Genomic DNA, 72,089 nt, shown 5'->3' with positions numbered 1-72,089 from the left:
GCAACGATGCATGCGGTGGACGAGACCATTCCCTTCCAAGTAGAGAGTGACGCCTCCGATTTCGCGTTTACTGCTACCCTCAATCAGGCAGGCAGGCCAGTAGCATTCTTTTCTCGTACCCTTCAAGGCTCTGAAATTCGACACTCCGCGGTGGAGAAAGAAGCCCAGGCCATAGTGGAAGCTATTAGGCACTGGAGGCACTGTCTCACCGGCAAAAGGTTCACCTTGCTGACTGACCAGCGCTCGGTTGCATTCATGTTCAGCAACCAACAGCGGGGCAAAATCATAAATGATAAAATTTTGCGGTGGAGAATAGAACTCTCCACCTACAACTATGATATCCTGTACCGAAATGAGCCCCCTGATGCCCTATCCCGGGGAGCGTGTGCCAGCGCGCAGCTCGACCAGCTATACGCCCTCCATGCACATCTTTGCCATCCGGGGGTCACCTGATTTTACCATTTTGTGAAAGCCGTACTCCCTTGAGGACGTCAGGACGATGACCAGGGACTGCCAAGTCTGCGCTGAGTGCAAACCGCACTACTACCGTCCTAAAAAGGCGCAAATTATCAAGGACACCCGCCCCTTTGAGCGACTGAGTGTTGATTTTAAGGGCCTCTTTCCCTCCACCGATCACAATGTCTACTTTCTCAATATTATCGACGAGTACTCGTGGTTCCCCTTTGCCATCCCCTGCCCCAACACCACTGCCACATCCGTCATAAAAGCCCTGCGCCAGCTCTTCACTCTGTTCGGATATCCCTGCTATATCCACAGTGATAGAGGGTCCTCCTTTATGAGTGATGAGTTGCGCCAGTACCTGCTGGCTAGGGGCATTGCTACTAGTTGAACTACGAGTTATAATCCCCGGGGAAATGGACAGGTGGAGAGGGAGAATGCCACAGTTTTAAAGGCCACACTTTTAGCCCTTAAGTCATCGGTCTCTCGATGGCAGGAAGTCCTCCCTGAGGCACTCCAGTCTATCCGCTCCCTGTTATGTACATCCACCAATGCCACCCCTCACGAGCGCCTATTCTCTTTTCCCAGGAAGTCTGCCACTGGGACCACCCTACCAGTTTGGCTGACATCCCCAGGGCCAGTGCTGCTCCGGAAACATGCGAGGAGCAATAAATACTCCCCGCTGGTCGAGAGGGTTCACCTTCTACATGCGAACCCCCAGTATGCTTACGTGGTCTTACCTAATGGGCGGGAGGACACGGTCTCCGTCTGCGACCTGGCGCCCGCAGGAGCAGCAGACCACTACCCTGAACACTCCACGGAAACTATGAACCCTGTACCCGAGGTGACACCGCGCACACTGAGCCCTACAGACTCCTCACGACACTCATATACCGGGCGTCTCGTACGCGCGTATACCAGGTGCCTCGCACACGCATGAGGGATCATTGACGCCTAGTGGGCTGACACCTCCAGTTAGGCCGGAACCTGCACAACCACCATCTCCAGTGCAATCACCACCGGCATCTGTGCAATCACAGCCGGTGCTACGTAGATCGCAGCGACAGATTCGACCACCTGATAGACTTAACCTGTAAATATACTTGTAAGAAACTTTGCCCCATGGGGACTTTCTTTTAAAACAAAGGTGGGGTGAATGTGATGAACTACATATACCTGTCTGGACACGCCCCCTGCTGACTGCACCTGTGGCCCCTCCCACAGACCCCGGTATAAAGGCGATTGAGGCCTGAGCCCGGCCTCATTCTCCAGGATGTAGTGTGGTGGTCAACTACTGCTTGTTCTTTCTTCCAGTCAATAAAAGCCGATATCTCGACTTCACGTCTCAGAGAGAGTTATTGATGGTGCATCACAATGTTATTTATAAAATGCCACCTTCCTGTTTTGGTTTCTTTAGTATTCTGGATTCAGAAGTCCCATTGAGATTCCCCAGTCAAATCTGGGTAGCCAGGTTCCATCAGGAAAAAAAAACAAAATTTATTTTTATGCATCTCATTTGAACAAAAGGATCATGTATCTGAATCTCTAGGCCTCTATTATCCATGTTTAATGCTTTTTTAACGTGTGGTACACTTTGATTACATTTAGGGAATCTATAAATTACTTCAAGCAGAGTTTTATGCCATCTGTTTCTTTCTGACTGCCATTTTGTCTATCCTTTATTTTCGTTGTTGCGTATGAACCTCCCTTCCTCTTTAGTTCTGTTCTTTTTGATAAAAGTCAGATCCTTAAATATCTCATATTCAATTACCTCTCCATAGTGCTTATTAGATCAGGGCCACTGTTCTATTTCATTGCAAAGGTTTTGAGTATATTGTTGTAAGCCCTCAGCTCTAACCTCTCTTTCTATAAGAAACTGAGATGAGTAGTATCCTAGCCCTACCTGATCCAATTTGCTTATTTTTGACCCAATGAAAACTCAGCTCTGCAACCTGGACATTTCCCTAATGGCTTCTGAAATTACTTTTTTTTCTGGATACACATAACTCTCCTTGAGTAGTTTAAAGCTTTATCCACTTTCAGTTTTCCATGACATTAGATTAAAATGCAACTAATCTTGCTTATATTTCAAAAAGTAGATTAAATTAAGTATAATAAAGCAGTAGTGTGAACACTTGAGTCAAGTATGATGCTCTCCTAAGAGGTTGTTTTTTGCTGGGTTTTCAAATGGTTGTAGAGGCCAATCTGGAATCCACATATTCTGGTGTAGTGTGGACAAGAGTTAAGTGGTGGCTGTGGTTGGTGGTTGTGTCTTTTGGTTTTTTATTCTTTCCTCTTGCCGCTTGTTCTCTGCAGCACAGTGGAGATTGTTCTCATGTAACACGGCTTTCTCCTGAGCAGATTTCCTTCAGTTGTACCTATCGAGTGCAATGTCTTCCCATTTTTTTGATGTAATACTTAATTTATTCAGGCTGATTTTGGAGTTATCTTTGATACATTTCCTTTGATCACCAGGGGCTCGCTAACCTTCCTTCAACTGGGAATAATGGATGTGTTTGGGGAGATGTAAGTTAAACATCCTGATTACATGGCCTACCCATTGGAGTTGGTATTGCTTTGTTGTGGTGGAGATGCTGTTCATGTTGCCTTCCTCCAGTACCCAGTTGTTAGTGCATCTTTCAAACAGATAAAGCTTCATGGAACACTACTGCACAGAAACAAACCCTTCAGCCCATTTAGTCAATGTCGAACTATTAATCTGCCTAGTTCCATTGACCTACACCCAGACCATACCCTTTCTTAATGTTCTCATCCATGTACCTATCTAAATTTTTCTCAAATGTTGAAATTGAACCCGCATCCAACGCTTCCACTGGCAGCTCATTCCATACTCTTATCACAATCTGAGTGAAGAAGATCCTCATGTTCCCCTTAAACATTTCATCTTTCACCATTAACCTATGATCTCTATTTCTAGTCTTCAATGGAGACTTCAATGGAAAAAGCCTTCTTGCATTTACCCTTTCTATCTCTTTCATAATTTGTATACCTCTATCAAATCTTCCCTCATTCTTCAATGCTCTAGGGAATAAAGTCATAATCTATTTAACCTTTCCCTATAACTAAGGTCCTGAAGTCTTTTCAACATCCTTACAAATTTTCTCTACACTCTTTCAATCTTATTTGTATCTTTCTAGTAGGTATGTGACCAAACTGCACATAATACTCCAAATTAGGCCTGATCAATGTCACATACGATTTCAACATAAAATCCCAACTCTTGTACTTACTACTTTGATTTATGAAGGCAAAAGTTTTTTAATGACCCTCTTGTGATGCTACTGTAAAGGAACTATGGATCTGTATTCCAGATCACTCTGTTCAACCACACTCCTCAGTGCCTTAATGCTCACTGTGTAAGACTTACCCTGGTTTGTCCTCCCAAGTGCCACACCACACTCTTTCCTGCATTGAATTCCATCTGCCATTTTTCTGTCCATTTTTTTTAACTGGTTCAGTTCTGACTGAAAGCTTTGATACTGTTCCACGCTGTGCACTATGCACCAATCTTGGCAAGATCCACAAATTTGCTCATCCAGTTAACCACAATATCATCCAGATCACTGATATTGATGAAAAACAACAAGAAACTGAGCACCAATCCCTGTGGCACACCACTAGTCACAGGCCTCCAGTTAGAGAAGCAACGATCTACTACCACGCTCCGGCTTCTCCCACAAATCTAATGTCTAATCCAATATACTACCTCATCTTGAGTGCCAAGCAACTGAAGCTTCTTCCTAATGCAACACAGCAAAGTTCTACCTCTCAAAGTCCAACCCTACAACCCCTTCATGAGAGGTGGAAACAGGTAAGGCCTGCCAATATGGCTCTGGTGAAGCCGTATAGACCCATCCCCTGTACAGTAGATGCAATGGATTACAGCAAGATTGATGAACTCCAACTATACCAACGACTTTGTGAGAGAAGGCTCATCATAGAGTGAGCACATGATGCAGCACAGGGAAGGTCATCAGCATCCTGCACAACCGATTAACTCTTTATCTACCTTGGGTTCCTGGAATGTGAGAACCATATGCCACACAGGAAAGTACAAACTAACAATTCTTGTAATGAGTGAGACAAGATGGACGTCATCTGGAGAGACTCGATTGACAGACCTGGTAAGTATCATCTACTCAGGCCATCAGAGCAATGATGCACCACATACAGAGGGTGTAGCCTTCACGATGACACCAGAAGCACTTAGAGCCATGATTACATGGGGAGCCAACAGTTCCAGAATCATCACTGGTAGCTTTAGTAAAACAAAAGTGACGAAGATAAACGGCATCAGCATTAACTGATGAGAGATACAATCCTGAGAGAAGACACTTCCTTTGTCTATCTTGGTAAAGCATTGTGAGTATTTGTGGTGGAATGGATGATGATATCAAAGCCAGGATCAACACCTTGAAGGAAGTGTGGACATCTACTCATATCAAGGAAAACCAACATCATAATCTTCAGCTCAAATGTTAAAACAGTGCTCCTATCTGGCTCTGAAACCTGGGGAACAACAAAGAAGACATGACAAAAACTACAGGCCTCCATCAGCCAGTGGCTAAGAAGGATCCTAAACATCAGATGGATTGACAAGGGAACCAATCAGACACCGTGGGAAAGCACCAACCAGGAATCCAAAGAGATACAAAAATGCAAACAGAAATGGAGATGGGTTGGCCACACCTCAAGAAAGCAAAACAACATCACCAGGCTGGGATTAAAATGGAATCCCCAAGGAAAGATGAAAAAGGGGTGTCCAAAGAACACATGAAAGAGAGATGTTGAGGCTGAAATTAGACTATGAGGACACTCCTGGTCCACCCTTGAGAAAATGGCTCAGAACAGAGGACAATGGAGATGGGAGGTGATTGATGGCTGATGTTCCACAGGGAACGAAGGGCCCAAGTAGAAGAAGACAATAAAATTCTAGAGTCACAAGTCGCAGCAGAGGGAAACAGAGTGGAACAGACCCTTTGGCCCACTGAACCTGTGCTGGCCATTAATTTTACCCCTGAATCACACTCTAACATATTTTATTGCCCCAACGTTCAACACCCCCTCCTTGCCATTCCAGCTATTTATCTACTCAGTACAGACACTTTATAGCAACTTTTATGGGGTGTGGAAGAAAACCAGAGCACCTAGAGGAAACCTCTATGGCCACAGGGTGAAAATGCAAACAACACATGGACAGCAGCTGAAATTGGGATTGAGCCCAAGTTGCTGTAGCTGTGAATCAGCATCTGCCCTAGCTGCACCATTGTGCATCTGCAATTCATTTACCTTAGCTAGTAATGTGGTTGGTCATTCCTTTATGGAGCCGATGGGAGAGGTTACAAATAAATCGACAGTGAGTCGTAAACCATTTTAGTGAACATGAACTGATAGTCCAGTCTGCTGCCAGCACTTTCATACCTTCAGATTTTTTTGGAAGTCTGTAACCTGCAAGAAATGCTTTCTGTCCGGGATTTGCGTCCATTTATTTATTTAGTTGGAGATACAGTGCAGAAAAGGCAGATTTATCTCAAGAGCTGCACCATCCAGCAACCAACTATTTAACCCTAGCCTAATCACAAGACAACTTACAATGACCATTTAACCTTCTAACTGGTACATCTTCAGACTGTGGGAGGAAACAATACCACCATTAGGAAACCATGCATTCACGGGAACGACATACAAATAGGCAGCATCGGGATTGAACCTTAAACTCCGACGCTCCGAGCTGTAATAGTATTGTGCTATCCACTACACTACCATGGCACACCAAGTTCCATTGCCTGTCCCTGTTCAAATCTGTGGATAGGACTTAAAAAGCACAAAAGTCTACATAGGCCTAATCTACAATGTATGCATAGGCTGCCAGAGAGTGAGTGCAGCCCCTGCTTAGTTGGTATTGCAAAATTGGGGCTGGTGTTATCATTGCATTGTGCAGAAATTATGAAACAGCTTACTCTCTCCTTCCCCTTACAAGTTAATTCAGAGTCAATAAAAATATTCCATGCAGATAACATAATGGAATGATTTAAGGGATCTAGAAGTGATTTAGTCATTGGGTAAATGTAATAAAGCTGTAATGGTATTAGAGATAATTATGTATAAAAATGTTTGCTTTGAAACACAAAGTTATGAGGAAGAAGGAAAATGGAAATACTCGCACAAGGTAACAAAGGTTACGAGGTATCACTGCAGAAAACCAGAGTTACCAGCTCAGCAAACATTTAATGCAAATTAGTTACTGATACTTGCATAACATATGCAGTATGCAATCATCAACATTTCCTTCTTGTTATAACTAAAATTAACATTGATGCTAGTTTCTTTGGCAGCTTGAGGCTAATATCTGCAAATCTATGTCTGTGTTTAAATGGTTATTATTTCTTATGCATATTTCATTTATTTCATATTAAAAATTAAGAATTTGAAAATACCTTTCTGATCATTAGATACATATTTTCTGTATTCTAGCTGAAGTAGTTAATATTCTAGCTAGAATATTTTCTGTATTCTAGCAGATAAACCAGTTGTTCTTGAAAACTACTTTACTTCCAGAGTCCAGTTGGCAAAGTATTCCAGAATATTGACATGTCTACATTTCTGCTATTGACTTCAATCTTCTTTCTCCTTCATTATGGCTCAAATTGAGTTTGACAAAATTAACTACTAATATTTGTTAATTAGTTAACTTTAGATCTACCAACAAATTTTGCTTTTTATATGTACATTTCTTAATGACATTTCAACCTTGCACGAAAGAAAGCTTTCAGATCACTCCATAACATGAAGTCAACATGTTACCTTTCAATCAGTCTAAACACTCTTGAATTTTATACAAAATAGTGAGATGCGTGTCCTATTGGAACACAGAAGGTTGATCTATGCACAAAATCCTGAACATTCCATTTATATTTTGATTTACATTCTTAAGCCAGTTTTAAAGAGAAATGTTTCCTGCTTATATAACCAGCAACACAGCTGTTGGCATCAGTAACTGTGTGTAGCCATGGTAGAAAACATTAAATGCAGCAAAAACTGAAAGGTTGAATCAGAATCAGGTTTATTATCACCAGCACGTGATGTGAAATTTATTAACTTAGCAGTAGCAGTTCAATACAATACATAAGCCAGCAGAGAAAAAAATAAATAAAATTAAAAAATTTAATAAATGAACAAGCAAATCAATTACGTAGATTGAATAGATTTTAAAAAACATGCAAAAACAGAAATACTATATATTAAAAAAAAGTGAGGTAGTGTCCAAAGATTCAATGTCAATTTAGGGATCAGATGGCAGAGGGGAAGAAGCTGTTCCTGAATCACTGAGTGTGTACCTTCAGGCTTCTGTACCTCCTACCTGATGGTAACAGTGAAAAAAGGGCATGCCCTGGGTGCTGGAGGTCCATAATAACAGACACTGCCTTTCTAAGACACCACTCCTTAAAGATGTTCCGGGTACCCTGCAGCCTAGTACCCAAGATGGAGTCGACTAGGTCTAAAACCTTCTGCAGCTTCTTTTGGTCCTGTGCAGTAACCTTTCCACACCAGACAGTGATGCAGCCTGTCGGAATGCTCTCCATGGTACAACCACAGAAGTTTTCAAGTGTATTTGTTGACATGCCAAATCTCCCCAAACTTCCAATCAAGTATTGCCGCTGTTGTTGATATAACAAGCCAGCCATACTGTGCCTCCAGGTCGCATCTTGACTGAGGTGGTGGACTCAGAGTTCCTGGATTAGAAATGATTAAAATTGTTGACACCGAAATGTAACCAGTCTGAATATTGTTGCAAACTTCTTGCCAAGGCAACTAATGGCTCAATTGATGATTATTATATTCCAAACTGTCGGAATTAAAATGCTAACCTGCTACAATAATGGTCATAGGTGAAATACTGCTTGAAACCAGGTTGTAAGAGATTTCTAAGATCTTAAAAAGGAATTTAGGAGAACTAGAAGGGGACATGAGAGTGTTTTGCTGAGTACAATCAAGGAAAACCCCAAGGTATTTGACATGTATGTGAAGAACAGGAAGATGACTAAAGTGAGGGTAAGACTGTTCAGGGATAAACATGTACCTGGAATTGGAGGAGGGAGGTGAGTTCCTTAATGAATACTTTAAATCAGTACTCAGCAGTGAGAGGGACCTTGGTGAATGTAAGGAGAGTGTAGAATATGCTGCAATATGTTGACGCTAAGAAAGAGCTTGTGCTGGAACTTTTGAAAAACACTAGGATGGATAAATCCCCAAGGATGGATGGGATATGTCCCAGCTTCTATGGGAAGCAGGGATTGAGATTGCTGGACCTTTGCTGATGATATTTGAATTCTCACTGGCTATCGGAGTATAACCGAAAGTTTGGAGGGTGGCAAATGTTACTTTTTTGTTCAAGAAAAGTAATAGAGATAATTCTGGGATTAATAGACCAACAAGTCTTACATCAGTGATGGGTAAACTATTGGAGAGGATTCTTAGAGACATGATTTACAAGCAATTGGAGAAGCAAAGCTTTATGAGGACACCTCAGATGTCCTGGAAAGGAAAGCCTCATCCTGGGAAAAAATGCATCAGAAGTGAAGGATTTGAGAAAAGAGGACAACAGTTTTACAGGAGACAGAGTGCGGGGAGGTATAGTCAAGGTATCTATGGGAATTGGTAGGTTTATAGAAGATATTGGTTAGATTGATCTTGGAATAGGTTAAAATTTGGCACAACATCATGAGCCCCTCATCCCCATGTCCTCCATTTCCCACACATCCGAGCTCACCTCTTTTCTCACTGCCTTAACAGTGCTAGAGTTCCTTTTGTGCTTACCTACCATCGCATCCAACACATCATTCTCCACAACTTCCACCATCTCTAAAAGGTCCTACTATCAAATATATCTCTACCTCTCCCCCCTCTCCACTTTCCACATCGCTCCCTCAGTGATTCCCTTGTTCATTCATCCCTCACCACCAATCTCTCTCCCGGCACGTATCCCTGCGAGTGGTCAAGGTGTTACACCAGCCCATTCACCTCCTCCCTCACTTCCATTTTGGGCCCCAAACAGTCCATCCAGGTGAGGCAACACTACTGAGAATCTGCTGGGCTTCCCTGTTGTGTGTGGTGCTCCCGATGCAGTCTACTCTACATTGGTGCAACCCGTTGTAAATCGGGGGAATGCTTCATCAAGCACCTCCGCTCCATTTGCCAAAAGCGGAATTTCCCATTGGCCAGACATCTTAAGTCCAATTTTTATTCCCATTTCAACATCTCTGTATCTTCAAACTCTTGGTTTTTAATATGGAACTGATTGTTGGGGTGGTTAAACTCTCAAGGATGTGTGCAACAGAGTGAGAGGAGAGCCCAATGATATAAACAGACTATACGATGGTATATTCAAAGTAAGTTGGGTGAAGAATGTTGTGAGGGAAAGGATAGAGTAATAAACATTTCTGAGAAGATATACATGGGAAAAATGGAAATTTTTGTACTAACTGTGGGGTTTTTTCTCCTAAAAAGTAATGTTCGGTCTCTATTTATCACTTTCCTCAAAAGCACCATCCAAAAAAGGGAACTCAGTTATGTCTGCAAGCCCACTGGTAGCCAGATAGCTGGGCTTTCCTCTGAGTGCAAGGGGAATTTTGAACTGAAGGCTCTTTTCATCATCTGCAAACTTGTTACAGAGCAGTGACTGCAGATTGTTGCAGTTTTTTATATGCAAGGAATCTCCAGTCTCATTCCTTTCCTTTTATTTGGAGAAGACTGTGTGGTTTGTGGAGGAATTTTTTTTTCTGAATTTGGCTTCACTCTTCTCTAACTTACAGACTGACTTTGGAGATCAGAAATCTTGTATCTATACAGCAGCTGGGACAGAAAAGAAAAAAAGGCAAAAAAAAAGAGAAAACGGCAAATAGGAGATCAGTACGAACTTGAATATGTGGGAAACTGTAAATGCTGAAATCTGGAACAAAAAGCAAACTGCTGGAGGAACTCAATGGGTCAAGCAACATCAGCGGATGGAAAGACACTGTTGAAGTGTATTGTCAAGATTTGTCAAGACTGACAAATAATCAATCTGCAAAAGAAGACAAACTGCAAAGACAAAAAAATTAATAAAATAATACTGAGCACAAGTTGTAGAATCTAAGAAATTTGTAATTCCTCCATATTATATTTTTAAAGTTTTAGCATTAATTTATTCCAATCAAATTTACATTTTAATTCCCTCACAAAATATTGTTATCTCTACCGCCAATTATTTCAAATTTAAATATGTATATCTGAAACTCAATAGGAAGATCATATTCTGTGCTGTATGCTTTCAGATCACAGTAACTTTTTCTGGGGAAGATGAGACAGGTTGCACCCTAACCAAAGTGGGATTTGTAGGAGGTAAGGGAAGAGATTGCTGAGCAAGTGAGGTACCAGAAGACAGCAAATATGGTCCACCTTTTCAGGAAAGATAGCAGGGAAAATCCTGGCAACTATAGACTTAAGAACCAAACATAAATAGTAGGGAAGATTGTTAATCCTGAAGAAGAGATTTAATGGTCACTTTGACAGCAGGGGACAAATCAGAAACAGCCATTGTTACTTTGTCAAGGGAAGATCCTGTCTGACAATTAGATTGAATTATTTGAAGAGATAACAAAGTGCATCAAAGAGGGAAGTGCAGTAGATATGGTTTACATGGACTTTAGTAAGGGTGTTCACAAGATTCTTCATGGGAGACTGGTTCAAATAGTTAAGTCCTCTGGGACCCAGGACAAGTTGACAAACTGCATCCAAAATTGACTTGGCAATAGGAGGTAGGGAATGATGGTAACAAGTTGCTTTTGTGATTCGATGCCTATGACTAGTGACTTTCCACAAAGATTGATGCTACAACCCTTTCTGATTGTAATATATGTGAATGACTTGGATGTGAAAGAGATGATCAGCAAGTTTGTATATGTCATGAAGTTCTGCTGGGGTTTTGATAGTGTAAAAGGTTGTTTTGGGCTACAGAAAGATGTCAATATATGGGTGAAATGGGCTGAAAAATGGTAGAAGAATTTTAATCCAAGCAAATGTGAGATGATGTATTTTGGCTAGGATATACGTCCTGAATGTTAATGGTTCAAACATATTGAGGTGCATGTAGAGGGGCCTTGAGTACAAGTCCATCGATCTTTGAAAGTGGTAGTACAGATAGAAAATGTGGTTAGGAAGGAATATGGGATGCTAATTTTCAATGGTTGGGATACTGAATACAGAAATAAAGAGAATAATTTCAAATTTTATAAAACCTTGGTCAGACTTCCACTGGTCTATTGCTTGTAGCTCTAGTCACTATGCTACATGAAGAATGTGATCTTACTGGAGAGGGTATAGAGGGGATTCACTAGAATGCTGCCTCCAGTGAAGTAATCTTGTTATAAGGAGAGACAGCAGAGTGTTCCCTCTGAAGCATGGGGACCATGATACGGTAGACATCAGCAAACCTTTCCCCATATCAGAGGCAGATATAACTAGATGACTTATAGTTACAGAGGATATAAAGAGGATCTTCTTCATAAGTGTATTGAAGGCACTGCCCAAGAAAGAAGTTGAAGCTAGGTGACAGATGATATTTATGAAGTGTCTAGAAGACCACCTGTATTGCTTAGGTATCAAAAGTTATGGAGAAGGTGTTGGGAGATGGGACTAACAATGGCTGGAACTGACAAATTGGGCTGAGTCGTCTGATTCAACATTGAACTTGTAAGAGTCTATTGCTCTTCCTTTCCATTCTCATTTTCCAGCTAGGCATCTTGTTTGTAATTAATAAAGAATAAACATAAAAGACATTTTGAATTATCCAGGAATTATCAAGCAATGCGCCTAGTATTCTGTCAGGGAATACCTATGAAACCAGGGATGTCATTATGTATCAAGTAACGATTATTATTTACATGATAAGATAATCATTATTTGTGTTTTTAACTGATTGGAAAGACAAGTTATTCAGGCAAAAAAAAAGCAATATTCTGGCCCATACTTTATTTTAATATTTGCAACTATAATTCTTGATATAGAATTACCATACAGAATTATCAAAATTATCATGAGTTTAAGCTACATAATTGAATCAGAATCAGGCTTGTTATTACTGTCTTATGAAATGAAATTTGTTTAGTTACAGCAGAACCGTGCAAAGACATAAAATGACTATAAATTACACAAAATATAAATAGTGCAAGAAAACAGAATACCATGGTAGTCTTCATTTGAGAGGCAAATGTGAGAGCCAAAAATGGACTGGGATGGAAACACCAATGCCCTTAAATGGGAAAACCTTCAAACGGTAATGGATACAGCCAAATTTATCACAGGTAAAGCCCTCGCCACTAATGAGCACATCTACAAGGAGTGCTGTCACAGGAAAGCAGCACCAAAATTAAGGACCCTCACCATCCAGGCCATGCTCGCTTCTCACCACTGCCATCAGGAGGGAGTACAGGAGCTTCAGATCAGACACCACAGACACAGGAACAGTTGTTGTCCCTCAACCAACAGGGATTGAACAAGAGAGGATAAGTTCACTCACCGCAACACTGAACCCCATCCTCCAACAAAACGGACAAGTAATATGCCAAAGGCCAAATAATGTGTCAGATCTTGTCCTTTCCATGTCTGCAGAAATCTTTTTGTCTGCATGTCCTCTTGTCCTCTCCATGTCTACTGAAATCTCTCAATGAAGGCAGAGATCCATAATGAAATTATTGAAAACTATTGTCATCTGTACATTGTTCAGCCATTAAGGGCTCAAACCCAATACAAAGTCCACCTAGCAGGTAATTTTTACCCTTTTCTATGCTTGAGTCATGGTCTACATACTGCAGAATTCTCAAAGCATTGGAAAGGTAGCTCCAATGTTGTCACTGCAAAATCAAACAAATATGTTGGCAAGATGAGGTAATTAACATAATTATCCCTGCCACACGAGCATACCCATCAAGTAGGCCCTAAGACATTCAGCAAGCCAGCTCCAATGTTCAGACCACTTTGCTCACATGGCAGACCCCAAACACTCCATTCTGAATTCTAGCAGGACAAGAGATCACAAGGTCAGAAGAAACCAGTGAGTCTGGAGTTCGAGGCCTAGTATTCAGTGATCAGTCAAAGCCAAGAATCAAGGCCTGAATGTTAAACTGGAAGTCCAGAAGTCAAGTCCCACTGGCCAGAGTCTGAGAATGAATCTCTGCAAGTCCCCAGTATCTGCAAGCCTGAGTCTGCTGGAAGCTGAAGACAGCCTGTCATGGGCTTGGAGGGCTGTGTGGGCGGGCAGCAGGGTGGGCGGGAGGAACAGGCCTTGTTTTGCTGCAGTTGTTTGGTTACTTGTTGCATTCAGTTTTGTTATGTTCTGTCTTCTTCTGCTGAGCGTAGTGGGCATGCTATGTTGGCATCAGATTGTATGGCAAAACTTATGGGCTTCCCCAAGCACCCTCTTGGGTGCATTGGTTGTTAACACAAAGGATGCATTTCATTGTATGTTTCAATGTACTTGCGCTAAATAAACTGGAATATTGAATCGTGAAATGGTTCAATGATATTATCCAAAGCTCATTGAAAAAAAGAGTAAAATTCGCACCAACATCTGGAATCCCTGGCTGATTGGGAATCACAAGTACATTCTTTGAGAATGCTCACAAGCAGAGTCAAAGGTGCACAAGCCACTCCTTAACTAAGACCTGTTTTCCCCTCTAGGATCTCCTGAACCACGAGTAACAAAATCTGTAGGTTTCATATTGTCTCATCAGCCATCTCAGAATATACAGAAACATTTCATCCTCAAACCTAACACATCACAACGGAGGATGAAGCAGCAGAACGGGCAGCTGGCTGGACACACAACAGAACGCAGGGGGTAGTGACTAAACATTGCTCCTCGAACAAGGTAAAGAGAGAAGTGGTATTTCACAGAGATCACCGCTGACACCACTGTGGTTAAAGTATTTTCACCAATGATTTCATTTCAGAAATTGAAAGGACAGTTTAAAGGTTTGCAGATGGCACAAAACTGAGAAAGAATGGGAAAAAAGCTAACAAAATTATAACTAAAAATCTTTCAGTATTTGGTATATTAGATTCAACAGGAAGTGCCGGGGTTACTCAGTAAGTCAGGCAGCAACAATGGAGAGAGAGGGAATTTACATTTCAGGTCTATGACCTTTGATCAGCTGAGTATCTGCAACATTTTTTTCAGATTTCTGTAACTGCTGCTTTTTATTTTTGCTTTTAAATTGATTTCATTGTTGTTATGAAGCGGTGACACTAGAGAAGAGGAATCTAAAGGGACAAAGGTGTGGGTCAGGAATCTAATCACAATCACAGCAGGATAGGTCCTGAACCCAGCACATAGAAGCAACCATGAAAGAGCATCAGCATCTCTATTTTCTTATACGTTTAAGGAGATTTGGCATATAATCATCAGAGATTATGACAAACTTCTATAGATGTAGAGTGGAAAGCATTCTGATTGGTTGCATCACAGCCAATTGACAAGAACACAAGAGGCCACAGAGAATGGAGGTATCAGCCAGTTCCAGCTCATGTACAGCTCTCCCCATCAACTATGTCTGCAAGAGGCAATGTCTCAGGAAGGTGGCATGCATTAAGTTTCCCCACCATCTCAGGGTTCAACAAACAACATCCCAGGAAAAAAATTCTACTCACTCTCTCAGCTTGCACTAATGTCACTAAGTTTATTTTGCAAAAGAGCTTAATTTTCATTGTGTTTCTATCCCAGGCGTACTATCCATTGACAAATATATTTAAAAATTAACTTTAAAACAGAAATGCCAATGAATAGAGCCATCAAGGAAAGCAAAATTAAGATCAAATCCCAGTGGGATGGAATTGCAAGACAGAGGAACTATTGCCGGAACTTGCACAGTAACGCAGGATGTCTATTCAAAACATTCAGCAGTTCCAGTATTCATGTCTGAAAAAGGTCGTAGAAACATTGCACGAGAAGCTAAGAGGTTCACAAATGACCGGAGATGTATTTATTAAGACTGAACTAGAAGGAAAAGGACGAAGGAGCAGAGACATCTTTAAATTATGCAAGAGTTAGACTTTGGATAGTACTTTTCCTTTCCAAATCCAACTGGTACTCGAGAGCAAAAAGAAAGACCTGCTATGTCCAAGAAGTAGAATGCCCGAGGAAGTACGGAATGAAGTAGGCGATAGCCTTTAGGTGAGGCGAGCGACCTCTGAGCTGCTGACTCGAAATAATTCAATCCACATGATACATTGCTTCATCAGGCGAACCTGACTCACAGCTACCACTGGTTGAGCGGGTTAACAGTTCAGGGAAAGTACACGATTTAATGTTTAAATAAAAGTCATACGCCTCGGAAAGTACAGTTTCCCCCAGCCCACCCCGCAGTAGAACGAAGGGGGTAGAGGAATAATCAATGTGCATTGGAGTGACCCAAATAGGTACAGTGGGTGGACGACGTAGGCAGCGAGACACGGGAAGAAATAACACGCTCTCTCGCTTGCTACCATTCCGAGACGCCCCAGCGCTGGACAACTTGCTCAAACTAAAGGCAGTGCCACCTCCGCCGCCCATCGGACCTCAGTCTCTCCCTTCCGCTTTCATTGATGCGCCGGAAAGTCCCCGAGATATTCTGTGAAGCCGCAATCTTACATCCGCCTCTCATCTGTGTACACGTGATTGGCTTTATTAAATAACACTGGCATGTTGGGGACACAGTAAGATGCACTTTGGAAAGGTCCAGCTTAAAAAGTGCGAGTAATTCTTGTGAGATTTTTACTTTTATGAATGATAGTAAATCCTACTGTTAAATGCGATTATATAAAAGTTTAAATGTTGGAATTCCCGCCTGTTCCGGACAGTTACTAAATTGCACCTGATGCTGAGTAAATTCAACACTTCCCCTTTTTTAAAATCAATTAGGTCGAAAGTCAAGTGACAAGAGATTCTGCAGTGAGCTGAAGGATCAGTGTGTAGTCTCCGACCAGAGCTAGTTCGTGAAGAATGGACGGTGAGGCAGCGCTAATACCCCACTCTACCCCGAATTTGATGATGTCGCCGACGCTGGAAAAAGTTCCTCAGCTCCAGCGCCAGGACGCAGGCAGAGGCATCACAACATCGGGGTAAGTTATCAGAGAGGCTGCTCTCCCGATCTGGAGAGTTGAATCTACTCGTGAAGCCGGAGTCCACATATTAAGGTCCCAGCCTCGAATTCGGACGCCGTGGGAATCTTGCCCAGGATCATTACGATCTGGCGTGTACAGAGCAGGCTTTCCACTACTGAGAGTTTATGGACGGATATCGAGCAAACCCAGGCTAGTCTAATAGTCTGCTGGCCTTTTCAGATGCGATTAAAAAGATTGTTTATGTGAATTGTGAGGAAACACTCTGCAGTGTTTTGCCCCTTATCGGATAACACTGCAGAGTATTTTAGCTGTCGAGAACTGATAAGAGTAATACATCTTCTGAATTTTCTAAATTTACAAAATTTAATGTATCAAGAAATAAGAGTTCTTCATTAAATGTTGAAACTAAATATCCCAATTTGTAAAACATAAGGTGACGCGTTTCGATGTCGTTGTGACAGTTAATCTCTATTGTTTGAGAAAGTTACTGAATATAATTGCGTTCAGAAAGGCTGTCGAATACACACATGAGGGTAATTTAACTCATGTAATTTTATTGACGTACCTCTGAAGCATCTATTTACCTCTGTGAATTTCCCTCCCGGACATGCAGAGGGTCTACTGTTTTTTTGTTTTTGGTTTCTCTTTGCAGAATCTTGGGATAAAATTAAACTCACTTAAATACACAGTTCTTAGTAGTTTCACAGAAAAGAGATAGCGGTTTATTCATTAATAAAGTTGGATAAGTGGGGATCTCCTCCAAATTTGCATTTGTTTAATTTGGACTATTTATTTTGACAGTAAATATCTGTTAAAATGAATTACCACTTTCAGAGTGTATTACAGTGTTTAAACCTGTATTTCAGACACTTCTAGATCTACATTTTTTGAAAGAGGGTGTAAGTGCTGCTGACAAAAGCAACATTTATTAACTATTCTCTTTTGCGTTGAAGGTGGTGGTGAGCTGGCCTACTGAGCTGTTGCCTTCTTTTCTGGTTGAACATAATAACTTGAGGACTGGATAAGGGAATTTTGGAGGGCACTTACAAGTCAATCACTGGGGCAAGTCTAGAGTGGCTTAAGTTCAGAACCTGTAAAAGGATGGCAGATTTCCTTCATTGAGGAACACTAACAACAGTCTCTAAGCTAGTCTCAGTTATCCAACAACAAATTAGAATGCCATGAAGTGGGAATAAGACCATAAGACATAGGAGCAGAATTAGGCCATTCAGCCCATTGAGTCTGCTTTACTATTCCATCATGGATGGGTCCCACTCAACCTTGATGCACTGACTGATCAGGAAACGATCACCTAGTGCCTTAAAAATAGACACGGACTTGGCCTCCACTGCAGTCTGTGGCACAGCATTCCACAGATATGCTACTCTCTGGCTAAAAAAATTCCTCCTTAACTTTGTTCTAAAAAGGGTCACCCTCAATTTTTGAGGCTGTGCCCTCTAGTTCTGGATACCCCCACCATAGGAAACATCCTCTTCACATCCACCCTATATAGTCCTTTCAACATTCGGTGGGTTTCAATGAGATTCCACACCACCCCCACCCCGTATTGTTCTAAATTCCAGTGAGTACAGGCCCAAAGCTGCCAAGTGCTCCTCACATGTTAACTCCTTCTTTCCCTGAATCATCCTCATGAACCTCCTCTGGACTCTCTCCAATGACAACACATCCTTTCTGAAATATGGGACCCAAAACTGTTGACAATACTCCATGCGGCCTGACTAGTGTCTTATAAAGCCTCAGCATTATCTCCTTGCTCTTATATTCTATTCCCCTTGAAATAAATGCCAACATTGCATTTGCCGCTTTTTCCACAGTCTCAACCTGTAATTTAACCTTCTGGGAATCTTGCACGAGGACTCCAAATTCCCTCTGCACCTCTGACGTTTGAACATTCTCCCCATTTTGATAATAATCCGCACTATTGTTCCTTTTACCAATGTATCATCATACATTTCCCAACACTAACACTTTTTTGCCCTTTCTTCCAATTTGTCTAAGTCCTGCTGCAATCACATTGCTTCCTCAGCACTACCTACTCCTCCACCTATCTTCGTATCATCTGCAAACTTTGCCAGAAGGCCATATATTCCATTATCTAAATCATTCACAAACAATGTGAAAGGCAGCGGTCCCAATACTGACCCCTGATTAACACCACTAGTCACTGGCAGCCAACCAGAAAAGGCCCCTTTTATTCCCACTCACTGATGCCTGCCTGTCAGCGATTCTGCTATCCATGCTAGCATCTTTCCTGTAACACCACAGGATTTTATCTTGTTAAGCAACTTCATGTGTAGCACCTTATCAAACGGCTTCTGTTAAATCTCTTTACAGAAACCGTGTTGACTTTGACTTGTTTTATCATTAATCTCCAAGTGCCTTGAAACCTCATCCTTAATAATATACTCCAACACTTTCCAAACTATTGAGGTTAGGCTAACTGGCCTATAATTTCCTTTCTTTTGCCTTCCTCCCTTCTTAAAGAGTGGAGTGACATTTGCAAGCTTCCAGTCCTCCAGGACCATGCCAGAATCAAGTGATTGTTGAAAGATCATGACCAATGCATCCGTTATCTCTTCAGCAAACTCTCAGGACTCTGGGATGTCGTCTATTTGGCTCAGGTGACTTATTCACCTTAAGACCTTTGAGTTTGCATAGTAATTTTTCTTTTGTAATAGAAATAGCACTCACTCCTGCTCCCTGACACTCACGAATCACTGGCTCTTTGTTAGTGTCTTCCACAGTGAAGACAGATGCAAAGTACCCACTAAATTCGTCTGCCATTTCTTTGCCTCCATTAATACCTCACCAGCATCATTTTCCAGTGGTCCAATGTCAATTCTGACTTCCCTTTTACTCTTTCTATAACTGATTCTTTGTCTTGATCCAATGTAAAAACAAGCGTGGTAGTCAACTGTTTCATATCATATATAACTAAATTCTCGGAGAAAGATATAAAGAAATTGTAAACTATTCTCTGCTCCAATTTTCAGTTGAATAATACTTTCATTCTTCAAAAACTTATTTAGATTTTAAAATTTTCCTTTGAAAATGAATCTTAAGCTCTTTCGAGTATAATGTCTTTCTTTAGGCTCATACATTCCATTTAGAGATGAAAACCAGATGATTATATTTTGAAAAATTATTCACTAGAGATTATTTGTTTTGAATTCAATCAAATCTTAGAAGATAAAACATTAACTAAATATGGTGATATATTTATTCACTCTTGAGACACAATGGATAAGGTTGTAAAATAGGCATTCTTTTAGATTTCTCACTTATGGTTTTAAAAATTAAAATAATATTGTCAAATCAGATATTTGTATTTGGAAAAACAAACCAAACTTCAGTATATTCAGCCAGGTAATGCTTTTATTAAACTGGATAAAATCAAGGATGAACCAGAAGCAACTCACATCCACTTTGAGCCTGTGAAAGTAATTTGGGGTTTTATTGAAAGTTAAACCTCCTGAAACATGTGTTTATAATAACTTCCAGTAGAAGTAAAGCATCTTGTAGCGTGTTGTGGTATCAGTTTGATGAAATGCATGCATTGAAATTGTAGCAATCTTTTGAAGTTGGGGGTTGAAATCACACTACACTGTATTTGTAACTAAGTTTTAATCTTTTCACATGATATTTAGTTTTTGCTACTTTAACAAAAGAATGAATTTGTTTAAAACAAGTATGTTTAGATCATGCTGAACTGAGTCTGTGCAGCACCAAGAGGAGAAAGCTGTGCAAAAACCACAACAAAATATTTTGTTCTGCAGCAGCTGTAAAGGGGATATTGGATATTCTTGCTGTCAGCAAAAATATGAAGGCATTGAGAGTTTGTAAACAAATTGTTTGGTAAAGTGAGATTGCCTGACAGTCCATGAGTTTTAAAGACTAGCCTTTTAAAAAAAAATGGTGAATTATTTACCAGTAATACTTAAATGTCTGAGTTTTCAGTTTATCTTCTGAAGTGAAAGTTTACCAGGGAAATATGGATATTTTAGGTCATTCAGCCATGTTTTGGATTTGCTTTAGAAATACATATGAGATCTATGTTTTGTAAATGTTGTCTCCCCTATGTAGTATAATAATATCTTCGATGTTTGAAGATACTGGAGATGGGTACGGCTAAACTTATATGAGCTTTTCCATTTTTATTTCTTCACTTCATAATAATGGAGTTATTCAATAAATGTATCAACAGATTTGCCTCAGTTATAAATTTTATAAACATTGTTCTATGTTTAATAATTGTGACATGCTGCATTACCATATATCCAATCTATTACAGTGTTTACCTGCTTTTCCTCCCTACCTCCTGCTGGCTTAAATAACAAATGATGTTTCAGCTTCTAAATAACAACGAAGTAGAAGCAGAAGTTGCTCATTCAGCCTAGCAAAGCTGATTTATTCTGGGAGGAAGGATGTTGCATCTTCCTGCAGTATCGTCCTGTCCTTGTATGTTCTTATTATCCAAACATCTAGTAACCGCCGTAATACAAAATAGTCATAGTATTCATGGGTAGAAAATTCTAAAGTGATATGAGAAAACCTACTTGCATTAATTACTTTGTCATTCTCTTGTGTGAAAATGACACATGCATTCTTCAAAATTGCCTTTTTCTTAGAAAAACATCCTTTCTATATTTACGCTGTCAAGCTACCTCAGTTTATTATGTTAATAAAATCACTAAAATAATGAGAATACAACTTTAATCTATTGATTTAGAACAATTGCTTCATCCAGAAGCCAAGCCAGCAAATTTTTATTTCAACTTCCTTTTCAATTCCCACATTACTCTATTTGGTCTTCTCCATTGCCAGAGTGAGGCTGAATGCAAGCTGGAAGAACAAACCTGAATTTCCAACTGGTGAGTGCACAACCCATTGGTATGAACATTGAAGTTCCCTAATTTGGGTAACCCACACTCCTAGTAGATTTTTTCCTTGCTCTCAGCTGGTTCAAGCTGCCTTTTACCCACTCAGTATGCCGACTAGGTCATCTATCTCATTCCCACAGCTCATTCCAACTGCCCATTATCCTCCCTTATCTATTCCATATCATCTTCTTTACTTATCGGCTTCTAGAATTTGCAGCCCTCTGTTGTCTCCTCTTATCACCTTCCAGCTTCTGTCTCTATCTTCAGCAACCCCTTCCCTCCTGGCTCTAACTCCATCGCTCCTTATCTGCTTCTACCTGTTGCCCCAGTCCCACCAGCTTCTGTCTCCACCCAATCCCCTCTTCACCTGGTTTCACCGACTTCCTGCCAGCTCTTGCCTCACCTCTTAATATGGTTGTCTCTACTCTACACTCAGTTCTGATGCAGAGACTTGACCCAAAATGTTGACTATTTCTTGCTGCTTGTCTGACTGATTTCCTCCAACAGATTGCTCTTTTAGCTCCAGATTACATCTGCTGACTTTTATCTCCAGTCCTCATTGCACCCCTTTTAGAGTGAGCCCATCCCACCCTGGGTTAAAAATAGACCAATCTGTGGAGTATTTGATTGGCAATGCATACATGGTTTATGAATTGTAAACATATGAAATGTGAAATAAGCTTCAACAAGAAGTTAAGATACGCTCCTGTAGTACTAAATAGCCGCACCCTGCTCTCTTGAAATCCCACAGTCAGGAGAGGTATGGGTTGGGTTGGGTTGGTCTTGCATCAGATAAGTTTTGGTTTTCTGGTAACATTCTGAGTGATCACCTCTCTTCTGTTGACCTCCTCCACAATGTTTACTTTGTTACATTTTCATTCACTTCCATGCTGGCTAATTCTTGCCTATTTTGTGAAATATGTATTTTCTTCTCATGCCTGATGGTCCTCAACTCTGTTTCCACTTTGCTTTGTATTCACTGGAAATGTGAGTCAAATTTGCTTGGTGTCCTTAACTAACTTATTTGCATGTACCATAATTGGTTGAGGTCCCAGCTCCTAATCTTCTGGTGTTCCACAAACTACTGGTAATTGGACTGATTTATTCCTATTTTTTGATCCTTTTCCTTTCACTAATATGCAATTCATAATTAATACTTAACCCTAATTCTATGAGATCTGAATTTGTGCAATAGCTTCTTGTGTGGCGACTTATTAAATGCATTTGGAAATGCAAATAAACTCCATTCACAGTTTTTTCTGACTGACCTTGCTGATAAATCTGACTTTCCTTTCATTAATGCATTCTTACTCTGCTCTTTCAGGTTACTGTTTCATTTCTGCACTTCATGTTGACTAAATGATTTATAATTCTTGCCTTCTCTCTCCTTCTGATCTTAAATAGTGAGGTTTCATTTCTTGTATTTCAATCTGCAAGGGGAATTCTAAAATCTGGGAGTTTTTTGCATCTGTAACATCTGTAGCACACAGCATTTGACAACATTTGAGTATCCTGTACACCGTCCTGTACACAATTTTGAGCTCTTAAGGAATGTGGCTATGTTCTCAGATAGGCTGCAGATTAGCATTTCCTGTTGATTGATTGGCCTTCCTTCACTTATTTCATCAATACGTTCTTTAATTTGTAAACTTATCTTCCAAATTCCCCATTTGAAACTGAAAGAGAAGTGAAATTGTTCTTTATCGTATTGCTGTTTATAAAATAACCTGACTGATAAGGCATCACGTCAGCTATTGTCTGACATGACTTTTTCCTGAAGCCCATGTGTGACAAAGATGGAATTTAACTCTCCTGACAGATGTTCTGCAGTGGTAACGCCACATGTTGTATTACTAATTGCTCTGAATGGCTGATAATTTAACATGTTATCCTTAACTGAATCGTTCTCTGTGTGACTCCTTTGTCCACTCATCCCTCCCCACTGATCTCCTTCCTGCCAATTATCCCTTCATGTGGGACAAGTGTTCAATCTGCCACTACACCTAACCTTCACCAGTATTCAGGACCCTTAGTAGTCCTTCCAGATGAGTTGACACTTGACCTGTGAGTTTGTTGGTGTTGTCAGTGTTCCTAGTGCGGCCTCCTCGAAGACAGTAAGACCTGATATAGACTGGGGGACCGCTTTGTTGAGCACCTTCATGCTGACCTTCACAAATGGCAGGATTTCCCAATGGCCACCTGATTCAACTCAACTTCCTATTCCCCTCTGATGTATCAGTCCAGGGCCTCCTCTAATGCCTCAATGAAGCCACGTTCAGGTTGGAGGAGCAACACCTCATATTTCGTATGGGTAGCCTCCAACCTGATAGCATGAATAGTAACTTATCTAACTTCTGGTAATTTCTTCTTTCTTCCCCTTCTCTCTTTCTCCACTCCCCATTCTGGCTCCCCTCTTGCTCCTTCACTTCTCCTCACTGGCCCATCACCTCCTACTGGTGCCCCTCTTCCTTCCCTTTATTCTATGGTCCACTGTCCCCTCCTATCAGATTTCTCCTTCTTCAGTCCTTTACCTCTTCCACCTATCACCTCCCTACTTCTTACTTCACACCCTTCCCTCAAACTCCCATCGTGTTGTATCACCTATCACACTCCTTGTCATCCCCCTAATTTCATATCTGGCATCTTCCACATTCTCTCCAGTCTTGGTAAATGGTCTTTGCCCTAAACACTGACCGTTTATTCCTTTCCATAGACACTGCCTGACATGCTTTGTGTTTGTTCCCCAAGATTTCCAGCATCTGCATAATTTCTTGTGTTTAAATTATGTATCCTTACTTATTTTACAATAATCTAAATGGAGCCATTGGCTGATCATATTGGTCATATCCACAAATAGGATGCACCTTTAGGAGATTGCATTCTGAACTCCTGATAGTTTGCAGGTCAACTGACGTTGTTTTCAATATCCTTGTCTATGTAAAACTCACAAACTCACAGCTTCATATCCTGCATTCATATTTCCTGTGTGTAAATATCCTGCTTCAAGTTGCTGTATAATTTGCTGTGCATTTCCTCCAGAACCTCTACCCTGGGATCCTATTTTATCCAATGACGATATTTGGTGAATTATTCATTGCATCTGAGGAAATGACGTGATGTAGATTTTCATTCAGAACTGAGTCTAAATGAGTCCATTAACTTAACAAGTATTCATACATTTCCATTGAGAACCAATCTTTGTGCTGTTCTGTTATTTTCACTGTGATAGAGAAATTATCTTCTACTTCTGATTGCAAAATAAATCTTTCACGGTGTATTATGGCTCCTTCATAAGTAGCTTCAGTGAGGTATTTGCTGTTGTATCTTGGTTAATGTTCTATACTCAATGTCACAGCTGGACCGGAACAGTTGGAGGTATTTGCTGTCGTATCTTAGTTAATGTTCTATACTCAATGTCACAGCTGGACCGGAACAGTTGGAGGTATTTGCTGTCGTATCTTAGTTAATGTTCTATACTCAATGTCACAGCTGTACTGGAATAGTTGGAGCCCAAATCTACATCCTTGATATCACAATTGTGGGAAGAGCTGACTTTGGCTCCAGAATGGCTTGTGTTTGGAAACCAAATGTGGGAAGTGGCAAAACCTTGTAACTTCAGATATAGTTACCACAAGGTACTTGTCATTCTGACATATTACTTTTGTAAGTAGCAAAAAAACAGTATACGAGAGAGCAGTCAGGCTTGTTAAGAGGAGCAAGAAGAACATCCAACGATCCCAGTGTTGGGATTCACTGTGTTACTTACGCATACTATCTGTCGTGCTTTAAAATTCTGTGCCAGCAAAATCTCGTTTGTATCTTTAGAGGCCAATTCTAAAGATGTATTTGACAAGGTTCCACGCAGTAGGCTTATTCAGAATGTCAGAAGGCATGGGATCCAGGAAGTTTGGCCAGGTGGATTCAGAATTGGCTTGCCTGCAGAAAGCAGAGGGTCGTGGTGGAGGGAGTACATTCGGATTGGAGGGTTGTGACTAGTGTTGTCGCACAAGGATCTGTTCTGGGACCTCTACTTTTTGTGATTTTTTATTAACGACCTGGATGTGGAGGTAGAAGGGTGGGTTGGCAAGTTTGCAGACGACACAAAGGTTGGTGGTGTTGTGGATAGTGTAGAGGATTGTCGAAGATTGCAGAGAGACATTGATAGGATGCAGAAGTGGGCTGAGAAGTGGCAGCTGGAGTTCAACCTGGAGAAGTGTGAGGCGGTACACTTTGGAAGGACAAACTCCAAGGCAGAGTACAAAGTAAATGGCCGGATACTTGGTAGTGTGGAGGAGCAGAGGGATCTGGGAGTTCATGTCCTCAGATCCCTGAAAGTTGCCTCACAGGTAGATAAGATAGTTAAGAAAGCTTTCATAAATCGAGGGATAAAGTTTAAGAGTAGCAAGGTAATGATGCAGCTCTATTAAACTCTGGTTAGGCCACACTTGGAGTACTGTGTCTAGTTCTGCTCGCCTCATTATAGGAAGGATGTGGAAGCATTGGAAAGGGTACAGAGGAGATTTATCAGGATGCTGCCTGGTTTAGAGAGTATGCATTATGATCAGAGATTAAGGGAGCTAGGACTTTACTCTTTGGAGAGAAGGAGGATGAGAAGAGACATGATAGAGGTGTACAAGATATTAAAGGGAATAGATATAGTGGACAGCCAGCACCTCTTCCCCAGGGCACCACTGCTCAGTACAAGAGGACATGGCTTTAAGGTAACGGGAGGGAAGTTCAAGGGGGATATTAGAAGGTTTTTTACTTAGAGAGTGGTTGATGCATGGAAAATGCACTGCCTGAGTCAGTGGTGGAGGCAGATACACTAGTGAAATTTAAGAGACTACTAGACAAGTATATGGAGGAATTTAAGGTGGGGGGTTATATGGGAGGCAGGGTTTAAGGGTCGGCACAACATTGTGGGCCAAATGGCCTATACTGTATTGTACTATGTTCTATGTAGATTTCTTTCATGCCTCCTCTAAAGTTGGATCTTGTTTAGTTTGGATATGCACGTCCATAAATCTGCACACAAGCTTACCTCAGAGCTTGCAATCCAAGAATGCGTCAAAGCTGCAATGCTGTGTTAGCATTTTGGGAATGATTGCATAATTATGAATCATTTCTCCTGAACTCTTATTATGTAGTTGAGATTTATGATTAGTGGTTTCACATTGCTGCTTTTCTATTGTTTTAAGTAGAACATTTTTGCCCACGGTGCTTGAGTAAAATCTGGCAATAGTGCACTCCATCTGGTTGTATTTCTGGCGTGAGGATTTATGTCGTGTATTTGCATCTAACCTCTGGGGGTGGACTGCTACTTTGCTGGATTCACTGGCAATCATTTTATTTCCAGTGCATTTTGTAGTTGTTAACTTTATTCCCTCAAATTGGTTGTGAGTTGCACTGATTAACTTTAGCAATACTGTCATGTTACCATTCAGCATTATCAACAGCCTTGTTATCTTGATTGGTTTGAATCGTTGCTGTTACAGCCTATTATAGTGTCTGAACTCGGTGAGTTTTAACCAAGTCTATGGGCTGAGTGTATAGACACTGTATGCACACACGAAACAATGAGCAGCTCAAGCTAAGTATGCAGTTATTCAGGATTTAACTCCTTGTAATCACAGTTGCAGTCAGAGGGCAGTCAGTCATATAACAGCCTACTTAAATAAATAATTATTGCACCACAATATTGAAAATGATGCTTATTCAGTAGAAATTAACTAACACTTTTAAAAATAACACACATGTAGTGCAAAATAGCTTGAGTATTGTAGCTTCTGATAGACAGAGCACTGTTAATTGTTGTTTAGCTGTGAAGTAGACTAGATGCTAAACAGATAGTCCACGATAGAGCTCGCAATGCTGCGCTTGAGCTCTGGTTGAACTCACCATAAAAAGTTATATTGTATAACACTATTTATTTCAGTAGTGCGGGATTGAAAATTTTGCCACAGATTGAAACACAGTAACTTTATTTCTGTGATCTCTCCCTACGCGACTCCCTTGTCCACTCGTCCCCCCGATCCCTTCCCACCGATCTCCCTCCTGGCACTTATCCTTGTAAATGGAACAAGTGCTGCACCTGCCCTTACACTTCCTCCCTCACCACCAGTCAGGGCCCCAGACAGTCCTTCCAGGTGAGGTGACACTTCACCTGTGAGTCGGCTGGTGTGGTATACTGCGTCCGGTGCTCCCGGTGTGGCCTTTTATATATTGGTGAGACCCGACGCAGACTGGGAGACCATTTCGCTGAACACCTACGCTCGGTCCACCAGAGAAAGCAGGATCTCCCAGTGGCCACACATTTTAATTCCACGTCCCATTCCCATTCTGATATGTCTATCCATGGCCTCCTCTATTGTCAAAATGAATCCAAACTCAGGTTGGAGGAACAACACCTTATATACCAGCTGGGTAGCCTCCAACCTGATGGCATGAACATTGACTTCTCTAACTTCTGTTAATGCCCCTCCTCCACTTCTTACCCCATCCCTGACATATTTAGTTGTTTGCCTGTTCTCCATCTCCCTCTGGTGCTCCCCCCCCTTTCTTTCTCCTGAGGCCTCCCGTCCCATGATCCTTTCCCTTCTCCAGCTCTGTATCACTTTCGCCAATCACCTTTCCAGCTCTTAGCTTCATCCCACCCCCTCCAGTCTTCTCCTATCATTTTGCATTTCTCCCTCCCCCCACTACTTTCAAATCTCTTACTTTATTTCCTTTTGGTTAGTCCTGACGAAGGGTTCTCCCTGAAGGACGCTTCTCCCTATCGATGCTGCCCGGCCTGCTGAGTTCTACCAGCATTTTGTGTGTGTTGTTGTAACTTTATTTCTGGGTCATTTTACTTTACGGAAATTCAATCAGCCGCTTTCAGACATGAATCATGCTTGTGAATCTGAAGAGTCTGACATAAAAGTACGTCAAAATATATCATTATATCACAGCTGTGGGCTGAAATAAGGCGGAGTAGGGTGCAGAAGTGATGTGGCTTTGATCTGTGCGGTCCACGGAAAAGCAGTTGTAAGATAATTAGTTTTTCATGAAATGGCTCTGGACTGTGACCTCACTGGGCTCTCTTCCCTTGGACTCCTCCATTTCTCACCACCACTTGATCATTCTTGGCCACAAGAGTCTGTCACAACTCATTTCCTCTGTCCCTAATATTGGGCCTCAACTCCAGCATCCATAGCTCCTAATGTGAGTATAAACACGGGAATCTTACTAATGTTGATTTGGCAAATAAAATCCAAGTTGAAGTGAAAATATCCCAGTTGAAAATCTGAAATTTGATTGGGGAGTTTGCAGATCATACTCATAAAAGGACAAAATATTTATCTCACTGCTGGGGAAGTTTTGCATGTCCCTCCTGCTGCCAATGATAACTGCTTGCACTGGAGGTGACTTTTGCCCTCTCATCCCTCCCAGATATCCCGTGTTAACATCAACAGTGTTACTCATTGTTGTCATTGTGTTGTATGAATGCCTAAAGTAATGCTTCAGTTTGATGATCTCCGAGTATTAAACAATGTCTTTTCTCTAGAGGAAACATCGCAAGGAAACTAAACGAGCCATTCCAAATACAAAATGGGAGTGAACTGGGAGATGAGGAGAATGTGACTTTTATCACAGAAAGTATGAGTGTCACTACAGCAGATGAGGAGAAGCTACTACTTCTGAACAAGAACACTGAACTGAGACGCATTAACCAAAAGGTATCTGCCCTCTTGCACTTCTCTATTTTGTTAAGGAACTTGCATATATGAAGTTATCTGCAATGGAAAAACTCTATTTAGCAAGACCCTGCTAGAATTCCCCTTTGGTGTAAAAGTACAACATAGGAAAGAATTTATAATTAGCAAAGGCTTCTTCACCACAAACTAATCAAGCAATCACAATGATATTTCTGTCTTGATTTGCAGTGATAATTACTTGCCTCTTAGGTGTCACTGGTATTTCCAGCATCAATGAGGGTAGGTTTTGTTTAAATGGATTTAATTATATAAAATATTTGACATAGTTTATTGTGTTTAATGTTTAATTTTTATCTAATTTTAATATTTTCTAATTATTTCTATATGCAAAATACAGTTTAAAATGAAAAGTTTCAGGAATGTGTTTGATGAAAGTACACTTTTGAAGGTCGTACTCTCTCTCACTCATGGTTTGAAAAGCAAAAGTGAGGTAGTTGTCCTTAGTTAGATAAAGCTTTAATCAGGTTCAACTTGCATACTAACTAGTTGTGAGATCCCCACCTCAGGAAAGCTAAATTCATCTTGTAAAAATACATTAGCGATTCACAAAATAATACAAGAACTTAAATGGATAAATTCAGAAGTTAGATTGACTAGTTAAGTGAGGAACATTCTATATGAGTTTTTAAGATCATAAGGGGATTTAATAGAATACATAAAGAAACCATATTCTGAACATGGAGCACACAGTCTGAACATTAATGCAATCCATGATTAAACTCAAAATGATTTATCAGTACTTCAAGCTTGTGAAGGCATAAATGGGCCATTGATTGGGAGTTTTCACTACAGTAGTCAATGGTATTCAGTAAAGGAACTTTACTGAATCATTGCTGTCACTAAACACAAGCTGATAGAACTACTTGCTTCTATTCTTACCATATAAATTCTTCTTTCAGCTGATGAAACTCAACCAAGACTGGGACCAGATCTACCGAGTAGCTACGAGTGAACTCCAGCAGAGACTGGCAGTACTACAGATGGAGGTTTTAGAAACCAACCAGCATGCATGTGCACTTTCCAAAAAACTAGATAATGAGCAGGTACAGACTGCCAATGATGTTTACTTTGGATAATATATTTGCTAAAATAGGTGTGAATCATTGCTGTCCCTGACTTGCTGATCAATCTGACCAACCTGTATTTCTATCTGATTTGAATTTGCTGTTTAGGACATCAGCCACACCCAGTGTACCATCTATAAACACTGTAAGCAAAAACAAGAGGTCCCTATGTGCTTGACAATCCCAGTAATTAGATCTCCAGATCAGATTGGGGAAACAAAGAGCAAGGATGAAGTAGAAATATTTCACAAAAAAGGCAAAAAACACTATATTCGATGACATAAAAATAGAAATTGATAGTAGTGGAGGGGAGTGAATGTGAATAAAGTTACAGTCTTTACAATTAATAAATTGTATCAACTGTGCGCATTGTTTGACTTAATTCTTGTCATCAGTTTTCAGAGTTTGTTTTTACAGGGAAGAACTCTAACCTTATCAGTACTTTGTATTCCTTACCCCGGTAAGAAATACAAGGTTATGATAGCTAATATCCATTGACTTGAAAATTCTGTGAGTGGTCATTCTATAAAAGTGCCACAGAGGAAATAGCTTAAGTGTCCTGGAGTTAGTCATCTTTGATTATGAGTGACTACTTTTACAAACTCTTCTTCAGCTTACTGTCTGGTTTTAAAAATGCTTGACGGCATCACATGTTCCCTTCTGGAATGCTGGGATGGAAATTTAGAACACTCTTTAAAACTTTGGTTAACAATGAAACAACAACTTTTGATCTGGATTTTGCTTCATTTGTCTCCTTTAAGAGTTGAGTGCACTTATTGGGCTGCATGCTGGTAATAATGAGAACTTGCCATACACTAGTAGTGAATCAGTTTTAACATGGGAAACCCAATAAGGCTATTCTGTGAATTTGGCAGTTGTAGTTTTTGTGACTTTCACAAGCAAAGTAAGGCTGAACGATTGTATTATTAATACAAAAAAACCCAAAATGATATGAAGCAATTTCTTTAAGCTGAAATAAGTGGTGATAATGCTCTGAATTTAATTTGTTGAGGTTAGTGTGGCTTTTTATGACCTGGATTGTGAAGCTAGGTGTGAGCCCATGACAATTTGGGGGTTAGATAGAGATTAATGGCAGTTGAAGCAAATTTTGGGTTAAAATGGTCTGCCAGAAGTCTACATGTCACATAGGTTTTTCAGACTAAAAGATAAAAGAAACTATTAGGTTGTGAAACAAAAGTGTGCTAGCCTGAAGGTCCTTTAGGGATATTTTCTCCCCACAGTGGAATCAGAATCAGGTTTAATTATCACCAGCATGTAATGTGAAATGTGTTAACTTAGCAGCAGCAGTTCAATGCAATACATAATTTAGCTGAGAGAGAAGAAAATAATAATAATAAATAAACAAGAAAATCAATTATGTATATTGAATAGATATTTTTAAATGTGCAAAAATAGAAATACTGTATATAAGAAAAGGTGAAGTAGTGTCCAAAGCTTCAATGTCCATTTTGGAATCAGATGGCAGAGGGGAAGAAGCTGTTCCTGAATCGCTGAATGTGTGCCTTTAGGCTTCTATACCTCCTACCTGATGGTAACAGTGAGAAAAGGGCATGCCCTGGGTGCTGGAGGTCCTTAATAATGGACACTGTCTTTCTGAAACATTGCTCCCTAAAGATATCCTGGGTACTTTGGAGACTAGTACCAATGATGGAGCTGCCAAGATTTACAATCTTATTCAGCTTCTTTTGGTCCTGTTTCAGATATACATTAGTGGTGGTACCTGCCTCTGTCTGTCCATGCAAATAGCTGTTGCCTGAGTAATTCTACAAACCTCTGGCAAAATAAGTCAGAGGCTCAGTTTTGGACCTTAAGCCTTTGTAACTTTATTTGGTTTGAGAACAGCATGTACGTCTTGCCAAGTTTTCAAATCTTTTTGCCAGCTTTTGTTACTTTTTTAGTTTGGCACTACTATAGTCTCACAATGTGGTCAGTGGTGGCTTTGTCACAAGGTGTCAGAATACGATCTTCCCACAATGTGACATATGAAGGATTGTCTTGTAAACATTTCCTGTTGACCTGAAATATAATGGGACCCTGTAGACTGAAGAAATAGACCAGAGTTGGCCAGATATAGTGCAAAGATACTAAATAAACCTGAATGTAGAATGCAGTACAAGTAGAATCATATTCATTGATCTTGAAAACTTATCAAAGTGCTACAAGAATCCATTGGAAATCCTTAACTATATTGCACTTAAAGCTAGAGTCAGCATTCTGTAATATTTTGTATATCTTCACAGGAAAAACAATCCATTCCCTGATAGTAGTCTCTAATAACTATACAGGATGTTAAACAGTTTGTAACTAGAGCCTAAGTCCAGTGTTGCACGAATTGAAGAGTTGGGATTTGTAAGTTGCAAAATAAGTCCAGCTAGTTGATTGCTCAGTCTTTTGGTAATCATGTATTGTAATGCAGTATGCTTATCTGGAAGGCCTTTTTTAACCTTCCAACATTATATTAACAAGTTAAATTTTTTTTCAAAGTGTAACATGAAGTTTATATGTTCAGAAAAAAATATCATTAGATTTGTTAATATGTTAAACCTTGGATTTACTATGTAACCTCTTGGTAGATGAGAAAAGTTTCATGCTCCAAGTTCAGAGACAATAAAGGTGGTAATTGCAGACATACAGGAATTATCAGTTCTAAAGTATCTCTTTGCATAAAGTCTTTGCATACAGATTGTTTATCCCAAATGTATGCTGGTGAAGGTCATGCTGCTTTGTCTGTCAAGAATGCCAAAAATAATTGCAATATTGTGATAAATGGATTTAATACAGAACTGTCTTTGCTGCCAGACTTGTAACACAGATGTATTGTTATGCGACAGTTTGCTTCGCTGTTCCAAGCAGAACACTTGTGATGGAATAGCAATTGAGAAGGAGATGTGACTAAAGTATTTTCTTTCTGATTCAAACTGTTCAGTGCAATCCACACTGTAGCTTTATGATCTTTCAACATACCAGTCCAAACTCAAGGATAATATTACTGCCTCCAGTACCGGAGCTATTTGGTTCTAGAAAATTCTACAAACACTCAGTAGATGAGAAAGGAAAATGGTTGACGTATTGGGTCTGGGATCCTTAGAACTATGAAAAAGAGAAATAGGTAGGTTTAGAACAATACGCACAAAATGTTTCACAGGTGAAATATTGCCTCACCTGGAAGGACTGTCTGGGATTCTGAGTGGAGGTATATGGGGATTTGTAACACTTCTTCAACTTGTAGGAATAAGAGCTCAGATGGAAATTAGTGGGGAGGGATGAATGGACTAAGGAATCATGGAGGAGCAATCCTTCAGGAAGCAGAGAACAACGTGGGGAAGTAAATATGTTTGCTGGTAGAAAGGTTCAGTTGGTTTTGGTAGCAGAGAGGCAAAGGTTGAACAGAGGGAATATTTCTGATTGAGTGAGACGAGACAGCCTAATATGGCAGTAATGGAACAGTTATGATTGGATTAGGCTTCTTGTCTGCGTACTGTGTTGCCAATGGCAAGCCCTGCGGCTCATGAGTTCCAGCTCCATTCCACATTATCTGTGTTTTCACTGTAGAAATGAGGAAGTGCGGTACTGCCAGTTTTCAGATAAAATGCTGGAATGAGGTCATTATTCACACAGCTGCATGCAAATGAGCATGAATCTCCCATGCTAAAGGAAGCTAGGAAAATTCCCAAGTTTCCAAATCACCAACACCATTGACATAATTTGTAACGATTTCTTAATATAGTCACAGATTTATTGTAGGATCACGTGACAGATAATTTGTTAAATTTTGCTGTATTCAAATTATCTGTCATGCATCCAATATATCTGTGACTATACTTCATAAATATGTTGCCTCAAAGCATTTAAGACATCTTGAAGACAAGTAACTATCCTCACCCAGAACGTACATAATCAACAACCAGGATATTTGGAGAGAAATTTAAAATCAAAGTACAAGTTAAAGCAAAAACAATCAGATCACCTTTTATACTTTTATTTGTTAATAATTTCATTACATATTTATCAATATTAGTTTACTTCAGGTGTTTTAAACACAGATTTTAAAAAAATGGAAAATCTAGCTAATCAATAAGTCAGCTTTCCATCAATGGAGCAGTTAGCTACCATGGGGAAGGCTGATAATTGAAAATCAGTGACCCTCAGATATTTGCAAATATTACTCCTTTAAATAAAAATCTTTGATGTTTCAATTATCTGGCAACTTCCTCATTCCTTTCTAGTGCTGACAGTGTTCCTCCAAGAGCAAATATTTGTATTGGCTAAAAAATATGAATAGAAATTTGAGTTTGTGCCCTATAAAAGCTGTTCCATCCCAGTGCAAAGCTCAGTTGAAAAAGAAAATGATATTATATCAGGGGTTTCCTGTACATTGTGAAAGGGAGTTAAAATACTTGCATTAGAATGTTAAGTTCAAGTCTGCCACCGAGGTGGGTGTGGCCATTCCAGCCAAGCTCCGTCTCAATTTTTCCGTGTGGCATGAATCACAATCCATTGGAAAGCCAGTCCTGCCATTTCCACTGCCAGATTTTCCAGAAGTCTGAACAAAATCCACAAATATAAAAGTTTAGTTTGGATTCGACTGGGCGAGTATGCTTTGAACACACCACGCTAGACAGTGCACCATACTGAACGATCTGCCTCAGGAACATATTTCAAAATAAAGCACACCACTTTACCTAGTTTATATTAAAAAATGATTGTTCCAAAAACATCTAAAGTCTTTGCTTACTAACACACCAGCCTCTTTCCCTTTAGCTTGTACATTTACATTTACACATCTGTATTACAAATCAATCTTTGCATTCCTCAGTCATTCCATGTTATTATATGATACTACTTCCTTCTCTAATACTATGTAATGTTCTCAATCCATGATGACCACATTAATTCTGCTTTTCTTTAAGTGCTGTCACTCATCTCATCCTCTTGTGAATGTCCAGATACAAAACCTTTGGTTTGTCAGTTTATGCTAAGTACTCATCTTTAATCAGAGATCATTTTGTTTATTTCAAAATTAGTGCAAAAGGGAGTATTACGAGCAATCCTTTATGCAAGAAATGAAAAGGAATCAACAGCTCCAGGAATATGTGAAACAGCTAGAAAATAAATTGCACACCATAGCAGGAGGAAACCAACCACCACTGGTGAGTATTTAAAATGCACGTTGCTGGAATTGTGTGTTGGGCAAAATTTAACACCATCAAAGTTAATAACTGGTAAATTTAGCATCAAGTCAAAGTCAGAGACTTTTTTATATTTCAAAGGATTGCAGCTCTCAAAGTATTTTATTCAACCCCATTTTAAATGTTCTTAATATCTTGAACTATGAATTATTCCTTATTCAAAAGATTTGATAGAAAATGACATCCTGTGAATTTCTATATTTAAGAAATGTAATAGGATTTATTGCAGCAATATATTGGGTGTAGTGAAAATTCCAATGTTTTCAAGCAGCTATTTACAATCAGAAGTAACTATAAAAATGCCAAACATACTTTATATCATGATTGGAAAATGCAAACACGAGGAAATCTGCAGATGATGGAAATTCAAGCAACACACACAAACTACTGGTGAAATGCAGCAGGCCAGGCAGTATCTATAGGAAGAAGTACAGTCGATGTTTTGGGCCGAGACACTCCGTCAGGACTAACTGAAAGATGAGATAGTAAGAGATTTGAAAGTGGGAGGGCAGCATTTTGTGTGTATATCATGATTGGACTTGCTTTTGTGAAAATATGGAGTTGTATTTCAGTAGATTCTGTTTTGTGAGCTGACTGACCTGTTTCAGCATAACAATATACAACCACCAGTCTTCATGCCTTAAGTGTCAATGGCAAAACATGTACAAAAGATCGAGGCCATTGTCTCTGATTTTCCACAGATGCTGCCTGGCCTGTTAAGTATTGTCAGCATTTTCTAATATCATTTATTTCATTTGAAATTTTCAGCATTTTGGTGGGGTTTTTTTGCTCTTGCACACCCCTTTGTGCAAGATAGATGAATCATTCTGTTTTTTCTTTCCTTCGTTTTAAATATTTTTATTAATTTTCAAATACGTAGGCATAATAACAATAGTAATACAGAGAGACTGGGAATACATTGTTGGTAAACAGTATATATGAATATAAGATATAGATAACACAAATGTACTAAGCCTCCCAAACTCTTGATGTAATTAAACATGATAGAAAAAATATCAAAAAAAACAGATTAGAAATCAAAATAAAATTAAACTAAACTAAACAAACTAAACTAAACAAAGCTGGGCTATTATATTATATCAGAAACAATCAATAATGTCAATAACACCGCTCCTCTGTCCAAATATTTAGGGATAATAAAAGGGATTGGAAAAGGTCAAGTTACATCATATGGAAGTGTTGAATAAATGGTCTCCAAGTTTCTTCAAATTTAACCAAAGGGTCAAAAGTGACACTTCTGACTTTTTCTAAATTTAAACAAGATATAGTTTGGGAAAACTATTGGAATGTAGTAGGAGGATTAATCTCTTTCCAATTCAATAAAACATATCATTTTTTTTTGTGTGTGTATAGAAGTACACATCAATATTTTGTGAATTTCCAAGCTTTTATGATGTTAAATTTAATGCAAGTAATTTTCAAATGTTCTTAATCCTCTGAATTATTATTTAATGAAACTTTGACATGGTTGTTAAGGAATATTGCTTGTAACAAATTGTATTGATTTAACACTTTTAACATTGTAAAATAGCCCAAAAGCTTTGGAGCATCTTTAGTAATCAACAATCTGACAGTAGGTCATAAAAAAAATCAAAGAGATTTTAAAGTGCACCTTGAAGGAGGAAAGAGAGATGTAGAGATTCCGAGATGTTTGACATATGAAGCTAATTGATGTGAAAATGCTGGAAAATTACACCTCAATTTGTGTCAGTTCTTTTTTTCTACAGTATTATGGAGGAATTCCAGGAAAGGGCTGGGACTTTAGCATTGCCTTTAGCATTGCTCACTCTGTAAGCTGGCACAGCTCATTATCACAGCTGTGTTGCATTTAAATCCAGTGGTAGCATTGAATTTGCTGAATTATCAGCAACTGGCTCTGAACATTTCAGATGGTGCTTGAGGGTCTAGAATTATTATACAGACAATCTTCTAATTGCCTGAAGGTGGGACTTGCTCCAGGGATTTAATTAAGCTTTTAAACTATAATTAACAAACAGAATACATGCTTTGAATGCTAAGCACGTTTTTATTTTCACTGGAGTGATATTATTGTCTATTAATATTTATTAAGCCCTGTTGTAAGCTTGAATTATAATCATTAAATGTAGCTGAAAGCTAGCAATGTTTAGGAGTCAAGCAACCATTAAAGAGGTCCAGTCTGCATAGTTTTATTTCAGAATAAACTGATCAATGGGCATTCCATTCATGCAGAATGTTACCTAACATCATCTTATCAGGATGGGGCCATTGTCCCTTACTGTGACCCTTTTCATTAACACACTGTTCGGTGACGCATGCAAAACTCAGCGGGTCAGGCAGCGCCTTCGGAAAAGAGTAAACAGTCAACATTTCAGGCTAAAGCGCTTCTTTGGAACTGGAAAGGAAGGGGTGAAGTCCGTGTGAGAAGTTGGGGGAGAGGAAGCAGAATACAAGGTGGCAGGTGATAGGTGAAACAAGGAGAAGGGGAGGGGTGAAGTAAAGAGCTGGGAAGTCAATTGATGAAAGAGATACAGTGCTGGAGAAAGGGGAATCTGATGAAAGAGGCAGAAAACCATGGAAAAAAGGAAAGGGGGAGGAGCACCAATGGGAGCTGATGAACAAGTAAGGAGATAAGGTGAAAGAGGGAAACAACTTCCCAGCTCTTTACTTTACCCCTCCCCCTCTCTTGGTTTCACCAATCATATGCCACCTTGTACTTCTTCATTCTCTGACTTTTCCCCTTCCTTTCCAGTCCTAAAAGGGGGTCTCAGTCCAAAACCTCGAACGTTTCCTCTTTTCCATAGAGGCTACCTGACTTGCTGAGTTCCTCCAGCATTTTGTGTGTGTTGCTTTGGATTTCCAGCACCCGCAAATTTTTTTCCGCCTTTGTGATACACTGCGCAGTTATTTCTAGAATGCGAGTCAAATGCCTTTGATTATGCTCACTGCAGCATTTCAAGCTACTCTTAAGACAGATTTGTAATCAGAGGATCAAGGAAAATATTCTTGCTTGTGACATTTGAAATGAGTATTATGAAGAAGAGGCAAATATGGGCATTGTTTTGCACTGATTGATGTTGCATGATTGTTTAGAAAGATGAGCCATGGAGACCAACTCTAAGTGATAAAATAGCCGACAATATTGTTCAAAAACCAGAAGTGAATCAAAAACAAGCAGTGCCCTCATCAGCAAACCACGCACAGATCTTGGCAAAGTCAAGGGAGCCAGGTCATTGCAGAATGACAAAGCCAGAAGAAAGCCAACTCAGATCTCCATATGGGATCTCCCAGAAGGACTGTACGGAGCTTCTCGATCAAATGGCTGCCCTTATGTGTCAGGTAGGGGCAATTCTTCTTCTCCATGGGTTTGTTGACTTAGCTCAGTTTGGAATGGTGCTTCACTTATTCACAACTGAATAAAAATCACAATATGTTAAATACATTAAGATACAATGTGGAAGAGTATTGATTTGGGGAGCAAGCAACTAAAGACCAATATAAGAGTGAAAGAATCTGGCTCTTTTATTATCCGAATTTTGCTACCTCTTGCCTTTCATTATCTGAAAGCTTAAACAATGGTGTTGATCCTGCAAAAAAGGAAACTAATGTGCAGATGTCTCTGCCTGGTACTAACACACTCTTTATTTTCTTTGAATAGTCATGTAAAGGCAAATAGCTCTGTGCAGAAGCAGCTTGATAGATTTTGTGTTCCGTTAGACAAGTGTGAACTGTTGAATGTTTTTGGAAAAGAGATACTCCATATCCAAAAATAAGCCTACATTTGTGCTAGAAAGTTTGTGAACCCTGTAGAATTTTCCCTATTTCTGCATGAATATCAGTTCTTCACTTAAGTCCTAAAACTAGATAAAGAGAACCCAATTAAATAAATAACACAAAAACATTATACTTGTTCATTTTTTTATAGAGAAAAATAATCCAATATCACATGTATTTGTTGGAAAAAGTATGTGAACCTTTGCTTTCAGTAACTAGTGTGAAGACCCCCCCCCCCCCCACCACCACCACTGTTGTACAGCAATAACATCAACCAAATGTTTCTGGTAAGTAATGATCAGTCCTCCATATTGGCTTAGAGGAATTTTAGACCATTCCTCCATACAAAACTGCTTCAACTCTGAGATGTTAGTGGGCTTCCTTGCATGAACTGCTTGCTTCAGGTCCTTCCACAACACTTCTAGAGGATTAATTTGACCTGGCCATTCCAAAACACAGATTTTCTTCTTTTAAAACCATTCTGTTGTTGATTTACCCTTGTCTTTCGGATCATTGTCTTGTTGCATTATCCAGCTTCAATTATTCTTGAGATGATGGACTGCTATCCTGACTTTCTCCTATAAAATGTCTTGATACGATTTTGAATTAATTGTTCCCTCAATAATTGCAAGCTGTTCAAGCCCAGAGTTAGCAAAGCAGCCCCAAGCCATGATGGTCCTTCCACCATGCTTCACAGCTGGGATGAGATTTTGGTGTTGGTGTACAGAGCCCCTTTTCCTCTAAACATGGCAATGTACATTTCTGCCAAAAACTTGAACTTGTGTCTCATCTATCCACAGGATATTGTCCCAGAAGCATTGTAGAATATCCAGGTGGTCTTTTGCTAACTTGAAACATGTAGCAAAATTTATTTTGGGGGCAGTGGTTTCCTCTGTGATGTCCTTCCATGAACACCATGCTTGTTCAATGCTTTTTTTAAATATTGGATACATGAACAGAGACTTTAGCAGTTCCAGAGATCTCTGCTGTTACCCTTAGGTTCTTTTTCACCGCCGTCAGCATTGCACATTATGCTCTTGGTGTGATCTTTGCAGGATGCCCACTCCCTGGGAGAGTAGCAACAGTACCGAGTTCCCTCCATTCAGAAATTATTTCTCTTACTGCGGTCTGATGAATACTCAGGTCGTGAGAAATGTTTTTGTAGCCTTTTCCCACTTTGTGCATCTCCTCGAAGGTCCTCTGAAAGTTGTTTTAATCGAGGCATGGTGCACATAACCAGATCTTTCTTGAGAAGAGGAGGCTCTGTTAGTAACCTGACTTTGTGTTTGTTTTTATATAGGGCAGGGCATCTCCACAACCCACACCTCCAATCTTATCTCATTGATTGGTACACCTGACTCCAAATAGCTTTTGTAGAAGGCATTACCCCAGAGGTTCACATACTTTTTCCAATAAATACGTGTAATATTGGATCATTTCTCTCTCTCTCTCTTTTTGTTATTTATTTAATTAAATAAATAATACAAAAGTATATATATAATATATACGCACAGAAACAAGTATAATGTTTTCTATGTTATTTATTTAATTGAATTCTCTTTAACTAGTTTTAGGACTTGCATGAAGATCTGATCACATTTTAGGTCATATTTATGCAGAAATAGAGAAAATTCTGCAGGATTAACAAACTTTCTAGCACCACTGTATGTCTGTGTGAGAACGACCAGGGTTTTTTCAGATAAAAAGCAGTGGTTCCAAACAGTGGTGCATCTGAGACACAGTGCAATTGTTGCTAAATATAGGACCGAAACTCATTGAATATCATGAAGTGCTCTGACTGTCAAAATTGTGTGCCTTGGAGAGTCAGCTCTTGGAACTTGAGCCTGGTTAGATCTGAAGCGAAGAATCCCAGATGTTATGAATTTCCAATAGCTTTGTGGAAGAAACTCATAGAAATGTTTTTTTTATTTCATTGAATTGTCGTGAATAAAATTAAGTTTTAAAATTGTTTAAAAATTGTTTTAGAACATCAGACAAATTCAGCAACATTTGAAGTCCTTGCAGCCAACAAAGCTGGAAGTGGGCATTGTGACATTACAAAGCTGTTAAAGAGTTTTCATTGGTGAGCCACACAAGTGTGTCATTGAAGCCCTTAACATCCAGACCAGGTATATTAATTTGTCAGGTGACCTGAAGCTGTGATTGCAGGAGGTAGGCCCACATCATCAAGATCTAAAGCAATTCAACAAGGATAGAAATTGTGATGTGCTTGTATCTCCAGTCTACTATGGCTGAATGGTGAGGTCCTGGGTATCTCTGGGGAGCCTCAGACCTCATTATCCTTAAGGCAACGAAGTGGGCAGAAATGCTACCAATTGCCCTTCTAATACCAAGGACCTAGCATTGGGAAATTGTGGGCAGGTTGAACAGAGAGGATCAAAACTGGTGATATGAGACTGTGGATGCAAAGTCTAGAGCAGAATAACAAACAATAGATGCAGAGTCTGAACCTAGAACGTGTGTCCAGTTATTTTCGCAGATCCAGCCTGTTGTAGAGTTTCTTTGGTAGTTATCTTATGGATGAAAATATTGTTCATTAAAGTTATGAATTTTTCAGAAATGGTTTTTGTTCACCTGTCATCCCAAGATTTGGTCTGAGTGAAACTGATGTTGCTACTGGCTTCTGGAGGTTGATTCCATCAAACAGATAAACCTTTTTAAAAAGGACAATTCCCTCTTTCAATTCTGGAGGGTCAATTTTCTATAATTTTGTGACTTTTTGTAATAACAATGACAAAAATGATTAAAGTTTGATCCAAAATTGAATTCCATTATTTATTGAAATATAGACAAAGCTGTTTGAATCAGATTATAAGACGGAGCGCAAAGACCGACAACGCACTCAAGCTGAAAATGAAAGACTAAAGAAAGCAACAGAAGATATGTGTCTGCAGATGAATCTTCTTCAAGAACAGGTATGTTGCACTTATTCCAGTTTCCTCCTCCACACAACCCCCCACCCAAACCACTTTCCGCCGTGCAGACCTTTCATGACTTCTGCCCTCTGGGTTTGGTGCATCATGAGTAAGTTTAGAAAATTACAAGAAGGTGTTTGACATAGAGAGGAACAATTTCTGCTTGCACAGTTTCTGTCTGGTTGAGCTTGGGTTTTGCAAAGATATCCTAAATCAGCATAAAGTCCTTTCCTCTATAAAATTGTTGCCATATTACTTTTTGACCTGATACCCTGGGCAGTAACTTGGCATGCTGTTCTGAAAGCTACAGGGCATTTTGGGAGAGGAAATGGACACTGCAATGCCCTCTTTAATCCTCAGTGTTTACTTCAGGCTACAGAATGCGTCCCCTTGTAGAGGGAAAAAAGGTGAGAGTGCTTTAGACAGTGAAAATTGAACAAATAGGATAGATTTTAAAAGGCTAAGGTGAAGAAGTTTGGAATCACAGTGGAAGTATCTCTTCATTTTTTATATTTTCTTTTTCTCTGGAAACTTTAATATAACGTGTTTCTCAAACTTGTTTCACGGTAATTGATTGAAAACAATTGTAATTCTAAGCCTGGATGTTTGTTTTTTCCAGGAAGTTATTTCAAACTAATAAAAAAACACTTTTGTTATTTAAGCTGTTGCTGTGAAAGCTTTTATGGCCTGTTCACTGCTCAGCCAATGCATCAGGCAATGTACTGATTTTGTATTTAGTTTATGTTCTAAGTGGCATGAGCAGCCCTTTCCACATGCGGCTCATGATAACTTGGGAGGGAGTGGGTGTGGTTCCAAAGTCCAATATAGACACAATTTTAAAATTATTAGCTGCCTCACTTTTGGGCTACTGGGAGCAATGAAAACAAAGATTTAATTTTTCAATTGTAGTGCTGCCTGTGAGATTGCGCCTCAGGCAAATGAGAATTAGCTTCCCATTTCACACTTTGAATTAAATGGAGACTACTGGAAATGGCTGGAGACTAAGTTTTGCTTTCTCTGCCACTCAGAAATAGGTTGAGCTCTTCTGTTACATTAGAGGCATTGTGTTGGTGCGAGACATTTAACTGAGCAGGTATAACTGGGTGGCTTCAATCTCTACTATAATCAGTAAAACCAGATTGTCTTCATTACATCAACAAAGGCAAACTGACATTCAAGTACAGTCAGTTTGTGTACCAGTCCAGCCCTTTGTTCTGTGCTATAATCAGACCACAGAACAGAAAGTAAGAGAGGATGCACGTTTATTTTTAGTAGTTATGTACTTCCTGATATGCAAAAATTCATAGGTCATGACTTTAACGTCAAGGTTGGACTATGAGATGTATTGTCATGTGTTGATGGTTGCTGCTTTTTTAACTTTACAGTAAGTATGGACCTTATTAATTACTACCACTACAGCAGAGGCAAACCTTGCAACATTTCCTGGATGTGACCAAATTCCCGCAATCGTATGTTGGTGAAATGGAGGGAAACTGGGGTCGAGGGGGAGAAGCCTTCAATGAGGAATTGTTACTCTGAGTGGGACAAAAAAAAATCTTGCTTTCCCCAATGATTTTAGTGATATTCAATTTTACCTCTTAGAACCATGGATGGTATCAGTTTACAGTTCCCCATTTAAAGATGTGTACTGCTTAAGGTAACACATTGAAAGAACTCATGGATCTGATTTATCTCTGATTTAGTTCAGAGATATTACAAGACTAGCTTTTCCCTTATTCAGAAAAGTAGTTAAATTCCACTGGGCTTCCATGAGTCACAAAACTGATGCTGAAACCATTGTTCTACCTTGAAAGGTATCAATTTTTTAAAATCATCAACAAACATTCACATGCATTCATTATAAATGAAGGGATAGATTTTATGTTCTCTGGCTTCCTCTAAATATAATTCAAGTTTCAGTCACTTGAGCTTTACAGGAATCTCTCACTGCTCTTAATGGTGTTGTTGTGCAATCAAATGCCTACAAGAAAAATTGTAGAATCATCACAGCACAGAACATCAGTCTAATCCAGCATTTTCATATAAACAATCTGATCAGACCCAATTCCCTACTCTTTCCCCAGAGTCTGTCCCTTTCAAATAGTTATCCACCTTATATTTACCAGATCCAGTTCCAATGTCTCTTGACTCCGAGCCCACCTCACTGCACCATCTTTTCAACAACATATGAGCATGCACTATCCTCTATTTCTGATGTCAAGAGTGCTCGGCTATAGGAGCAAACTGAAAGGCCACACAGATTTGGCGAGTTGGTGTTAGAAATAATGGGTGACTTATTTAAAAAAAAAACTGGTGCTCACCAGGAGACATAGAAACATAGAATACCTACAGCACAATACAGGCCCTTTAGCCCACAGAGCTGTGCCGAGCATATCTTTACCTTAGAAATTACCTAGGGTTACCCATAGCCGTCTGTTTTTCTGAGCTCCATGTACCTGTCCAGGAGTTTCATAAAAGACCCTATCGTATCCATCTCCACCACCGTTGCCGGCAGCCCATTCCATGCACTCACCACTCTCTACGTTTTTTAAAAAAAACTTACCCCTGACATTTCCTCTGTACCTACTTCCAAGCACTTTAAAACTGTGCCCTCTTGTGCTAGCCATTTCAGCCCTGGGAAAAGCCTTTCATCATCTTATACACCTCTATCAGGTCACCTCCGTCACTCCAAGGAGAAAAGGCTGAGTTTGCTCAACCTATTCTCATAAGGCATGCTCCCCAATCCAGGCAACATACTTGTAAATCTCCTCTGCACCCTTTCTATGGTTTTAACATCCTTCACATAGTGAGGCAATGAGTACTGAGCACAGTGCTGCAAGTGGGGTCTGACCAGGGTTCTATACAGCTACAACATTATCTCTCGGCTGTTAAACACAATCCCACAATTGATGAAGGTCAATGCACCATATGCTTTTTTTAACCACAGAGTCAACCTGCACAGCAGCTTTGAGTGTCCTATGGACTCAGACCCCAAGATCCCTCTGATGCTCCACACTGCCAAGAGTCTTACCATTAATACTATATTCTGCCATCATATTTGACCTACCAAAATGAACCATCTCACACTTCTCACCATCTCACAGATGAAGGGTCTCGGCCCGAAACGTCGACAGTGCTTCTCCCTATAGATGCTGCCTAGCCTGCTGTGTTCTACCAGCATTTTGTGTGTGTTGTCATTTCACACTTATCTGGGTTGAACTCCATCTGCCATTTCTCAGCCCAGTTTTACATCCTGTCAATGTCCCACTGTAACCTCTGACAGCCCTCCACACTATCCACAACACCTCCAACCTTTGTGTCATCAGCAAACTTACTAACTCATCCCTTCACTTCTTCATCCAGGTCACTTATAAAAATCACAAAGAGCAGGGGTCCCAGAACAGATCACTGAGGCACACCATTGGTGGCCAGCCTCCATAGAGTATGACCCGTCTGAAACCACTCTTTGCCTTCTGTGTGCAAGCCAGTTCTGGATCCACAAAGCAATGTCCCCTTGGATCCCATGCCTCCTTACTTTCTCAATAAGCCTTGCATGGGGTACCTTATCAAATGCCTTGCTGAAATCCATGTACACTACAATCAAAGCTGATCTGTAAGTGTGAATTTGGTAGAGATTTTACATTCTCAGGTGACGAGATTGTGAGTAAAATTATATTTTGAATACAGTAAGACTTAATTAAATAACAGACTAGGTTCTGATTTATAGAATAAAATGATTATCCACAGGTCTAACAGTAAATCCAGTTTTCTATTACAACAATAGGTGCACACAATAATATAATTAATGAGTTTCCTGCAATTTGTCACTGCTGCTTCCACATCTCTGCTTCTAGTCTTTGTCTGCAGTTCCCACATTAACACATTCCACGTCCCTGTTTACTAACTGTTACCCCTCACAGTTCTTTCCACTACAACACTGGCACTGAGAGTAATCCAGTGATTACAATGTATCTGAGGGCCTTATTTCTGTTTCAGTATAATCTGTCCTTTAGCTTCATCCCTTACTCCCATCTCATTTCCACGTGTTTAGCATCAACATGGATACAAGCCTCGGACTGTTAGCTCTTCAAATGCCTCACAATTTTCTGTATCCTTCTTCATGGGAACATGTTTATTATCCCAGAACTGCCTGACTGCCACAATAGCAAATATTTTCCCCTTTTATAACTGCTTTCCTGAACTTCCTTCTCTCACTCTGTACTACCAACACATAGACTTGGATCTTACTGTGCTTCCCAAAGGCACCACCTTCCTCAAATATATTCAGAACAGTTTAAAATATGGACAGAGATAAGAACATAGACCATAAGATCATATGACATAGGAGCAGATTTTGGCCATTTGGCCCATCAAGTCTGCACTGCCATTCAATCATGGCTGATGCTTTTTCTCCCCTCCTCAACCCCAATTCCACAGCTTTCTCTCCATAATCTTTGATACCGTGTCCAATCAAGAACATATCAATCTCTGCCTTAAATACACACAATGACCTAGCCTCCACAGCTGCCTGTGGTGACAAATTCACCACCCTCTGGCTAAAGAAATTTCACCGCATCTCTGTTTTAAATGGACGCCCTTCTATCCTGAGGCACTGCCCTCTTGTCCTAGACTCCCCCACCATGGGAAACATCCTTTCCACATCTACTCTGTCTATGCCTTTCAACATTCAAAAGGTTTCAATGAGATCCTCTCCCCACCCACATCCTTCTAAATTCCAGTGAGTACAGATCCAGAGCTATCAAACATTCCTTGTATAACAAGTCTTTCATTCCCAGAATCATTCTTGTGACCCGCCAGCACATCTTTTCTTAGTTGAGGAATCCAAACCATACTCAAGGTGAGGCCATACCAATGCTTTATAAAGCCTCACATTCACATCCCTGCCCTTGTATTCTAGACCTCTTGAAATGAATGCTAACATGGCATTTGCCTCCCTCACTACCGACTCAGCCTGCAAGTTAACCTTTCGGGTGTTCTGCACAAGGACTGCCAAGTCTCTTTGCATTTCACATTTATGGATTTTCTCCCCATTTAGAAAATTTTCCATACATTTATTTCTACAACCAATGCAGCACCATGCATTTTCCAACATTATATTTTATTTGCCACTTTCTTGCCCATTCTCCAATCTGTCCAAGTCCTTCTGCAGCCTACCTGTTTCCTCAACACTATCTGCCCCTCCCCCAATTTTCATATCATCTGCAAACTTGGCAGAAAAGCCATCTATTCCATCATCTAAATCATTGATATACAGCATAAAAAGAAGCGGTCCCAACACCGTCCTTTGCAGAACACCACCAATCACAGACAGCCAACCTTTTTAACCCCACTTGCTGCCTCCTACCAATCAGCCAATGCACTAACCATGTTAGTAACTTTCCTGTAACTTGGGCGATGTTTTGCATGACCTGTCCAGTCATACCTATTTGTCTATGATTCTTATTCCCGCCCTGCCCACACACTCTTAATCTGCAAAATGACACCTTGTGGTACTCCCTACGTACGAAGCTCTCACCACATAGATGCATTGGACCACGAGCAGCTGCTGCACTCCATTGGTCAATGTGCCCAGCTACTGTGCAACTCCATGAGGTGTGAAGCATCCTAGAGTCTTCACATGTGGTGAGCTTTCCTTTGTCATGGCTGAGGTGGTCTGGCATCTTTCAGTTTACCTATTTAAATAAATCTACCAAAAATAAATTGACAACCTTCCTAATCTGGGCAAAAATGCTTGTATATTATACATCAATGGACTTGCGCAACATCACTATAGATGCTCAGCCCTAAACCCTTTTCTGTTGTAGATCCATTCTCAGGCCTTCCGTCACTTCCCATCTCTCTGTGTAAAAACATTTTACTTTATGAACAAGGAAATTTCTCCCTGAGTCGCTGTCTGCCTCCATTCAGAGTGTCTTTTGATAGTTTGCCTGGAATTATGAGGGAAGTGTCAACCATGCCAACTAATTTTGATCATAATTACAACTGCACCCCACAGAATATATAGATGATGCCAACTTCCTCTGGGATAACCAAGCAATTATTTTTATCACTTTGCCTTGTGTAACAACCCTTCAGCACAATTCAGCACTGGCACGACAAGCTTTATTATTCTCATGGTTTGATGGAATTTTCCTACAAACTGTCATTTTTAATTTATAGGATAGTTTTATGTCATGCAGTAAATGAATTGAATCATGGGAGATATTCTGTAGCGATATCCAAAGAGTAGCAATAATAGTGTGTGAGTGTGGGATGGTATCAATGAGACCACAAGCCCATATCCCACATTTATCTTTATTTTTAATCACATCAGCAGCATATTTATTTGTCAATAACTACCTCCTCTGCATGATTGGAGCCTTATCTTCAGTGGGGGAAGAAAGTATAACCCTCCACGATGCACATCCTCACAGCCAAAAGTCTAGTCATCCATGTTTGCTCTGTAATGAAGGGTCTGCACCTGGATCAGATTCTGTAAGGGCACCAAATACCTCAGCAAATGTCCAAGCCTTAAGAAAGGAGTGGGCATTAAGATATAAAGGGACAGAATATTATCTGTACAGTGTAATAAAATACAAACTTTCTTTCTCAGCTCAAGATTTATGAGGATGATTTTAAAAGGGAAAGGTCTGATAAACAAGTTCTTCAGCGCCTGCTAAAGAGTAAGTCGGAAAGTAAGGAGCCAGTTCTCATCCACCGGTGCAACAACACACATCAGAAATCTGGAGAAATCAAGAGAATACAGTGCAGCAAGCACTGCATTGAGCGGCACTCGAATTGTTCAAACCATCATAAGTGTAAAGGTGCAGAAGTTCATGCATTGCCTTACTCTATAGACTACCATTAAAGCAGAGCTTTTGAAGAAGGTTGCAGTGAAAGGAGTGTTATCAGTGTCCTTGGAAACCTGCTTACGTTCATGTCCTTATTTATAAATGAAGCAAAAAAAACTATGGCCATTAAATATTCTGCACAAATTATTCTTGTGTTTGAATTTCATGCCCTTTGGATGCAGAACAACCTCTTTAGAATGAATACATTAACATGTCTGTATAAAATTCCATTATGTGTCAGATTATTAATGGGTTCATTTAATGATGTAGTTAAAATGATATACTGACGTATGTGTTAGTTTGTTAACAGTAGCTTGGTGATTAGTACCTTTTACCTATGAATTAGAAAGTAGCTGGTTCAAATCAAATGCAAGGCTGGAGCACAATTATCTAGGTCGATGCTACAATCCAATATTGATCGATCATCCAAATTACTGCTCATTCTATCTCACCACCCAGTCTGACGACAGAGGAAGATGCTGAGCAAGACAGGACTTGGCAGGAGTATATGGTCCACCTGAGCATGATGGCCAATAATATAAACTTTTCATATAATAGACATCTGTTTAAACTGCTCCTCCAAAAATGGTCATGTTTAAATTTGCACATTCCTGCATAACCACAAAGAGAAAAGGAAGATAACTATTTTTCATTTATAATGTAGCTGTTGACCTTGACACTGATTGCATAACAGTAGATGCTAACTGTATTGGTAAACTGTTCAACTTCCTTCTCACTATCTTTCTGATCACAGTATCCTTCCACAAATAAGGTTCCCAGGTGGAGCTGAGAGGTTGTGACAGTCAATGAAGCACCAGCCTCTGGTTACATGAGCATGTTTGCAGGTTATGTTACCTGCAGTTATCATAAGACATTTCTTTATTATGTGAGAAGCATATACATTCAAACTAGTTACTGATGTTTTGGATAGTCCAATCCAGTGCCTTATTCCTGACTCATCAGCCACCAATTCATTAAGTCCAAAATTAAAGAACTGTTTTTCAAGTTGATTCATTCTGTAACAGAGTTCTGGCCTGGATAAGGCTTACCCATCAAGTTAACTAAAAATGAATGGATTATTTGATAATTACTTTATTGAAGTTTGTGGAGACTTGCTGTGAGTGAATCACCTGCATTCTTTCGACCTGGGAGGCTGAAAAATTTTATAAGCTGTAAACGCATTTTTTAATTTAATCTGTAAGGAATTGCACCTTATGTTGCTAATACTGTACTTTATCTTGTTCATTCATATTTACACTTTATTTCATTTATTTACAGTATATAATTTTATATTTGGGGAGGTGTATCAAACAAAATAGGATACACCTATATTGTGTTGTTTGTAGCAAACTCTTTAACTTGGTAACCTTTTGTGCATAAGGTTATTGGCTGATAAAGCATAGAAACTTTGCTGAGAAATTAATATTGAGTGGTTTCAATAGTCACGTTCAATAACATATTATTGGATGACTAGATTATATACAGAGTAAGGTTTGTAACTTGTATCTAATATGACTCCATTAGGAGTTAATAATATTTTTCTTTCTCCCAGATAATAATTTAAGAACTTTGTTGGCTTATACTGGGATAATTGATAACAGTATGAGAGGGGAGAAAAAAGACTGAAGGACTTTAATCTGGTGTTGCATCTTTTTTTGATTAAAAAAATTATTCTAGAATCTTAATAATATCTGTAATATTCAGAATTCATTGGAATTCCAGTGATAGTTTTTAGTTAGGGGTGGGTGGGGGAACTATAAGCTTGATCTTTTATGATATGTAAATTCAGACTTTAGGATGTGATCATTGTATCACTTGTGAAGTGCAAGGCACTCCAGATAGTTATTTTAATATTTCTATGTTATGCATCTGTCACATAGAAATCTCAGAAGAAATAAAATAAGCTTACTGTGAAATCATTTTGGGATTATAAGTGGTGATTTAAGAAATATTTGCATCTGCTAAAAGGGCACTATTTGTGAAATGAGCTTAGATAAGCATATTGCTTTGCATAGAAGATTGGGGCTGGATAACTATAGGTCTGTAAATCTATGAATCTGATGCATGGAGATAAAGTAATATATATGAAGGTTCACTTGCACTGCATCCTATCACTATTCCTTTTCGGAAAGGGAGCAATGTCACTATTTGATATAATAGCAAATAAAATGCAATTTTTTAACTTTGCCAACATAAGTTACAGAATTGACACTGTTATGATCATTTAATACCAAGCGGTGACAAATATCTTTAGTTCAAAGAATTATTGCCCATCAGCTTACACATATTTTGTGCAACTTGTTTGTTGAGGTGTAACACCTGTCTGATTTCTCTTTTCCCGATTTTACAGCCCAGGCACCTAAAACATCATAAAGTATTAATGTCTGTTTGCACTGTCATCCCGTGCAGAGACAAAATCTCTTACGATAATTTTGTAACAAGTGAAATTGGTGCCTTTTTATTCAATGTGCTGGCAGAAACCTAAACATCTTTGGAAACCTTTTCCATGCCTAAGCACCCCCTGGTGGCAGGGGTTAACTACTGCTTCAGGTAGCTAAATAGACTCCATATTTGTGTTGTGTGCCAGTTGTGGGTGGAAGTGGTGCGGGAGAATTGCAGGGTACATTGATCTTTCCACCTTCTTAATGTAAAATGATGTCCTTTATATTTTGCAATGCTTGCATTCACAAGATGTATCATGTAAATATGTTCTGCTTGTTTAAAATTTCTGTTTTACTGAAGTTACCAATTAATAACTAATATATTTCATAACCTAATGTGAAATAAAAATGCCATGTGATTATAACCACATTTTAGTGACATTCTTTTTTTTTGGTTTCCTGTAATTTCCTTCCTTCCAGTTTTAGCCAGAAGCACTTTCCAATGTTGTGAGATTTCAGGAATATCTTCTTACTTCCCAATACTTAATTTAAGCAAGTTATTTTTTCCTGTGTGAGGGCAGAGTTTACAATTTGAGTCTTCTTTCCCATTGCTTCCTGATGCAGATATGTCTCACATATTCTACTGGAAGACACTGGATAGTGATGGAAGCTGGAGCTTGGGCCAGCATTGCATTTTGGCTGGTAGTAGTTAACTAGAACAGTTTTGAATCAAATTTAACATCCTTTCTGTTTTAGTACTGTATCAGCTAACAAATGAGGGACAATATAAGTGAAATTGCAGCAACACACAACATGCTGGAGAAATTCAGCAGGTCAGGCAGCATCTACGGAGAGAAATAACCAGTCAATTTTATGGGCTGAAATACTTAATCAGGAAGTGAGTCAGCATTCCATTATTGTTCAATAAATATTAACTTTTCCTTTTGCTCCCCAATTAGCCTGGTACACCTTGAGCAATTTTGCAAGGAGGAATGTGCAAATCTTACTCCATCGCATTGTGCAAAGCTGACTGAGACGTATCCAAAAAGACTACTGGCTGTAATAGCTGCAAGAGGTGGTTCAACTAAATACTAAGCAAAGGGGGGTGAATACATTTGAACTGCTGGCGTTTCAGGTTTTTGAATTTTTAGTTTCTCATGCTTTAGAATTCTCCCTGATTTTTTGGGCTCGACTGTAAAAAGAAAAGGAACCTGTGGTGCACAAATAATAATTCTCATTTAAATTGATCCAACTCCCTGGTTGTAATACTCATTTTTTGAGAACAAAGGTTTGAGGGCTGAATACTTTTACAAGGCACTGCAAATGGATATTGGATCTCCCACTGGAGAATATTAGCTTCACAGTATGTGATTTTTGTACCTGACCAGCCTTTCCACCACCGAGATGTCAGCCTGTCAGGCAGGCCTGGCTTCCAGTTAGCTGGCAAAGACTGCAGACCAGGTAGATCTGAGTAAACTGGTTTATTGTTGCCATATGAACGTGAATCAATTTACTCAGACCTTGTTTGCATATAGTCCATACAGATATATTTATGACAATAAGGCATTGAGGTAGCACAAAGTAAAACAATCACAGAATCCAGAATAAAGTTTGACAGCGACAGAGAAAGAGCAGATCAAGTAGTAAGGTGCATGGTCACAACAGGGTCGATTGTGAGTCCACAGGGAATCACTCCATAGTCTTGTACTGTAATAGTGGGATGGAGTCTGCTGGGACATGCTTTCAGGCTTTTCTGTTGTTTGTTTAATGGAAGGAGGGAAAAGACAGGATGTCCAGGGTTTGTAGGGTTTTTGATTATGCTGGTTGCTTTACTGAGGTAGTAAGAGTAGAGAGAATTTATGGAGGGGAGGATGGTTTCCATGATATGCTGAGCTGTGTGCATTACTCTTTGTAGTTTCATGCGGTCATGGGCAGAGCAGCTGGGGGGCCATGGAACATGATCCCATATACTAATCCATAAAGCCCAAGTAGGGATTTAATTCCCAGGAGATTTGGCACCTCTTTCTCCTGGGGCGGTGGTGCAGCTCTGAGGGAAGCACAGAAGTGTTCCTGGCCCAGCGGTTGTGATGTCACTTCCCTGTTTTCATCTCGCCTCAATACAGGGGCTTCTCTGTGTTTGGTAAACGCAAATAGGCCACTATCAGATATCATGCAGCTTCACCAAAAACTTTAGAAGGCTGCTCACTGCTTGTCACCACTAAGTTTGGAAGTAAGTGCATTGGGGATGTATTACGGTCATGTGGTAGAATTTTCCAGCAGTTGAACCTCTAATTCATTCAAGTTTACTTGGTTTAGGGAGTAAAACTGACACCTAAGCATTCTAAGTTTGAAGGTTTAGACTCAAGATATTTACACCAAACAGCAAGAGCATCTGTCCGCTGGCAGATGGAAAGACAATAATCACCTTGCTGCAGCTAACACTTTCTCATGAGACATCAAAGGCCATTTGTCCTCTCCAATTAAAGCAAAAGGTTAAATGGCACTATTTTGAAGAAAAAGAGAGTGATCTCAATATGCTGGCCAAATTATTCTTTTCTTGCATATTTTACACTTTAGGTTGTATGTTGATGTACCACAGGATGGTGCTATGGTGCATAACTTTAAGTGACAACAAGACAATCAGAAACACTGCATAGCACAGGTAATAGAGTGCTACATCAAGGATAAAACACACACACACACACACACACACACACACACACACACACACACACACACACACACACACACACACACACACACACACACACACACACACACACACACACACACACACACCACCCCCCCCCCCCCATGTTATATACTGTACGCAGTACATAAACCAGCCTATACTATACTAAAAGAAAGAAACAGATAACATCAGCAGACTTGAAACTGGAGAAACAGTTACTTGATATGTCATGGCCTCAGATATTTCTGAACACAGGTTGTAACAACAACAACAACCTTTCACTCGATATAGATAAAACCAAAGATGTGATTGTAGACTTCAGAAGATGGAAACCAGAGATCCATGAGCCAGTATTCATCGGAGAATCAGAGGTGGAGAGGGTCAGTAACTCTAAGTTCTGGGTGTCACTGTCTCAGAGGACCTGTCCTGACACATCATATCATCGGAATTGCAAAGAAAGCGTGACAGTGCCACTACTTCTTGAGGAGCCTGCAGAGGTCCGGCAAACCTTGGCAAAATTCTACAGATGTGTGGTGAGAAGTGTATTGATTGGCTGCGTTACGTGGTATGTGAGCACCAATGCCTGTGAGTGAAGAATCCTTCAAAAGATAGTGGATATGGCCCAGTACATCACGGGTAAAACCCTCCCAATCATTGAGCATATCTATATGAAACTTTGCTGCAGAAAAGCAGCATCCATTATCAAAGATCCTCACCACCCAGGCTGTGCTCTTTTCTCGCTGTTGCCATCAAGTACAAGTGCCTCAGGACTCGTACCACCAGGTTTAAAAACAGTCACTACACCTCAACCATCAGGCTCTTGAATGAAAGAAGATAACTACTCTCCTTCTACTTCTGGTGTTCCCACGACCAATGATCTCACTTTAAGCTCCATTTATCTTGTTATTTCGTGCTCTCATTATTTAATTGCTATTCATTTATATTTGCATTTGCACAGTTTGTTGTTCATTGATCCTGTTTACAGTTACTGTTCTATAGATTTCCTAAGTATGCTCGCAGGAAAAAGAATCTCACGGTTGCAAGTGGTGACATGTATGTACTCTGTTAATAAATTTTATTTGAACTTTGAACTCTCAGTCTGTAGACAATGGATTCATGTCAATTTAGACAGCTGTTAGCACAGAGGCTAAAGAGCAGATGCTAATATGTTCATGATGAGGATATAGTGTAATAAGATTGCTCAGATGAATTACACAGTCCTGTACATGACATTAACATTTTTAAACAGCTCCTTAGTTTACTTTTCCAAATAATTGGCTAAATGTTCCCAGTTCAGGGCACTTTTCTACACATGATGCAAGTTTCCCATTTTTCATGGGCAATTTAGATTTGATTTCATTTTGCTGGGGATTCAAACCAATACTGGAACATTGAATGTCCAGGAAAATTCAAGCACACAGTGATTGACAGGAAATTACAGAAAGGTGAAGGACAAAGAGGATGAGTTATAAGAGCTGATTCAGCAAATTTGGATAAAAAAGAAAAATAAAATTAGGTATAGAATGTGAAGTCATGAGAGGGAACGACAGAAGAGAAAAATGATGGAAAAGAGGCAGTAAAGAAAACTACCAAAATAGATAAAAGGGAGAAAAAGATTAGCTTTATTTATCACAGGTACATTGAAACATATAGTAAAATGCATCATTTGTATCAAAACAAATCAGCAAGGTTTTTTGCTGAGGAGAGCCCACAAGTGTCGATATGCTTCTGGCTCCAACACAGCTTGCCAACACTTTCCTAGCTCTGTTATGGTAGGGCATTGAAGAATGCAGTAGAACAGAGTGATCTAGGAACAATGGTGCATAGTTCCCTGAAGGTGGAATCTCATGTGGATAGGGTGGTGAAGAAAGCTTTTGGTATGCTGACCTTTATAAATCAGAGCATTGAGTATAGGAGTTGGGATGTAATGTTAAAATTGTACAAAGCATTAGTGAGGCCAAATTTAGAGTATTGAGTACAGTTCTGGTCACCAAATTATAGGAAAGATGTCAACAAAATAGAGAAAGTACAGAGAAGATTTACTAGACTGTTACCTGGGTATCAGCACCTAAGTTACAGGGAAAGGTTGAATAAGTTAGGTCTTTATTCTTTGGGGTGTAGAAGTTTGAGGGGGGACTTGATAGAGGTATTTAAAATTATGAGGGGGATAGATAGAGTTGATGTGGATAGGCTTTTTCCATTGAGAGTAGGGGAGATTCAAACAAGGGGACATGAGTTGTGAGTTAGGGGGCACCAGGGGGAATTTCTTTACTCAGAGAGTGGTAGCTGTGTGGAACGAGCTTCCAGTAGAAGTGGTAGAGGCAGGTTCGGTATTGTCATTTAAAGTAAAATTGGATAGGTATATGGACAGGAAAGGAATGGAGGGTTATGGGCTGAGTGCAGGTCAGTGGGACTAGGTGAGAGTAAGCGTTTGGCATGGACTAGAAGGGCCGAGATGGCCTGTTTCTGTGCTGTAATTGTTATATGGTTATATATGGTTCCTACGGTGCATCTTTGGAACGTGGAAGGAAACCAGGACACCCAGAGGAAATTCAAACAGTCACGGGGAGAACGTACAAACTCCTTACAGATAGCGGTGGAAATGAAATTTCAATTGGTGATCAGTGGCACCACGAAACAATTGTGCTAACCAGCATGATGCCATGTTGCACTGCGCTGCTTCAGTGAAGCGGTTTGTATAATTTATTGCTTCAGGGTGAATTGTGTTGGAGTTACTAATTTCAGTGTTATTGTTTAAAGAAGCTTCAGCATAGTGCCTTAATCAAAGTGAGAATGAGCTGCCCTTTAGAGCTGTATCACACTGTCATAAACGACACAGAGTCAGTGCAGGACCAGAACTAACATTGGTTGAAAAGTAAAGAGACTTGGATGTTAAAATCCATGTACCAATAACTTGAGAGTGCACTTAGAGTGACCCACTCTTTAGTTCGTAGGATGAAAGATCCGCCCGATGAGGTTGTGCCAGCTCACAGAACAATCACATCAATGCCGTTCTCCCGCTTGTTTCTCATTGAATATTATATCTCACATTCTCCTACCACTGACTTTCTTCCCTCCCAGCTACATCAGGAGTAACTTACAGTAACTAATTAACCAGCAAGTCCCTGTGAGGTGGCAGGAAATGAGCACCTGTGGTTCGAAGGAGAATGTGAAAACCTCACACAGGCAGTGCTGGAATTTCGGACTGAACTGCATCTCTGGATTTCAGAAGGCAGCAACTAACTTTGGGTGTTACTGCCCAGAGAGATGGCAGTGTCAAGAACATCACTTCCAGTTGTCTAGAGATGACTATACCAGGGATATGACTTCTATTTATCCAGAGTGGAATCTGCAGATTAGTACGATGTTCCTCAGTTATCTGTTTATGAGGCAAGTGCTGAGCAGCTTCAATCCTGTCATGCACAGCTAAAGGAAACCTGTTTCCCAGACACTCACTCACTGTTATGGAGAGGGTCATAGAGAGATACCACATACAATTAGAACATTTGACCCAGAGAGTTTTTGTTGAACAATACCAGCCTACATAATTTGCCTACCACCAAAATGGGTCTACATCAGAAACTAAATCCTTGCTCATCTCTAGAGCATTTGGACAGTAAAGACCCCTATGTTAGACCATTGTTTATTGATTACCTCATCTCTCAATATGATAATTCCAAGCAGACACATCTTCAAACTCCTACACCTGGGTCTTAACATCTTCTGGTGCCACTGGATCCTTAACTTGCTGACTAACAGAGTGCCGTCAGCAAGAACGAACAGCAACTCCTCTGCCACGATCAATCTCAGGACTTGTTGCACAGAAGGTTGTGTCCTCCAGCCTTGCTCTGTTTCCTAAGCACTTACGATGGCATGGCCATATTCTACTCTCAATCCAACCATAAGCTCGCAGATGATACCATCATGGTGGACCGTGTCACGATGAGCTGCAGTACATGAAGGAGATAGAGAGCCTTGTGATGTGACATCATGACAATAGCAGAACAACGATAGCAGAACAAAATAGTTGTCATTGACTTCAGGAAGGGGTGGTATACATGCTCCTGTTTATATCAACAGTGCTGAGGTCAAGAGGGCTGAGAGCTTCAAATTCTGTGACTGAACATCACCAAGAGCCTGTCGTAGTCCAGCCACATAGATGCCACAACCAGGAAGGCTCCTCAGCACCTTTACTGTCTCAGGAGGCTGGAGAAATTTGGCATGTCCTCTGTGTCCCTCAACAATTATCGATATACCATAGAAGTGTCCTATCTGGTTGCATCATAGCTTGTTATTGCGACTGCTCTGCCTGTGACTGCAAGAAACTGCGGAGAGTTGAGAAGACAGCTGAGCACATCATGGAAGTTAACTTCCCCTCCATGGACTCTGTTTACTGCCTCAGTGCAGCAGTCAACATAATAAAACACCTCCACACTCTCCAGACATTCTCACTTTACCCCCTCCTATCAGGCAGAAAGCATGCACTACAAGGCTCAAAGACAGCTTCTATCCGGCTGTTTGAAGGCGATTGAATCGTTCCCTCACATATTAAGATGGACTCTTGTTTTCACCATCTATCCGGTTATGACCTTGCATTTTATTATTTACCTGCAGTGCACTATTTTACACTTCATCCTGCATTGTTATTGTTTTCTCTTATTCCAGTTTATTGTCCAGCTGCTTTTTACTTTCTCTGTAATTATAACATGTTATTCTGCAATCTTTTATTATTTTACCCTGTTCCATCTCAAAATACTCTTGTAATGAATTGATGTGTATGAATGGTATGCAAGATGTGTTTTTCTCTGTAACTTGGTACATGTGACAATAATAAACCAATTAACCAATGAAAAAAGACACCCATTTACATTAATCCAACATTAATTGCATTTTTTATTCACTCCTGTTTTCATCAATTCCCCTCAGGACTGCTCATCTTTATAAGCGTCATACTTAATAACCTCTATCATTTCCTTCGAGTTTAATAAATCACGAATATTCTCTCTTCACCAACACCATACAATTATTCTGGTACAGCTATCTAAGTTAGTGCCTGTGAATCAGGTCATGAATATTAGATGTGATACTAGCTGAAGAAATAAGTGCCTGGATTATTTCTGCATGGCTTTGTTTTCCTCATGTGGCTCTCTTTCATCAACATCTTCACAATGGAGAGCACTTCCTTTGCTTCTCTTCATACCTCCTGTGTCTCTCCATTGGTGAGATTTGTCCCCATACGGGAGACCAAGATGTAAGAATAACTGAATATTGGTATTAAAGGAAATGGGCCCATAATGCGTCACGAGCTAGGCCATCATGCTGTTTTCCGTCGAAGCTTGGCTCCAGGAGTATGCCTGTGCTGGAAACAGACTGTTCCTTCAATGATACATTGCTATTTCCTTCTTAGGTGTTTTGCAAAAAATCAGATTACAACCTGATTTTGGCCATTAAATAAATGCTGTGTGACAGAGGTGCTAATGCCTAACTGGGAGTCCCCACATCATCATCCCCCAAAAAAAAAAACACAAGCTTCTGGAACTTCACCTTAAAGTGGTCAGCCACCCTGATGAACAAGCTAAAATGCAGTCTGTAGGCTTCCCAATGGAAGAGAGCATGGTTGCTGTGCCATTGTTCCTGGGAAGAGGGTCACTGTCTAAAAGAGTTTTCTCTGTGGCAGGCACAGCTCAGTAGTTTAAAAGGTTGCTATAATAATGTAGAAATGACTAGGCAGAGGGAAAATATGAGGAAGCATCCTCACTTCAACCCCTATCCTCTCCCCTAGCTCAGTAATGATGTAAAAAATATGCTCAGCTTTGAAAACCCAGACAGCAACACCTCATATCCCTGATTGTCCTCTTAATTCATACTTCCCTGAAACTAGTTTCAGGGCTTGCTTCTTGTTTCACTGGGAGTAATAGACAAAGGTCTGGCTTGAACAAAATGCAAACTGCTGTCAGTCAGGCGGAAATGGGCATGGTGTTTGTTAATGTCACAAGACACAAGAAACACACGAAAATAGGAGCCGGAGATATGGTCATGGCTGACTTACTCTGGGCTCAGTTCCTCTTCTGTGCCATTTCCCGTGCGCAAATGGAGTTGGGAAATATTTGCTGCATTGGGATTGACCATGCTTGGAGGTGCAGGGTCCAATTTCCTGATGGGTGTGCAAGAGGAGTCTATTATATAGGAACATATGCAAAACACCTTTTGTGCATAGCTTGCATATAAAACCCAATCCAATCTATTCAAGTTCCAGGCCCACAGGTTTAAAATTTAAAATTCCCCCTCTAGTGGCCAATCTCTGAAAAGCACCATACAACATCCGAAGAAAGAAGAAAGAAACAGTTATGATAAGACTGATTACAAAATCGTTGAGAGATAGAGCAAGAAAACAGGCCCTTTGGCCCATCAAGATCATGTTAGCTGTAGGTCACACGGTTTTACAGAATCTTTTGCTCAGTATTTTATTCTGCCCACATTGCCAAGTCATTGTTTACTTGGAAATCAGTAATTTATGTTCTTTTACAATAGTTTTAAGAGGTGCACTAAGGTTAGAGGTTAATGCATCTGATAATTCAAATGCACTTAGAATATATCAGAAATTTTGGGGACTATGAACTGAAAGTGAACGTGTGTGCGTGTGTAATAGCAGAAAAGAGTTAACAGAAAAGGGCTGGATTAAAAAGCATTTAGATTGCTGAAACGGCTTTGGTGTAATAGTTGCTAGCAAATTCATTTAGCAACTTAGCAGAGCTGGCTTGCCATAGAGCAAGTCACTGAGTTATGAACCTTACTGAAAACAGGAAAGACTCAGCAGGTGAAGCCACAGCTAGGAAAAGAGAAAGAGAGATCAAATGTTGTGTTGGAGACCCTTTGTCAGGATTGTGTAGGAGCAAGTTTGTTACAGTATATGGAGTGAGGGGGTTAGGGAATGCCTCTGGTAGAGTAAAACTTGGGTGACTGTGGGGTTCATCTGTAAAGACAAGAGATTCTGCAGATGCTGGAAAATTTCAGCAACGCACACAAATTGCTGGAGGAAGTTAGCAAGTCGGGCAGCATCTACACAGTGGAATAAACAGTCTGTGTTTGGGGCCAAGAAACAGACCCGATAAATTCCCAATGAAAGGTCTCAGGCCAAAATGTTGACTTTTTATTCCCTCCTTAGTTTCTGCCTGGCTTGCTGAGTTCTTCCTGTGCTCGATAATCTCTAAACAAGGTTATCGGTTATGAGTGGAAGGGAGCATTTATTGAGTGAGAACACAGGCAGTAGAATTAAGGAGTTGGAAGTACAGAGCAGGAAGACATGCCTGGCAGGTGAGCCTGGGCATGTTCTCCACTTCCAGAGAATAAGAAAAGGTATAAAGCAAGTAAACAAGAATTGTGATCAAGATGGTGCCTGTGTACAATGTTGTGGTTCAACTCTATTTCACCGATCAATGCTTCAGTTACTCACTGATTGAGGTGACAATAGACAATAGACAATAGGTGCAGAAGTAGACCATTTGGCCCTTCGAGCCTGCACTGCCATTTTGAGATCATGGCTGATCAACTACTATCAATACCCGGTTCCTGCCTTGTCCCCATATCCCTTGATTCCCCTATCCATAAGATACCTATCTAGCTCCTTCTTAGTAGTATTTTTTTTATTGTGTTTTCAAATAGTTACAGAATAAAAGTGTGTGAAAAAGAAAATATGTGTTACCCATCCCCCTCCCCTTAACCTCTCCCCCCTAACATCCCTATTGAAAAAAAGAAGAAAGAAAGAAAGAAAGAAAGAAAAAAAAAGGAAAAAGGAATGCCTTTTGGAAGATCCCCACATGCTCCATGGAGTTCGTAATAACTTCTCCTTCTTGAAAGCATCCAGAGAATTGGCCTCCACTACCTTCCGAGGCAGTGCATTCCAGACCCCTACAACTCTCTGGGAGAAGTTTTTCCTTAATTCTGTCCTAAATGACCTACCCCTTATTCTCAAACCATGCCCTCTGGTACTGGACTCTCCCAGCATCTGGAACATATTTCCTGCCTCTATCTTGTCCAATCCCTTAATAATCTTATATGTTTCAATCAGATCCCCTCTCAATCTCCTTAATTCCAGCGTGTACAAGCCCAGTCTCTCTAACCTCTCTGCGTAAGACAGTCCAGACATCCCAGGAATTAACCTTGTGAATCTACGCTGCACTTCCTTTACAGCCAGGATGTCCTTCCTTAACCCTGGAGACCAAAATTGTACACAATACTCCAGGTGTGGTCTCACCAGGGCCCTGTACAAATGCAAGAGGATTTCCTTGCTCTTGTACTCAATTCCCTTTGTAATAGAGGCCAACATTCCATTAGCCTTCTTCACTGCCTGCTGCACTTGCTCATTCACCTTCAGTGACTGATGAACAAGGACTCCTAGATCTCTTTGTATTTCTCCCTTACCTAACTCTACACCGTTCAGATAATAATCTGCCTTCCTGTTCTTACTCCCAAAGTGGATAACCTCACACTTATTCACATTAAACGTCATCTGCCAAGTATCTGCCCACTCACCCAGCCTATCCAAGTCACCCTGAATTCTCCTAACATCCTCATCACATGTCACACTGCCACCCAGCTTAGTATCATCAGCAAATTTGCTGATGTTATTCTCAATGCCTTCATCTAAATTGCTGACATAAATTGTAAACAGCTGTGGTCCCAATACTGAACCCTGTGGCACCCCACTAGTCACCACCTGCCATTCCGAGAAACACCCATTCACCGCTACCCTTTGCTTTCTATCTGCCAACCAGTTTTCTATCCATGTCAATGTCTTCCCCTCGATGCCCTGAGCTTTGATTTTACCCACCAATCTCCTATGTGGGACCTTATCAAATGCCTTCTGAAAATCGAGGTACACTACATCCACTGGATCTCCCTTGTCTAACTTCCTGGTTACATCCTCGAAAAACTCCAATAGATTAGTCAAGCATGATTTACCCTTGGTAAATCCATGCTGGCTCGGTCGAATCTTATCACTGCTATCTAGATATGCCACTATTTCATCCTTAATAATGGACTCTAACATCTTCCCCACCACCGATATCAGACTAACAGGTTGATAGTTCTCTGTTTTCTCCCTCCCTCCTTTCTTAAAAAGTGGGATAACATTAGCCATTCTCCAATCCTCAGGAACTGATCCTGAATCTAAGGAACATTGGAAAAATGATTACCAATGCATCCGCAATTTCCAGGGCCACCTCCTTTAGTACCCTAGGATGCAGACCATCTGGACCTGGGGATTTGTCAGCCTTCAGTCCCATCAGTCTTCTCATCACCGTTTCCTTCCTAATGTCAATCTGTTTCATTTCCTCTGTTACCCTATGTCCTTGGCCCATCCATACATCTGGGAGATTGCTTGTGTCTTCCTTAGTGAAAACAGATCTAAAGTACTCATTAAATTCTTCTGCCATTTCTCTGTTTCCCATAACAATTTCACCCAATTCATTCTTCAAGGGCCCAACATTATTCTTAACTATCTTCTTTCTCTTCACATACCTAAAAAAGCTTTTGCTATCTTCCTTTATATTCCTGGCTAGCTTGCGTTTGTACCTCATTTTTTCTCCCCGTATTGCCTTCTTAGTTAAGTTCTGTTGTTCCTTAAAAACTTCCCAATCATCTATCCTCCCACTCACCTTAGCTCTGTCATACTTCCTTTTTTTTTAGTGGAACTGAAGCATTGAGACAAGTGGAAAGGATGAGCACCGGCAGGCTGTCTTTTGATGGCTCTGCTACGGGGAGGGAAAGGTCTGCCTCTGGGCCTGGGCAGTGTTTCCCAGGTTTTCTGCGTTTCAGATATGGGCTAGGACAATAGACTTTTTTTTCGGTCTTATAATTGTTTTTTACATTCTGTGTTTTTTGCCTGATCTTTCTTGTATTTTTAGTGTGTGTGTTGGGGGAGGGTGGGATTTGGGAGGTTGATGTGCCTGTTTCATTTTGTTTGTTTTTGTACAGGAGGAGTGATTTGGGGGTTGATGTTCCTGTTCCATTTTGTTCGTTTTTTCGTGTGGGTGGAGAGATTTGGGAGTTGATGTGCCTGTTCCGTTTTTGTTCATCTTTTATGGGGGGGGGGATTTTTGGGGGAGGGGTTGATGACCATACTGCCTTTCTTTTCTTTCTTGGTTTCATGGCTACCCGGGGAAGAAGAATTTCAAATTATATACTTTGATAATAAATGATCCTTTGAACCTTTTGAACATTAAGCAGAGTCAATACCACTGAAGGATAACTGAGTCAAAGAAATCAGGTTACCTAAATGTGTAGAATTCAATACTGAGTCCAGAAGGCTGCATTATGGTCAGATGGAACATGAACTGCTGCTCCTAAACCTCACATTAGGCTTCATTGCAACAAACTGAGAGGTTAGAGTGGAAGATTGATAGAGGAGTAAAGTGTCAAGGAAAGTGATTCTGAGAGTCCATATTATGAAAGAGACATTAAGAAAGAGTATGTGCTGGAGCTTTTGAAAAGCATTATGTTAGATATGTCACTGGGACTGGAGGAGATATACCCCATGCTACTGTGAGAAGTGAAGGAGGAGATTGCTGAAACTCCAGCCATAATCTTTACACCATCATTAGGGGCGGGAGAAGTACCAGAGGATTGAAAAGTTGCAAATGGTGCTCCCTTGTTCCAGAAAGGGAGTAGAGATAACCCAGGAAATTATAGACCAGTGAGTCTTACTTCAGTGGTGGGCAAGTTTTTGGAGAAGATTCTGAGAGGAGGATTTATGAGTACTTGGAGAGACATAATCTAATTAGGGATAGCCAGCATGGCTTTGTCAAGGACAGGTTGTGCCTTACAAGTCTGATTAAAATTTTTGAGGATGTAACAAAACACATTGATGAAAGTAGAGCAATGTATATGGAATTAAGGCATTTTATAAGGATTCCTGTGCTAGGCTCATTCAGAGGCATGGGATCCAAGGAGACCTTGCTTTGTGGATCCAGAACTGGCTTGCCCACAGAAGGCAAAGGATGGTTCTAGATGGTTCATATTCTGCAAGGAGGATGGTGACTCGTGATTTTCTGCATGAATCTGTTCTAGGACATCTCCTCTTTGTGATTTTTATAATGACCTGGATGAAGAAGTAGAGGGGTGGGTTAGTAAGTTTGCTGATGATGCAATAGTTGGGGCTGTTATGGGTAGTCTGGAAGGTTGTCAAAAGTTACAATGGGACATCAATAGGGTGCAGAACTCGGCTGAGAAGTGGCAGATGGAGCTCAACCCAGATAAGTGCAAAGTGGTTCATTTTGGTAGGTCAAATTTGAAGACAGAATATAGTATTAATAGTAAGACTCTTGGCAGTATGGAGGATCAGAGAGATCTTGGGGTCTGTGTCCACAGAACACTCAAAGCTGCTGCACAGGTTGACACTGTTGTTAAGAAAGTGTATGGTCTGTTGGCATTTATCAACCGTGGGGTTGAGTTCAAGAGCCGTGAGGTAATGTTACAGCTCTATAAGACCATTGTCAGACCCCACTTGGAGTACTGTGTTCATTTCTGGTCACCTCATTACAGAGAGTGCAGAAGAGATTTACAAGGATGTTGCCTGGATTGGGGAACATGCCTTATGAGAATAGGTTGAATGTACTTGGCCATTTCTCCTTGGGGTGACAGAGGAGGAGAGGTGACCTGATAGAGGTGTATAAAATGATGAGAGGTATTGATAGTGTGGATAGCCAGAGACTTTTTCCCAGGGCTGAAATGGCTAACGTAAGGGGGCATAGTTTTAAGGTGCTTGGAAGTAGGTACAGAGGGGATGTCAGGGATAAGTTTTTCACACCGAGAGTGGTGGGTGAGTGGAATGCACTGCCAGCAAAGGTGGTAGAGGTGGATACAATAGGGTCTTTTAGGAGTCTCTTAGATAGGTACATGGAGCTTAGCAAAGTAGAGGGCTATATGGGAGGGAAATTCTAGGCAGTCTCTAGAGTAGGTTATCTAGTCGGCACAACAATGTGGGCTGAAGGGTCTGTAATGTGCTGTAGATTTCTATGCTTCTGTATTTCTATGTAACAGACCAAGGGAAGGTAGTCAAGGTGAGTGCAATACATTTCAACAATAGTGAAAATGGCTATTTCTGATTAAAAAAAGAACTACATTTTCTACTAACTTTCTACAATCTATTCAAAGAGATTTGTGAAAATATTTAATTTTTAATGACCAGAGAGCATGCTGAGTACAAGACAAAGTTGCTTTATATAACTAAGGTCACTGAAGCATAATGCAGGTTCACAACACATGAGCTGCTGAAGAAAGTATGTCATTCTGACGGATTCGCAATTACTGAGCTTTATTCAGTGATGTGTTCAATAATAAAGCAACACTTCGGCAGAAATTATATTCATTTTTAAAAACAATGTTTTGCAGTATTCATTTATTAATCGCCTAAATATTCAATAATATTAGGCCAAATTTCCTGAGAAATGCAGGCATTTAACTTGGCAGCATTTCCTTTGGGATATCTACCTACCAAACTTGCATTGAATTAGACTTGTACTACCACAAGTCATTTCCATTCATTCCATTCCTTCATTTCAATGGAAAACAAAGTACCTAGGTAAGGTTTAGATAATTTATGTATGTTTGGAATTGATTGAATTTACTTAATGCTTTGATTGTTTTATTTGAGACATAGTAATAATATTTATTAATTTGACTGAATGCTGATGATAGACATCAACATCTTCTCTAGCATCTTTGCAAATGTAGCCCACAAACACTAGGCCATGATACAACCAGTGAGACAGCCCTGTCTGGTTGCATCACAGCCTGATGCGGAAACACCAATCCCTAGAATAAAAAAGTCACACAAAAGTGGCGTATACAGCCCAGTTCATCAAATGTGAAACCTTCCTCACCACTGACCGCATCTACATTGAGCGCTGCCACGAGAAAGTTGCATACTTTATCAAGGACCCCCAACATTCAGGCCATGCTTTCTTCTTGCTGCTTCCTTCAGGAATGAGGTACAGAAGCCTTAGATCCAAAACCACCAGGTCTAGGAATAGTTAGTGCTCTTCAACCATGAGGGTCCTGAGCCAGCCTGGGTAACTTCACTCACCTACACTCTGAAATGACTCCATGACCTATGGACTCGCGATCAAGAACCCTACAGCTCACGTTCTCAGTATTATTTATATACTTAGAGTCATACAGTCATAGGGGAGTACAGCATGGCAGCAGGCCCCCTTGGCCCATCTAGTCCATGCCGAAACCATTTAAAATGCCTACTCCCATTGACCAGCACCTGGACAATAGCCCTTCATACTCATGTACCTATTCAAACTTCTCTTAAACTTTGAAATTGAGCTTGCATACACCACTTGTGCTGACAGCTCATTCTACACTCTCACCACCCTCCGAGTGAAGAGGTTTCCCCTCATGTGTTCCCCTTTAACTTCTTACCATTCACCCTTAACCCATGACCTCTGGTTCTAGTCCCACTCAATCTCAGTGGAAAAAGTCTACTTGCATTTACCCTATCTAACCCCCTCATAGTTTTGTTTACCTCTATTACATCTCCACTCAATCTTCTATATTGTAAAGAATACAGTCCCAACTTATTCAACCTTTCCTTATAACTCAGCTCCTCCAGACCAGGAAATATCTTTGTGATTTTTTTTGTACTATTTCAACCTTGTTTACATCTTTCCTGTAGATAGGTGACCAAAACTGCACATAATACTCCAAATTTGGCCTCACCAATGTCTTAGATAACATCAACATAACATCCCATCTCCTGTTCTTAATACATTGATTTATGAAGGCCAATGTGCCAAAAGCTTTTGTTATGATCCTCTCTATCTGTGACACCACATTCAACAAATTATGGACCTATATTCCCAGCTCTCTTTGTTCTACTGCACTCCTCAGTACGCTACTGCTCATTATGTATGACCTACCCTGGTTGGTCCCACCAAAGTGCAAAACCTCGCACTTGTCTGCATTAACTTTCAGCTGCCATTTATCAGCCCATTTTTCTGGCCAATGCAGATCCCACTGCCAGTTATAATAGCCTTTCTCACTACCCACTACACCCCCAAACTTGGTGTCATCCACAAATCTGCTGATCCAGTTAACCACATTATCATCCGGATCATTGATATAGATGACAAACATCAAAGGGCCTAGCACTTGATTCCTGCAGCACACCACTAGTCACAGGTTTCCAGGCAGAGGCAATCCTCTACTCTCACTCTCTGGCTTCTCCCATAAAGCCAATGTCTAATCCAATTTACTACCTCATCCTGAATGCTGAGTGACTGAACCGTTTTGACCAGTTTCCTGGGGACCTCGTCAAATGACTAAAGTCCGTGAAGACAATATCCACTGCCTTGCCTTCACCAACTTTCCTGGTAACTTCTGCAAAAAACTCCTTAAAACTGTTAGACATGATCTACCATGCACAAAGCCATGCTGACTATCCTTAATCAGTCCACATCTATCCAAATGCTTATATATCCAGTCCCTTATAATATCTTCCAATAACTTTCCCACAACTGATGTCATACTCACCAGCCTATAATTTCCTGGTTTATTTTTAGAGCCTTTTTTAAACAGCAGAACAACATTGGCTATCCTCCAATCCATTGGTACCTCTCCTGTCTCTAAACGTTTTAAATATCTCTGTTAGGGCCCCGCCGATTTCTGCACTTGTCTCATGAAGGGAACAAAGTAACACTTTCTCAGGCCCTGGGGATGTATCCAGCCTAATTTGCCTCAAGACAGCAAACACCTCCTCCTCTGTACTCTGTATGGAGTTCATAAGGTTAATGGAGCTTTGCCTCACCTCTATAGAATCTGTGTTCATCTCTTTACTAAATACAAATGTTAATTTCAGGTCTCCCCCATCTGTTTTGGCTCCATACATGGTCTTCCAGAGGACCAATTTTGTTCCTTCCAATCCTTTTGCTCTTACCATATCTGTAAAATCCCTTAGGATTCTCCTTGTATGCTAGAGAAACTTCTTGTCTTCGTTTAGCCTTCTGACTTCGTCTTTAAGTGTTCTCTTGCATTTCTTGTACTCCATAAGCACCTCTTTTGTTCCTACCTGTCTATATCTGCTATGCACCCTCTTTTTTCTCTTAACTAGGGCCTTGATATCTCTTGGAAACCAAGGTTCCCCACACTTGTTATCTTTATCTTTTATTCTTACAGGCACCTACAAGCTTTGTACTCTCAAAATTTAGTTTTTTGAAGGCCTCCCACTTTCCAAGTACACTTTTGTCAGAAAACAGCCTGTCCTCATCCACACTTGGCAGATCATTTCTGATACCACCAAAATTGGCCTTCCTCCAATTTAGAATATCAATCCATGGACCAGACATATCTTTTTGCATCTTTACTTTGAAACTACTAGCATTGTGGTCATTGGATGCAAAATGTTACTCAACACAAATTTCAGTCACCTGCCTTGTCTCATTCCCAAATGGCAGATTCAGTATCACACTCTCTCTCATTGGGACTTCTATGTACTGATGCAGGAAACTTCCCTGAAGACATTTGACAAACTCTGTCCCACCTAGTCCTTTTACAGTAATATGCCCCTTAGTGCGGTCATATGTTTCTCATTTCTCAGTTCCACCTGTGATACCTCACTAGTTGAGTTCTCCAGTCTGTCCTGATGGAGCTCTGTCATGACATTTTCCCTGACTAATAATGCCACCCCTCTTCCTTTAATCCCTCCTACTCTATTGTATCTAAAATAATAGAACCCCAGAATACTGAGCTGCCAGTCCTGCCCCTCCTGCAGCCAAGTCTCACTAATGGCTACAATGTCATAATTCCTGGTGTGGATCCATGTCCTGAGTTTATTCATCTTTCCCATGAAACTTATTGCATTGGAATATACACAGCTCAGGACACCATGCTCAACCTTTTGATTCCTGACATTGTCTGAGGTCTTGACAACATCTGCCTGCACAACATCTCCACTAACTGTTCTGGCTCTCTGGTTCCCATCCCTCTGTAACTCTAGTTTAAATTCCACCAAGCACCATTAACAAACCTTCCTGATAGGGCATTAGTCCGTCTCCAGTTCAGGTGCAAATTGTCCCTTCGGGAGCGGTCCCACCTTCCTTGGAAGAGAGCCCAATGATCCAAAAATCCTATGCCCTTCCTTCCACACCAATTCCTTAGCCATGTGTTAAACCATATAATCTTCCTAGTTCTGGCCTCAACAGCACATGGTATGGGTTGCAGTCCTGAGATCACAACCCTGGAGATCCTGCCCTTTAACTTACAGCACCTAACTAACTCCCTATGCAGAACCTCATCACTCATCCTACCCATGTCATGGATTATGACCTCTGACTGTTCACACTCCCACTTGAGAATGCCAAGGACTCTATTCGAGATGTCTTAGACCCTGGCACTGGGAGGCAATGTACCATCCAGTAATCTTGTTCTCACCCACAGAACCTCCTATCTATTCTCCTAACAAATGAATCTCCTATCACTTCAGCATGCCGCTTCTCTCCCCCCCTCGCCCCCCACATCTTCACTCTTGAGTCACAGAGTCAGACTCAGTGCCAGAGATTGGACTGTTGTGACCTTCCTCTGTTAGGTCTCCCTCCTAACAGTATCCAAAGTGGTATACCTATTGTTGAGGCAGATGGCCACGGGGTACTCTGCACTGGCTCTGTAACCACTTTCCCATTCCTGACTTTCACCCAGCTTCCAGTGCCCTGAACCTTGGGTGTAACTACATCTCAATATGCCCTTTCTATTACCCCCTCAGCCTTCTGAATGATCCAGAGTTCATCCAGTTCCGACTCCTTAATGTGGATTGTTAGAAGCTGCAGTGGGTGCATTTCTCACAGTTGTAGTCGTCAGGGAAACTAGAGGTCTTCCTGCCTTCCCACATCCAGCAAGAGGAGCATTCAACTATCCTGCCTGGCATCTCTACTGTCCCAGCTGAGCAGATATAAAGAAGAGAAGGAAATAAACCTAGAGCTTTTTTTTTGCTTTCTCTGACTGAAGCCTCAAAAAGCGAAAGCCTCAAGGTCACCACTCTAACTCTGTTCTCCCCAACGACTGCTGCTTTGATGATGGCCACAATGTTTCCCCCATCCTTCCTTTAATTTGCTCTTGCTAATCAACTGCAAATAGTCGTAAGTCAAAGCTCAATTACACTGCCATAATCCAACACTGTCTTCTTCTCAGTTAGTGGACCTGATTGAAATCCCCTCCTCTCAAACTTCTGATGTCCGGATTGGTCGCTGGTCAAAGTTCAATTTATTTATGTTTCTTTTATTTCCACAGTTCGCCCTCTTTTACACATTAGCTGTTTGTCAGCCTTTGTTTGTGGGAAATTTTTCATTGATTCTATTGGATTTTTTTTTACTGTGAATGCCTGCAAGAAAATTAATCTCAGGTTGTATATGGTGACATATAAATACTTTGACAATAAATTTACTTGAAACTTTTGAACTTTGAGAAAGTAGTACATCACATTGGAGATTGTGAAGGACATTTAATGTGAAGGTGGATAAAGCAGAGCAGAAGGTGAGTGAATCTTTATATTCATTCTGGGAGTGGTAAGATGTGGTAAGAAGGGAAATATGGGAAATGGAACAGGTATGTTGAAAGCCATCAGTCGCATTGGGGTCGCGGGGTAGGGTGGGGACCATGAATATAGCAGACAAATGAATCACTGGTATCCAAGGTGGCATATACAAGTCATTAGTGTTATTGGGTGAACATATGCACAAGTCCATAACCTCACAGTTCCACTTTTTAGATGACAGCTGTGGATACCTACGCTCCTGATTAATGGCTTGGGTAGAATGAGAAGGAATTCCTGCAGGATGAGGGTAGTGGCGGGGGAGGGAGGTTGGTGAGACAACATGCTTATGGTAGGTGAATTCACTAGGCCTCTCTTT

At 40.3% G+C, this 72,089-nt stretch overlaps 1 protein-coding gene across 1 annotated transcript; it reads left to right on the top strand.

Moving 5' to 3' along the window:
• The first annotated feature begins 16,034 nt into the window (after positions 1-16,034).
• Positions 16,035-51,921, top strand: LOC140734394 (uncharacterized). The gene is made up of 8 exons (XM_073058281.1): positions 16,035-16,243; positions 16,415-16,614; positions 29,065-29,236; positions 30,175-30,318; positions 35,385-35,510; positions 38,643-38,888; positions 42,134-42,259; positions 48,873-51,921. Exons 2-8 carry the CDS (start codon positions 16,496-16,498, stop codon positions 49,125-49,127), a joined length of 1,188 nt encoding a protein of 395 aa, XP_072914382.1. The 5' UTR covers positions 16,035-16,243; positions 16,415-16,495; the 3' UTR covers positions 49,128-51,921.
• Positions 51,922-72,089: the final 20,168 nt, after the last annotated feature.

This window comes from Hemitrygon akajei, chromosome 10 (assembly GCF_048418815.1).
Source record: "Hemitrygon akajei chromosome 10, sHemAka1.3, whole genome shotgun sequence".
In the NCBI taxonomy this organism is placed as follows: domain Eukaryota; kingdom Metazoa; phylum Chordata; class Chondrichthyes; order Myliobatiformes; family Dasyatidae; genus Hemitrygon; species Hemitrygon akajei.
The sequence above is the reverse complement of the archived record's forward strand: the minus strand, read 5'-3'. Positions and strand labels throughout refer to the sequence as shown.

What these genes read in the sequence shown, in the direction of transcription:
- LOC140734394 (XM_073058281.1), top strand. Translation starts at nt 16,496, where the DNA reads ATGGACGGTGAGGCAGCGCTAATACCCCACTCTACCCCGAATTTGATG. An exon ending in TGAGACGCATTAACCAAAAG is followed by an intron (nt 29,237 to 30,174) that starts GTATCTGCCCTC and finishes TTCTTCTTTCAG; the next exon opens with CTGATGAAACTCAACCAAGA. An exon ending in AAAAACTAGATAATGAGCAG is followed by an intron (nt 30,319 to 35,384) that starts GTACAGACTGCC and finishes TTTCAAAATTAG; the next exon opens with TGCAAAAGGGAGTATTACGA.